Below are 60948 nucleotides of genomic sequence, written 5' to 3'. Positions count from 1 at the left end.
GGCTCTGCTGCTGGCTTGACCTTGACCCAATTATAAGCCGGGGAAGGCTTTTTCAGACCATAAAAAGGGCTGAAAATCGCAGTTTATCTTTGAGGTACCTTTAAAGGGGCTGCGGCTAGTGAAGTGGGTCGCCAGCTACAGAAGATCTCCTGCCATCAGCCCTAGCTTCTGGTTACTTAGCAGTTGGAAAACAGCAATATGAGTAGATAAATAGGTACTGCTGTGGGAGGGGGAAGGTAAAAAGGCGCCCCTGAAGACATGCTGGCAATTCAACCACAGAATCGGTGTGGAAAATGGAACAACAGCACTTGGCAGAGTGGAGTACAGTCTCCAGATGCCAGAGATGAAAAAAGAGGGAAGCCTTGCCTTTGTTTATGTACTGTCTTTGTTGTCAATTGTATAACGGCATTGAACGTTTGCCATATATCTACCCTGTAATCCACTCTGAGTCTCCTCAAAGAGATAGAACGGAATATAAATAAAGTATAATATTATTATTATTGTATGACACAGCAAACAAGATAGATATGCTGGATTTCGTATCACAAAATCACAAGTCGAACACTTCCCAAGCATTTAGGAATATGTATTATTATTATTATTATTATTATTATTATTATTATTATTATTATGACACAGCAAACAAGATAGATATGCTGGATTTCATATCACAAAACCACAAGTCGAACACTTCCCAAGTGTCTAGGACTGTGTGATGTATTTCCGGATGATGCGCGCAGATCCCAGCAGGGTGGCCTTTTGCAGTTGGCAGATCGTAATTTTGTCAATGTCTATTGTTTCCAAATGCCGGCTGAGATCTTTTGGCACGGCACCCAATGTGCCGATCACCACTGGGACCACCTGCACTGGTTTCTGCCAGAGTCTTTGAAGTTCAATCTTGAGGTCCTAATAGCGGCTGAGTTTTTCCTGTTGTTTTTCGTCAATGCGACTGTCACCTGGGATGGCGACATCAATGATCCAAACCTTTTTCTTTTCCACAACTGTGATGTCTGGTGTGTTGTGTTCCAGAACTTTGTCCATCTGGATTCGGAAGTCCCACAGTATCTTTGCGTGCTCATTTTTTTAAATTATTATTATTATTGGTGATGGAATGGAGAGAAGGTCCTCTCTTCTTGGAGGAAGTTGGTCCTCAAGAACCTCTTTGAACATAACCATGTTCCTCAAGTTGAGTTTGGCTCTGCTGAGGAAGCTTTCTGTTCACAATCTGAATATTCATCGAGGAAGGACAACTTGGTTATAAAGCGGAGGGGGTACGTTGACCATGGTGCCGGCAAATGGCTGATGCTGAAGGAAGAAGAAAACATGAGTTTTGGCATTAGTCGTTCTTCATCTGGAGGAAGCAAAAGTTCTGGAAAGCAAACTTTAATGTGATTATGTGTTGTCGAAGGCTTTCATGGCTGGAATCACTGGGTTGCTGTGAGTTTTCCAGGTTGTATGTCTATGTTATATTATTGTATGGCTATGTTATAATATTATGATGTAATACAATGTAATAATAATTATAATTCACTATTATAATTGTATATTTATATTCCATGTAATATTTCTAATAATATTGCAATATAGTCATATAATATATTGTATGTACAGTATATATACTTGTAAACCGCCCTGAGTCCCCTTCGGGGTGAGAAGGGCAAGATATAAATGTCGCTAATATTAATATTGGTTCTTGCAGAAGCAGAGGCAGCAGGAGGACATTTTTGCTCCCTGGCTTCAGGTAGGATTTGGCTAAGATTTGGCTAAGATTTTAAACTGAGTGTGGGCTTGGCTCCTGTGGTCAAAGTCTAACTGCTGTGTGACTGTTGTGTTGAAAGAGAGCCAGGTACTTAAGTTGATTAACAGCAGGCATTGTTCCCTGTTAATTGAGTTTCTGGGAAAGCTTCATTTGCCAGTGTCGCGCGCGCCTGATGGTGCGCGCGAAAAAGACACTTTTACTAACTATCCTTTGCAGTACATACAGGAAACAAAACAACATAAACAAATACACAAAGAGGAGGTTAGGGGCAGTCTGCACATAAAGTGCGTGCATATTACTTAACTGTACAAAGATCCCACTTGGCCGCCACACTCACCAAGAGATGCAGCAAAAGCAAAACATTCCCATCACATGCACCAGCTGTGGCATGTTCTGCTTTTTCACACAAAAACTAGTCAACTACATCTGCTCCAAATGCAAACAGATGACTCTGATGGAGCAGAGGATCCAACAGCTCGAGCACCGTATTAAGACCCTTAAGGACATTCAGGCACTCGAGCTCTTCTTGGACACTGCACAACACTCTGCTGTAGATCTGCAGCCTGCATCACACCAACACCACCATGACCATGATCAGGAACCTTATGGGGAGATCAACTCACAGTAGACAACCCTCAGGCTTGGAAGGAGGTCACCCATAGAAGGAGACATAGGACCCGGCAGCCTCCGCAGACCTCCTCTGCTCAGCTGGATTTACACAACAGATTTGAAATTCTTACATCATTAACATACAATCAGGAAACTCATCTTGTGGAGGACCACAGTTTCTTAGATACCACTCAGTGGGCCACCCTTGATCAATGCGCAGGGGATAGCCCTGACGGGGACAGTGCATCACCACATTCACACTTATGTAATCATGCAAATGCTCCATCCCCAATCGTAGACCAGGAGCTACAGGAACATCCTTGGGAGAGTAATGGGCTCTCGGATGTATCTCAATGGATTGTCATTGATGAATGCACTGGGGATGTTGAGGAGGAGGACAACACTTTACACCTACACGAGTCACTTCAACAGGAACACTCTTCAGGGGACATACACACTGTCTTGCACAAAAGGGACCCTGTCAATCCTCAAAGGAAACAGGTCTTGGTAGTAGGTGACTCCCTCCTTAGAGGAACAGAAGCCATCATTTCCAGACCGGATGGGATGGCTCGAGAAACATGCTGCCTCCCGGGGGCAAAAATACACCATATCACTCAGAGGCTCAGCAGGCTCCTAAAGCCCCATCACCCTCCCCACCTTATGTTGATTCATGTAGGTACCAATGACACCGCTAGGCATACTTTTCAAAAGAACACAAATGATTTTTGAGCTCTGGGAACAAAGCTAAAACTGTATAATGTACATGTGATCTTTTCATCCCTCCTCCCCGTCGTAGGACACAGCTCTACAAGGGCCGGAAAAATAGTACAGGTCAATAACTGGCTCAGAAAATGGTGTCAAGAGGAGCATTTTGGCTTCCTTGACCATGGTCTACTCTTCCAAGAGGATGGACTACTGGCAAGTGATGGGGTGCATCTCACACAAGTAGAAAAACATCTTTTTGCACACAGACTCACAAACCTCATCAGGCGCACTTTAAACTAGATCCACTGGGGGAGGGGAACAACAGCCTGGCGAACACTATATTACCCATGACCACAGGGCTAAACGAAGGGCTGCAAAAACACAGCAAGGACCAAGTACGGAAAGCACAATAATCCCAAATAAACAGCTCAAGGGGAGGTCACAGGGGCTTACATGTCTTTACACCAATGCTCAGAGCATGGGAAATAAGCAAGACGAACTCCAATTCTTAGCACAGCACCACACATACGATGTCATAGGCATCACTGAAACCTGGTGGGATGACTCCCATCACTGGAATGTAGCCATTGAGGGCTATAACCTCTTTCACAGAAATAGAACAAAGGGGAGAGGAGGGGGAGTAGCTTTATATGTCAAAACAGTTACATTGCAGAAGAAATGCAAGACTGTAATCTGGGAAACCAGCTTGAAAGCATCTGGATAAGAATCAAGGGAACCGGGACTCAAAAAAATCTTGTCGTGGGTGTCTACTACAGACCTCCGAGTCAGGATGAAGGACTCGATGAAGCCTTCTGTCAACAGCTGACCAAACAGGCACAAAGAAGAGATATAGTAGTCATGGGCGATTTCAATTATCCCGATATCTGCTGGAAACTCAGCCAAAAGTACAAAGTCCAACAAATTCCTCACTTGCCTTGCAGACAATTTTATGGTCCAGAAAGTAGAAGAGGCAACAAGGGGATCAGCAACTCTTGATCTAATCTTAACAAGTGTGGAAGACCTGATCAATACAGTTGAAGTGGTTGGATCCTTAGGGGCAAGTGACCATGTGCTCCTACAGTTTGCAATACAAAGGAATGCTGAAACTAAGACAAGTCAAACACGCATTCTGGACTTTAAGAGAGCTGACTTCCAAAAAATGAAGGAATTACTGAGCGGCATTCCATGGACGCCAATATTAAAAAACAAGGGAGTTAAGGATGGATGGGAGTTTTTCAAAAGTGAAATACTCAAGGCGCAAATGCAAACAGTGCCAACAAAGAAGAAAAATAAGACAAGTGCAAAGAAGCCAAAATGGATGTCCAAAGAACTTCTAACTGAGCTAAAGCTCAAAAGTGACATGCACAAAAAGTGGAAAATGGGAGAAATCACCAAAGAAGAATTCAAACGTATAGCCAACACCTGTAGGGAAAAGGTTCGCAAGGCTAAAACGCAAAATGAGCTTAGGCTTGCCAGGGACATAAAAAACAACAAAAAAGGCTTTTTTGCTTACGTTGGTAGAAAAAGGAAGAAAAAGGAGGCGATAGGGCCACTGCAAGGAGAAGATGGGGTGATGGCGACAGGGGACAGGGGAAAGGCAGAACTGCTCAATGCCTTCTTTGCCTCGGTCTTCTCAGAAAAAGAAAGCCATCTTCAACCTCAGCAACATGGAATGGACGAAGGATTGGGGGAAATCCAACCCCAAATAGGGAAACAAGTTGTCCAGGAACATCTGGCCGCTCTAAACGAATTCAAGTCGCCAGGGCCAGATCAGATACATCCAAGAGTATTGAAGGAACTAGCGGAAGTTATTTCAGAACCACTGGCAATTATCTTCGAGAGTTCTTGGAGAACGGGAGAAGTCCCAGCAGATTGGAGGAGGGCGAATGTGGTCCCTATCTTCAAGAAGGGAAAAAAGAACGACCCAAACAATTACCGTCCGGTCAGCCTCACATCAATACCAGGCAAAATTCTGGAAAAGATCATTAAGGAAGTGGTCTGCGAACACTTCGAAACAAGTGCGGTCATTGCTAACAGTCAACACGGATTTACCAAAAACAAGTCATGCCAGACTAATCTGATCTCTTTTTTCGATAGAGTTACGAGTTGGGTTGATACAGGGAATGCCGTGGATGTAGCGTACCTGGATTTCAGTAAGGCCTTCGACAAAGTCCCCCACGACCTTCTGGCAAACAAACTAGTAAAATGTGGGCTAGACAAAACTACAGTTAAGTGGATCTGTAATTGGCTAAGCGAACGAACCCAAAGGGTGCTCACCAATGCGTCGTCTTCATCATGGAAAGAAGTCACGAGTGGAGTGCCGCAGGGCTCCGTCCTGGGCCCGGTTCTGTTCAACATCTTTATTAACGACTTAGACGAAGGGTTAGAAGGCACGATCCTCAAGTTTGCAGACGACACCAAACTGGGAGGGATAGCTAACACTCCAGAAGACAGGAGCAGAATTCAAAACGATCTTGACAGACTAGAGAGATGGGCCAAAACTCACAAAATGAAGTTCAACAGGGACAAATGCAAGATACTTCACTTCGGCAGAAAAAATGGAAATCAAAGATACAGAATGGGGGACGCCTGGCTTGACAGCAGTGTGTGCAAAAAAGACCTTGGAGTCCTCGTGGGGAACAAGTTAAACATGAGCCAACAATGTGATGCAGCAGCTAAAAAAGCCAATGGGATTCTGGCCTGCATCAATAGGGGAATAGCATCTAGATCCAGCGAAGTCATGCTCCCCTCTATTCTGCCTTGGTCAGACCACACCTGGAATCACACTGCGTCCAATTTTGGGCACCACAGTTGAAGGGAGATGTTGACAAGCTGGAAAGCGTCCAGAGGAGGGCGACTAAAATGATTAAGGGTCTGGAGAACAAGCCCTATGAGGAGCGGCTTAAAGAGCTGGGCATGTTTAGCCTGCAGAAGAGAAGGCTGAGAGGAGACATGATAGCCATGTACAAATACGTGAAGGGAAGTCATAGGGAAGAGGGAGCAAGCTTGTTTTCTGCTGCCCTGCAGACTAGGACATGGAACAATGGCTTCAAACTACAGGAAAGGAGATTCCACCTGAACATCAGGAAGAACTTCCTCACTGTGAGAAGGGCTGTTCGACAGTGGAACTCTCTTCCCCAGACTGTGGTGGAGGCTCCTTCCTTGGAGGCTTTTAAGCAGAGGCTGGATGGCCATCTGTCGGGGGTGCTTTGAATGCGATTTCCTGCTTCTTAGCGGGGGGTTGGACTGGATGGCCCATAAGGTCTCTTCCAACTCTACTATTCTATGATTCTATGATTCTATAATAATAATAATAATAATATTCCAGAAGCAATGTGACTATTCATTTGATGATGTACCAAGGACTATATATAGGTCAAGAATCTATATCTATATATATAAAAGAGTGATGGCATCACGGCAATTCACAAAACAACAAAAGTACAGGCCCCCCAACCTCAAAATTTGACAACACAACCCATCATCCACGCCTCAAGGTTGATACAACAAAAAGAAAAGAAAAATAAAGTCCTAATTAGAGGGAGAGCAATAATTTTTTTTATCAAATTGCTGCCAGTTTAGAGGGCTAATCTCTGCCCACTTGGTTGCCTAGCAACCAAGGGACAGCCAGGTTTCAGTTAGGGGACAGGCAGATTTAGGCCTCACTTAGGCTTCTTCCACAGATTATCTAATTTGCACTGGATTATATGGCAGTGTAGACTCAAGGCCCTTCAACACAGCTATATAACCCATTTATAATCTTATATTATCTGCTTTGCACTGGATTATCTTGACTCTACACTACCATATAATCCACTTCAGTGTGCATTTTATACAGCTGTGAAGAAGGAGCCTCATATAATCCAGTTCTGAGCAGATAATATAAGATTAGAAATATACAGTAGAGTCTCACTTATCCAACGTAAACAGGCCGGCAGGATAAGTGAATATGTTGGATAATAAGAAGGGATTCAGGAAAAGCCAATTAAACATCAAATTAGGTAATCGTTATACAAATTAAGCACCAAAACATCATATTATACAACAAATTTGACAGAAAAAGTAGTTCCATGCGCAGTAATGCTATGTAGTATTTACAGTAGAGTCTCACTTATCCAACGTTCTGGATTATCCAACGCATTTTTGTAGTCAATGCTTTCAATATATCGTGATATTTTGGTGATAAATTCATAAATATAGTAATTACTATATAGCATTACTGTGTACTGAACTACTTTTTCTGACAAATTTGTTGTCTAACATGATGTTTTGGTGCTTAATTTGTAAAATCATAACTTAATTTGATGTTTAATAGGGTTATCCTTAATTCCTCATTATCCAACATATTCGCTTATCCAACGTTCTGCCGGCCCGTTTATGTTGGATAAGTGAGACTCTACTGTACTGTATTTACAAATTTACCACTAAAATATCACAATGAATTTAAAACACTGACTACAAAAACATTGATTTTGAAAGGGCAGACTGCGTTGGATAATCCAGAACATTGTATAAGCGAATGTTGGATAAGTGAGATTCTTCTTTAATATGAAATAATTACTGGGATAGAATAATGCAGAACAATATAATCTCTAAAACCAGGACAGTAAATAAACAGGGGAATTCCACACAGGAAACAATCAGGGCCAGCTAACACCTCCCAACAAAGTATTCCCATCATCAAAGTCTGGCAAATCCTGTTTTCTCAGGGCCACAGACAGTAGAAGCACATAAAATATCGCAAACAACACCACTCTGAAAACAAGGGAATTCCAGACAGGAAACAATCAGGGCCAGCTAACACCTCCCAACAAAAAATTCACTCAGGGAGGAAACAGCCAGGCTTTAAAGCTGCAAGGCCATTACATCCTAATCATTTTTCCTAATTGCAGCATTCATACTTGCCTCCAACAAACAAAAAAAACCAGTCAGAAATATTGTATATTCACAACCTTTAGGAAATAATATCCCCTGATGGCGCAGCGTGTTAAAGCGCTGAGCTGCTGAACTTTTGGACCGAAAGGCCACAGGTTTGAATTGGGGGAGCGGAGAGAGCCCCCACTGTTAGCCCCAGCTTCTGCCAACCCAGAAGTTCGAAAACATGCAAATATGAGTGCATCAATAGGTACTGCTCCGGGGGGAAGGTAACGCCGCTCCATGTAGTCATCCCACATGACCTTGGAGGAGTCTACGGACAACGCCGGCTCTTCGGCTTAGAAATGGAGATGAGCACCAACCTCCAGAGTAAGACACGACTGGACTTAATGTCTGGGGAAAACCTTTACCCTTGACCTTAACTACCACCAATTCCTCAATACTTTATTTCCCATACCACCAGACTTCGCCACAGCAACGCGTGGCCGGGCACAGCTAGTGTATATATATAAAAATTTCCTGGGCAATTTAACTATGGAGTAAACAACAAAACCACTGAACCAAATCACACCAAATTTGGCCACAAAAGACATAGTCATCCAGTCTATGTCTTTCAAACAAAGAAACCTAGAAAAACAAAGCTCAAATTAGAGGACAAGGAAGAGCTGTTTTCCACCTTTATAAACACAGCTCAGAAAGGTAGAGCCCCGCCAGCTTTAGGCCCCGCCCACTGTCTCCTGGCAACCCACATTTAATGGCGCCCAAGGCCTCTTCACTCAGGCCTCTTCCACATTGCCTATAAAATACAGATTATCTGATTTGAACTGGATTATATGGCAGTCCCTCCCACGCAGCTATATAACACAGAATTCCAAGGCACATAATCCAGCGTATCTGCTTTGAACTGGATTATCTTGAGTCCACACTGCCATATAAACCAATTCAGTGCGGATTTTATACAGCTGTGTAGGTCTCATATAATCCAGTTCTACACAGATAATATAAGATTATAAATATAAAATATTTACTGTGGTATAATAATACAGAACGATATACTGTATATACTCGAGTATAAGCCTCGTTTTTTGGCCCATTTTTAAGACTGAAAAAGCCCCCCTCGACATACTCGGGTGAAGGTCCTGGTTGGTTTACATAATAATAATAATGATAGTAATAATAATGACTTTGGTAATACACAGTGCTTCACTCCCTTCTCAGCTTCCTTTCTGGAAGAATCCTTTCTTGGGAGGTGTTAGCTGGCCCTGATTGTTTCCTTTGTGGAATTTCCAATTTTCCTGCTTTCAGACTGTTGGTCTTTATTTACTGTCCTGGTTTTAGAGATTATATTGTTCTGCATTATTCTATCCCAGTAATTATTTCATATTAAAGTAAAATCTCACTCCAACATTCGCTTATACAATGTTCTGGATTATCCAACGCAGTCTGCCTTTTCATAAGCAATGTTTTTGTAGTCAGTGTTTTAAATTCATTGTGATGTTTTAGTGGTAAATTTGTAAATACAGTACAGTAGAGTCTCACTTATCCAACATAAATGGGCCGGCAGAATGTTGGATAAGTGAATATGTTGGATAATAAGGAGGCATTAAGGAAAAGCCTATTAAACATCAAATTAGGTTATGATTTTACAAATGAAGCACCAAAACATCATTAGACAACAAATTTGGTAGAAAAAGTAGTTCAATACGCAGTAATGCTATGTAGTAATTACTGTATTTATGAATTTAGCACCAAAATATCACGATATATTGAAAACATTGACTACAAAAATGCATTGGATAATCCAGAATGTTGGATAAGCGAGTGTTGGATAAGTGAGACTCTACTGTACCTACTATACAAAAGTGCCAGTGCCTCACCAAACTACAGCTCCCAGGATTACATAGCATTGAGTCACAATAATTAGTGTCAAACTGCATTAAATCCACAGTGTAGATGCACGCTCAGTTATCAGAATGGGAAACGGTTGGTTAAAAAAACACACCACATAATAATGACCTCTCAGGGTCATTGAAAGAACCGCAAAGATCCCAGTTCAACCCTTCTTTCCTCTTTGTCAGATACATATGTTTAAAGAGAATTCTTGTTCCTGTTTCAATGGAAGTTGGTTTGGCCTTATATAGAAAAACAGGACGTTCTGTTTACTGAGCTAAAAAAGAAGAAATAGTTCCCAGGCTTAGAGAAAACATTGAAGCGGGGGTTCTTATTAAATTTGGGCAATTTACCTGGTATTGTTCGCCTGCCGATATTTCGCCAATATTTTCATAGATAACCTCTGGAGGGCTCCTGTCCTTGGCCTAAAAAATAATATTTTATGCATTATAGTCCTATCTTAAGACTGCATTTTTAAGAAAAGGAAGACAAAAGAGTAAAAATATATAACTAAAGCCAAAACACATTACACATTATACTCGAGGATAAGCTGACCCGAATACAAGCCAAGGCACCTAATTTTACCACAAAAAAACTGGGATAACGTATTGATCCAAGTATAAGCCGAAGGTGGGAAATGGAGCAGCTACGGGTAAATTTAAAAATAAAAATAAATACCAATAAAAATACATTAATCGAGGCATCAGTAGGTTAAATAATGGATATATATGTACAGGTACATGGATCTATATGTATATAGGATTTTCAAGGACCTGCAAACATATGAGGGGAAAATTCATATATAAAATTATTTAGATAGATACATAGATTAATGTAGATAGATAGATAGATAGATAGATAGATAGATAGATAGATAGATAAAGACATAGTGATTGCAAATGCATGCAGGGGGTTAATCCCTATATCTCTGTAGCAGAGATTAACAAATATTTCAGGGGAAAATGCTTTCATAAGATTAATATTTTTCTTCCTGACTTGCAAGGGCGTCTTTCCCTTTTCAAAACATTCCCTTGGTTAAGAGCGAGGGAGGCTTTGGAAAACACACTGATAAGGGTAAGAGAGGAATATATCATTATTTTTTTTGCAATATAGTTTTTATTTCTTAAAGATAAGGATACATCGAAAGTGGGGGAACAAACTAGATAGTGGAGATTAGGAAAAGAGAGTAAGAGGGACATAGAAAAAAACAATAGGATAAAAAAACATATATAACACATATAAACATATAAAACAATATATATGAAGAGGAGAAAAAAATAAAAATAAAAATAAAAGTTGGGGGAGTGGTGCTGACTTCCCATCCATGCTTCGCAGACCTTTCTTTCGTTTTCGTTGACAGTTTCTTTCATTTATTCTAGCCTCCATCTTTTAATTTGTTTTTATATGCAAGACAGATCTATCATGACGTTCATTCTTCTTTCTCTTAAGTTTACGACTTTTGTCCAATCTGTTTTAATATTTCCCTTCTCTTATCTTTTATGTCAGTATATCCTTGTGCATAATATCTATTGTTTTAATCAGCCAATCTTCAATATTTGGGACTTCTTCCTTTTTCCATATTTTTGCTGAAATCAATCTTGCTGCTGCGCTAGTATGAAAGAATACACAAAATGACGCAAAAATGTTAGGAATTTAATTTAAATTAAAACGAGAAACATACTTATTTGAATTCACAACTACAACATTAAACAAAAATGAAGATAGTTTAATGTTGTAGTTGTGAATTCAAATAAGTATGTTTCTGGTTTTAATTTAAATTAAATTCCTAACATTTTTTGCATCATTTTGTGTGCTGACTTCCAAAATTCTTTAATTTTTGGGCAGTCCCACATTTGGTGGAAGAAAATTCCTGATTTTTTCCCACATTTCCAGCATAGTTTGGAGGGTTTTTTAAGATTAAATTTTGCTAGCCTTTCCGGAGTGTAATACCAGCGGAATTGCATCTTGTACCAATTTCTCTAATATCAATTGCTGCCGTGTATTTTATTTTTTTCTCCAAATCTCTTCCCAAAGATCCAAATTTAAATTATGTTCTACATCCTTTGCCCATTTGATCATACATCCCTTGATTTGTTCTTTTTCTGTTACCCATACTAATAATTGTTGATAATTTTATTAATTTTGTGTCTTTTTGCATTACAATTTCCCACATTCCATTTTCCTGATTGAAACTCTTTTTAGAGTCCTCTTTGTAACTTGCTTGTACTTGATAGTATTGGTACCATGAAATATGTTCGTGTGGTTTTTTTTAATTTTGGTTTGTGTTTTGTTCAGATGGATCTATGTATATTGGATAGGAGGGAAAAATTCATATATAAAATTAATGTATAGAGATATTGCAAATATCTGTATCTAACTATATACATTAATTGCAGATGCATGCTTGGGGTTAATGCCTATGTATCTGTAGGAAAGCTTAACAAGTTATTACGCTGTAATGTCAACATTGCTATCATAGTATGCACTAAATATTTCATTATGCATGAAATGACGATCACAACTCTTTCTTTTCTTCTGTGTACCAGTATAGGGCTGCCTATATATTACATGGGCAAGGTAAACTTACCTGGGTCTGATCACCTGTATGAAGTCTCTTCTGCCCGATGTTTTCATAGAGTGTCTCTGGAGTGTTGATCTCCTTGTTCTTTTTGAAGTTAAAAGCTGCAGAGCAAAGCTAAATGTGAGTGTAATGAGGCACCGAAGAAAGTCGATTCAATTCAACAATATCGAGCCCAGAGAAATAGTAGTGTCACTCATAGAATCATATTAGAAGAGACCTCATGGGCCATCCAGTCCAACCCCCCGCTAAGAAGCAGGAAATCGCATTCAAAGCACCCCCGACAGATGGCCATCCAGCCTCTGCTTAAAAGCCTCCAAAGAAGGAGCCTCCACCACAGTCTGGGGAAGAGAGTTCCACTGTCGAACAGCCCTTCTCACAGTGAGGAAGTTCTTCCTGATGTTCAGGTGGAATCTCCTTTCCTGTAGTTTGAAGCCATTGTTCCGTGTCCTAGTCTGCAGGGCAGCAGAAAACAAGCTTGCTCCCTCCTCCCTATGACTTCCCTTCACGTATTTGTACATGGCTCTCATGTCTCCTCTCAGCCTTCTCTTCTGCAGGCTAAACATGCCCAGCTCTTTAAGCCTCTCTTTATAGGGCTTGTTCTCCAGACCCTTAATCATTTTAGTCGCCCTCCTCTGGACGCTTTCCAGCTTGTCAACATCTCCCTTCAACTGTGGTGCTCAAAATTGGACACAGTATTCCAGGTGTGGTCTGACCAAGGCAGAATAAAGGGGGAGCATGACTTCCCTGGATCTAGACGCTATACCCATTTTGTTGGCTCATGTTTAACTTGTTGTCCACGAGGACTCCAAGGTCTTTTTCGCACACACTGCTGTCAAGCCAGGCGTCCCCCATTGTGTATCTTTGCATTCCATTTTTTCTGCCGAAGTGAAGTATCTTGCATTTGTCCCTGTTGAACTTCATTTTGTTAGTTTCGGCCCATCTCTCTAGTCTGTCAAGATCGTTTTGAATTTGCTCCTGTCTTCTGGGGTGTTAGCTATCCCTCCCAGTTTGGTGTCCTCTGCAAACTTGATGATCGTGCCTTCTAACCCTTCGTCTAAGTCGTTAATAAAGATTCTGAACAGAACCAGGCCCAGGACGGAGCCCTGCGGCACTCCACTTGTCACTTCTTTCCATGATGAAGACACATTGGTGAGCACCCTTTGGGTTCGTTCGCTTAGCCAGTTACAGATCCATCTAACCATAGGTTTGTCTAGCCCACATTTTACATTCTGGCTTCTTTGCACTTGTCTTATTTCTCTTCTTTGTTGGCACTGTTTGCATTTGCGCCTTGAGTATTTCACTTTTGAAAAACTCCCATCCATCCTTAACTCCCTTGTCTTTTAATATTGGCGTCCATGGAATGCCGCTTAGTAATTCCTTTTCCAGAATGCGTGTTTGACTTGTCTTAGTTTCAGCCTTCCTTTGTATTGCAAACTGCAGGAGCACATGGTCACTTGCCTCTAAGGATCCAACCACTTCGACTGTATTGATCAGGTCTTCTACATTTGTTAAGATTAGATCAAGAGTAGCCAATCCCCTTGTTGCCTCTTCTACCTTCTGGACCATAAAATTGTCTGCAAGACAAGTGAGGAATTTGTTGGACTTTGTACTCTTGGCCGAGTTTGTTTTCCAGCAGATATCGGGATAATTGAAATCGCCCATGACTACTATATCTCTTCTTTGTGCCTGTTTGGTCAGCTGTTGACAGAAGGCTTCATCGAGTCCTTCATCCTGACTCGGAGGTCTGTAGTAGACACCCACAACAAGATTTTTTTGAGTCCCGGTTCCCTTGATTCTTATCCAGATGCTTTCAAGCTGGTTTCCCGGATTACAATCTTGCATTTCTTCTGCAGAGTAACTGTTTTTTTTACATATAAAGCTTTGTTCTATTTCTGTGAAAGAGGTTATAGCCCTCAATGGCTAAATTCCAGTGATGGGAGTCATACCACCAGGTTTCAGTGATGCCTATGACATCGTATGTGTGGTGCTGTGCTAAGACTTGGAGTTCGTCTTGCTTATTTCCCATGCTCTGTGCATTAGTGTAAAGACATGTAAGCCCCTGTGACCCCTCCTCAAGCTGTTCATTTCGGATTATCGTGCTCTCTGTACTTGTTCCTTTTGGCGGTTCCCTGTGGTCGTGGGTAATATAGTGTTCGCCAGGCTGTATGCAAATGGCCGTCGCAAAAGCATGTTGCAGCAAACAAAGAATTTATACCTTTGGCTTATCTAAAATTGACCAATGGCTTAATGGTCTTCCACACCCACTTGGCATAAGTGATACCTGTGACCTCGTTGATTCCACACTGTTTGGTCTTGGAACTTTCTGGAGAAAGGCACCAGTTCACAGGAAGGAAGGGGCATATGCAGAGGCAAAACCACATAGGCAAAAGTTTACAATTTTCTGGCTTATGGTCCATCTATCAAAGAAAGAGATGAGATTAATTTGGTATTACGTTTTGGATAAATCTGTGTTGACCGTTGCTCTGCTTTGGTTAGATCTCACCTGAGAAAAGTACCAATGTGGCTTAGTGGTTTGAATATCAGGCTGGGACTTGTTCGAATCCACCTAAGAGATGCCACCCAAAGCTTAGGAAGCACATCTCGATTTATTTATTTATATACAGTATATTCCGCCTTCACCCCGAAGGGGACTCAGGGTGGATCACATTGCACATATAAGGCAAGCATTCAATGCCATATAACATAGAACAGAGACAGACGCAATTTAAACCTTCTCCAGCTTCCAGCTTCCTGAGGGTATGTATAAAGGAATGATGCAGGGGGGAATCTTTTAAATCCCACCTCTGCAACCAATATAAAGAAGGCGCTGACACCAAATATATCGTACCCACTCTCCACTCTTCTCACGCTTACACGTAAGCACATGTATGTGAGATGCGAGGATATACCGTTTGATTTTAGATTTTCTTTTTTAAATGTCTTTAGGATTTTTATTGTTAAATGTGTCTGAGGCAAACCTTCCCACACTGTTTCTACCCCTGGCTCCCAAACTGATGTTCACTATGAGGTTTTTCTGTGGTATTTTATTGTTGTATTGCTGGAACTTTTATTAAGACTTCTTGATTGAAAATATACACTGCGGAGGCTCTTGAAGTTGAAAATAGAATAAATATTTATTTTCTTAAAAACAGGCAAATGATTACTTCAGAGAGGTATATTAGCGTAAACGGTTACAGGCGTTCTTCAGCTCAACATAGTTGTATGTTTCAGAATTACTTCACTTAGTTTCAAGCAGTTCAAACCAACCAATCTATTGGTTACAAATACCAATCTTGAGTGTGGTTAGAAAGGGGGAGGAGCTTAGAGAGAGACTCCTAGGATTGGCCAGCCAGATCAGATGGGAGGAGCTATTTGGTGATAATAGTTCCCCTGGGTTGTTAATTTAACCTAGTCCTTCTTTAACCAGCCCAGTAGTGAGAGTCAATCCCTTGAGTTATCTTCCCCGCAAGAGATCCAAACTGCCTGACCTAGACTGTCAGTTTCCACAGCTTTTAGTTTTCTCTCTCACACCCTCCAAACTCCAAAACCGAACTGTTCTCTTCAAACCCTAAAACCAGAACTCTCTTGAGTTCCTTTTTTCCTCTGCACTCTAGGACTTGGCTCCTCCCATCTGATCTGGCTGGCCAATCCTAGGAGTCTCTCTCTAAGCTCCTCCCCCTTTCTAACCACACTCAAGATGGTTGCCTGGCATTTCTCTACAAAATGGATGCCTGCCTCACTCACTGTTATCAAGGCTTCATTCCAGGCCTAATAGGTAAGATTCACTACAGTATGCTTAATTCCAGCCACAGGGGAAGCAGCTGCTTCATCATCCACTGCGACGGCAACTTCCTCATTCTTATGGTGTAAATTAGCCTCCCCACATATAAGTGGTACCTAAATTTCCTACTTGATAGATGCAACTTTCGGGTTGCTTAGGTCAATAACGAGCAGGGGCTATTTTTTTATTTTAATTGTCAGGTGCTCACCCCGACACAGGCTGGCCTTGAACTCATGACCTCTTGGTCAGAGTGATTTATTGCAGCTGGCTGCTAACCAGCCTGCACCACAGCCTGGCTCGATGTCAAGAGCTGTTTGACTACTTAGTAAAGCAATTGATTCATCTTTGTAGGTCTTTAACCGATCCTTGGTTCAAAGTGCATGGACTAGATGACCTTTGGAGTTCGTTCAAACTATAAGATTCTATGGTTCAAGGAAATACGTTGGTTCATTTCCATCAAAAAAGCCCAAGTTATAGAAATTGGGTCTCCAAAGGTCATCCAGTTCAACCTGAGCAAAAAGTCACCACCAAACCATGATGGCCATCTATACTCAAGAAGGAGAGTCCATCACCTTCCACTAACGCATCCTAACCCTTCCATTCTCAGAGACCACAAAGGAACAGGGGTTTCCTACCTGTAATTGCTGACTTTTTCCTGCTTTTCTTCTTCCACATCCAACTGCCCAAACCTGCTGCAGCCACAATAGGGATTAACAGAAGGACTAAAAGGTGGTATCTCCATGTTTGGCCTTGAAGAAGAAAGGAGAGTTTGACCATCTCATCAAAATATACAGAAGAAGAATCAATAGCCCCAGCAAAAAATTAACCTTAGCTTAAGGTTGTTGTGTGTTTTCCGGGCTGTTGCGCCCACATCTATGGCAGGCATTCTCCGAGGTTGTGAGGTATGGAGAAACTAAGCAACGAAGGTTTATATATTTATGGAAGTTCCTGAATGGGGAAACAACTCTTGACTGTTGAAGACCAGTGTGAATGTTGTCATTAATCACCTTTGTTAGCATTAATTAGGCACGGAGAAGGCTCTTTCGTTCCCACCAGCCGCACTTGGGATGGGGTGGGACAACTTGAAGACACACAACATCTCTTCATCTATCTCAGTCTATCCATCTATCCAAATATCTATTTATCCATCCATCAATTTATCCCATCCATCTGGTCATCTGGCCATCTATCCATCAATCCAACTATCTAAATATCTATCCAAATATCCATCTACCCATCTATCCAACTAGCCATTTAGCAATCTAGCCATCTAACCATCTATCCATCTATCAACTATCCAACTATCTATATCCACTAGCCATCTATCCATCTATCTATCCAACTATCTAAATCCAACTAGCCATCTATCCAACTACCTATCTATCAATCTATCTATCCAACTATCTTATCCAACTAGCCATCTAACCATCTATCCATCTAGCCATCTATCAATCCAGCTATCCATCCATCCATCCGTCTGTCCAATCATCCATCTATCCAACTATCTATATCCACTAGCCATCTAAAATATCGTCCTATCCATTTATGATAATCGGTTGTTTGAGATGCTTCCAAGAGAACATAAACCCAGCAATATGTTTGCCTTAGGAAGACCATAAGTTAGACAACTTGAATGCACACATCTATCATCTATCTATCTATCTATCTATCTATCTATCTATCTATCTATCTATCTATCTATCTATCCATCCATCCATCCATCCATCCATCCATCCATCCATCCATCCAACTATCCAAATATATATCTATCCAAATGTCAATCTACCCATCTATCCAACTAACCATCTAACCATCTAACAACTATCCATCTATCCAACTATTTATATCCAACTAGCCATCTATCCATCTATCATCTATCTATCTATCTATCTATCTATCTATCTATCTATCTATCTATCTATCTATCTATCCATCCAACTAGCCATCTAATCTATCCATCCATCCATCCATCCATCCATCCATCCATCCATCCATCCATCACTCCAACTATCCAAATATCCATCTCCCCATCTATCCAACTATCCAACTAGTCATCTAACCATCTGTCCATCTATCCAACTATCTATATCCAACTAGCCATCTATCCAACTATATCTATCCAACTAGCCATCTAATCATCTATCCATCTATCCGTCTATCCAATCAGCCATCTAGCACTCTCCATCCAACTATCCACGTATCCATCTATCTAACTATCCATCTATTCATCTATCTAACTATCCTCCTATCCATCTATGATAATCTTTGAGATGCTTCCAAGAGAACATAAAAATGGGAAGGAAACTCTGCAATATGTTTGCCTTAGGAAGACTGTAAGTTAGACAACTGAAAGGCACACAACAGCATCTATCTATCTATCTATCTATCTATCTATCTATCTATCTATGATCACGGACTCTGAGATGCCTCCAAGAGAATAGATGACTTACTTGCATTTGAGCAGATGTTGAACAATTTGATGGACGCAACCTTTTTATCTGCAGGATTGCTGGAGCTGCAGTTGATGGTGGAGTCCGAATAGTTGCCCCAGAGGAACAAGTGGAGATATGTGCCATTGTTGGATTGCTGACTGAGCCCCCAATATGGTCTTCCTTCCCAGGAGATGTTAACTCCCTTAGTTCCAGTTACTTGACATTGCAAGGTCACGTTACACCCTTTCGGAGATATAGACAAATTACTGGGAAGGATCCGTGGGGCTGGAGCTTCCCCTGTTAAATATAAATTGGGTTGATCAAAAACAATCATGTCAAATGAACCCCCCCCCCTCCAAATGTCTCCCTTTTTATAGAAACATGCTTTGTAGATCAGGGGAAAGCTGTGGATGTAATATACCGTATATACTCGAAAAGCCAAGTTTTTCAGCGCTTTTTATAATCGGGTAAAGGTCAAGGCCAGAAACAGAGCCTGCAGGCTGTTGCTTGCAATATGTGACCTATTTATCTCTTCTCCCTTATCAGTGTGTTTTCTTTTGCAAAGCCTCCCTTGCTCTTAATCAAGGGAATGTTTTGAAAAGAGAAAGATGCCCTTGCAAGTCAGGAAGAAGGAAAATATATATCCATATATATTCATAAGATTGAAAGCATTTTCCCCTGAAATATTTGTTAAACTCTCCAGATATATCGGCATTGCAAGTTTTTGCAATCCCTATGTACCTTTATATTTGTAGCTATCTATATACATTAATTTTATATATGAATTTTCCCCTCATATGTTTGCAGGTCTTTGGAAATCCTTTATGCATATAGATCCATGTACCTGTGTATCTGTAGCCATACATACACATTATTTTTATATATGAATTTACCATCATATGTTTGCAAGTCTCTGCAAATTCTATATAGATATAATTATCTATATAGAGATGTCTGGATAGATATGAATATATTCTTACCTACCTATATATAGGGCTTGGAAATATTACAGGGGGGAAATGAACACACAAATATATATAGACATGTCTAGATAGATATGATATATAGGGCTTGCAAATATTGTAAGGGAAATGCACACACACATATATATATAGAGAGAGAGAGGATTTGCAAACATTTCAGGGGGAAATGCATTGTGAAATTAGTATCTATAATTATAGATCTATATCTAGCTCTGCATTGTTTATATAAGCATTGAATGTTTGCCTGTTACTATGTTGGATGCCGGCCTGAGTCCCCATGGGGAGATAGGGTGGGATTCAAATGAAGTTTTTATTATTATTATTATTAGATTATTGTTGATGCCAAATAGTTTTTGTTATCCCTACTTTTCCACTTATAGAGCTAATTTATTGTTTTTCTTTGAGATATGGTAAATATTCAAAAACATTTAACCTACTGATGCCTCCATTAATGTAATTTTATTGGGATCTATTTTTATTTTGAAATTGACCCATTGCTGCTCGAGTCAATAAGTTTTTTGTGGTAAAATTTTGTGGTAAAATTAGGTGCCTCGGCATATTCGGGTCAGCTTGTACTCGAGTATATACGGTATCTTGATTTCATTGTGGCCTTTAAACTGGTGAACTGGGACTAGACTATACTACTGTTAGGTGGGTTCGTAATGGGTTGAATGGTCAACTTTGTCTTGTCCTTTGGTGGCCTAGCCACCAAAGAGAAGAAGAGGCCTTGTTCCAACTAGGTTGCTTACCATAGACAACTAGCCTGAATGTTTTGTCACTGACGTCACCCGTTTCATGCTTGACATGGACCGTGAAATTTCCGGTGTCCTCCAACATCAGGTTTCGGATCCTCAACATGGTCTCGTTCCATTCCAGCCGTGACCTAAACCTGTTTTTGGCATTTGAATCATTACGTCGGGATTCGGCAATCAGGAGAGGACTTCCGGTTTTGCCTTGCCATTTCAGTTCAATCCGATCCTTTTCCCAATCTTGTCTTAAATCTATGTCAAAATACACAGATCCCCCTATGACTCCAGCCTTATGAAAGTTCTTGTTGGTGTCTAACTTCTTTTGTGTGTGCTGTGGAGCACCTGTTTGGTTTGTTGGGAAACAAACAAAGAAAGAAAAAGCAAGAAAGACAAAAAATTATTCCAGTCAAAGAGACGAACAAAAAGTCTCTTCTCTCAAGCCTATCAGTCAGTAGAGGATCTGCTTTGGGTTGTAGTCCGAACTTTAAAGGGCATGTCCAAAATAATGAGCTTCCTTTCCCCACTCATATGATAGATTCTTTAATGTTCGGGCTAAAACCCAGAGGGGATGGAGTGTGGGAGGAAGTTGAGGCCAGCAATTTCAGGACAAAGAATGGATTCTGTTAGATGTTATCATCAAATGTTTAGCCCCATCTTACTTTGTCCCTTCTTAGTGATATTATACGCTTAGCTACAAATATCTAGGCATTACATTTTCATCATCTGGTGCTTGGTCTAACCATATTACGCATAGTATACAAAGAGCAACAAAAGCAGCAGGTTCCATTTACAAGCTGTACCGTCATAGATACCCAGGCACAATCAGACCTGCCCTGGAAGTCTTTAAGAAAAAAATAATGCCAACACTCATATTTGAGGCCGAAATTTGGGGGCACACCAATTTGGCCAAGATCGAAACCTTCCAAGTTAAGCAGCTTCGCATTCTCCTGGGCCTTTCCAGAACAACGCTGATGGCTGCAGTAAGGGCAGAGCAAGGAATGCTCCCAGTAAGAAGGGAATGCTTCTGGAACACGGCCATACGGCCCGGAAAACGTACAGCAACCTATTGCTTCTGGTCATTAAAGCCTTTGACAAAACAATATACTGTATATACGTGAGTATAAGCCTAGCTTTTCAGTCCTTTTTTTAAGACTGAAAAAGCCCCCCTCGGCTTATACTCGGGTGAGGGTCCTGGTTGGCTTATATTTGGGTCAGTTTATACTCGAGAATATATGGTACATTAATATTTTTCTCTATTATTATTGGTATTATTACATTTATTATTTTACTCTAATATTATTACATTTATTATTGTACTCTATTATTGTTGCTACTATTACATTTATTTTACTCTATTTTATTATTATTATTAATAATAATACATTTATTGTGTTGTCGAAGGCTTTCATGGCCGGGATCACAGGGTTGTTGTATGTCTTTCGGGCTGTGTGGCCATGTTCCAGTTAGGGTTCTGGAACATGGCCACACAGCCCGAAAGACATACAACCCAATACATTTATTATTTCACCCTGATCTTATTATTATTATTATTATTATTATTGACACAACAATGTTGTATGACACAGCAAACAAGATAGACATGCTGGATTTCGTTTCACAAAACCACAAGTCGAACACTTCCCAAGTGTCTAGGACTGTGTGATGTATTTTCGGATGATGCGTGCAGATCCCAGCAGGGTGGCCTTTTGCAGTTGGCAGATTGTAATTTTGTCAATGTCTATTGTTTCCAAATGCCGGCTGAGATCTTTTGGCACGGCACCAGTTAGGGTTATTATTATTATTATTATTATTATTATTATTATTATTATTACATTTATTTATTTATTATTACATGTATTATTTTATTTATGATTATTATTACATGTATTATTTTATAGTAGACTCACTTATCCAAGCCTCACTTATCCAAGCCTCTGGATTATCCAAGCCATTTCCAATATAACGTGATATTTGGGTGCTAAATTCGTAAATACAGTAATTACAAAATAACATTACTGCGTATTGAACTACTTTTTCTGTCAAATTTGTTGTATAACATGATGTTTTCGTACTTAATTTGTAAAATTATAACCTAATTTGATGTTTAATAGACTTTTCCTTGATCTCTCCTTATTATCCAAGATATTCGCTTATCCAAGCTTCTGCCAGCCCATTTAGCTTGGATAAGTGAGACTCTACTGTATTATTAAAAGGATACATAAGCACATTTACATTGAAGAAGATGATAATAATGATTTAATCAGTTGAACAGTCATATCTTAAATTAGAGTTTTATGTAAATATTCAAAAACACTTAACCTACTGATGCCTCAATTAATGTAATTTTTGGGTATCTATTTTTATTTCTGAAATTTCCTACCCTCGACATACTGGAGTCAATGATTTCCCAGGTTTTTTGTGGTAAAATTAGGTGCTTTGGCTTATATTCGGGTCAACTTATATTTGAGTTTATATGGTACATAGAAATAATCATATATGAATTAATAAAACAAAGTAGCACAACAATATAAGCATGGTTAGGTAAAGGTTTCCCTGACATTAAGTCCAGTCATGACCAACTCTGGGGGTTGGTGCTCATCTCCATTTCTAAGCCAAAGAGCCGGCGTTGTCCGTAGACACCTCCAAGATCATGTGGCCGGCATGACTGCATGGAGCGCCGTTACCGTCCCGCCGGAGCGGTACCTATTGATCTACTCACATTTGCATGTTTTTGAACTGCTAGGTTGGAGGAGCTGGAGCTAACAGCGGGTGTTCACACTGCTCCTGGGGTTTGAACCTGGGACCAGCTCAGTGCTTTAACGCACCGCCACCGGGGCTCGTAAGCATGGATACATTTATTTATTTATTTATTTATTTACATTATTTATATTCCGCCCTTCTCACCCCGAAGGGGGGACAGGGCAGATCACATTACACATATAAGGCAAACATTCAATGCCTTAACATAGAACAAAGACAAAGACACATGGGGCTCCGAGCTGGCCTCGAACTCATGACCTCTTGGTCAGAGTGATTTGTTGCACTGGCTGTAGCTGGTTACTCAACAGCCTGTGCCACAAAAACTGTAAAACCCTATAAAAGTGTATAAAAAGGCATATTATTATTTTGGCCTTACCTAGGGCAAAGCTAAGCAAGGTCACAAGCAGGAGCAAAACCAAACTGGTGGGCTTGATGGCCATCACACGTCTGTAGTAGAACGGAGAGTCTTTCTTTCTTTCTTTCTTTCTTTCTTTCTTTCTTTCTTTCTTTCTTTCTTTCTTTCTTTCTCAGCCTCGTTCACATACCTGAAAACAGGAAAGCGACTGCAAGACAGACTTCTCTTTTCATCTTGGCAAAGGAACTTCTTGAGAAAAGGGAAGGCCACCCAAAGACCTCCCACTTCTTCCGAGTTCTCCGAAATGTGGTCGGCTTACCATCTTCCTTCCTCTTAGCACATCTCTATCCTCCATGATTTCTACACCTTTCGGTCTTCATAAGGCTTTTAAAATTAGAATGTGAGCACTTTGCAGCCGAGTTGGTTAGTTGTGGGTTTCAGCTCTTGGATCAAATCAGGGCTTCTCTGTGGGGTTTGAAGCAGAGGCTGGATGGCCATCTGTAGGGGGTGCTTTGATTGTGTTTTCCTGCAGAGAAGGGATTGGACTGCATGGCCCTTGGGGTCTTTCTCTATGATTCTAGGGCTCACAATAGGTCATTTTTTTGCCTCCTTTTGGACCCAAAATTACAATCACCCTCCAAATTGAATTGCCTATCAGCCTTGGACACTTTTAAATAATAATAATAATAATAATAATAATAATAATAATAATAATAATAATAATAATAATATCTATCTTGTTTGCTGTGTCATAATAAAATAATAATGTGCCGTACCAAAAGATCTCAGCCGGCATTTGGAAACAATAGACATAGACAAAATTACGATCTGCCAACTGCAAAAGGCCACCCTACTGGGATCTGCACGCATCATCCGAAAATACATACACAGTCCTAGACACTTGGGAAGTGTTCAACTTGTGATTTTGTGATCATAATATAATAATAATAATAATAATAATAATAATAATAATAATAATCACAAACCAGCAAAGGTCGTGGAAAATGAACATGCAAAGATACTGTGGGACTTCCGAATCCAGACTGACAAAGTTCTGGAACACAACACACCAGACATCACAGTTGTGGAAAAGAACAAGGTTTGGATCATTGATGTTGCCAAGGGGCTTACATGTCTTTACACTAATGCTCAGAGCATGGGAAATAAGCAAGACGAACTCCAACTCTTAGCACAGCACCACACATACGATGTCATAGGCATCACTGAAACCTGGTGGGATGACTCCCATCACTGGAATTTAACCATCGAGGGCTATAACCTCTTTCACAGAAATAGAACAAAGGGGAGAGGAGGGGGAGTAGCTTTATATGTCAAAAACAGTTACGTTGCAGAAGAAATGCAAGACTGTAATCCGGGAAACCAGCTTGAAAGCATCTGGATAAGAATCAAGGGAACCGGGACTCAAAAAGATCTTGTCGTGGGTGTCTACTACAGACCTCCGAGTCAGGATGAAGGACTCGATGAAGCCTTCTGTCAACAGCTGACCAAACAGGCACAAAGAAGAGATATAGTAGTCATGGGCGATTTCAATTATCCCGATATCTGCTGGAAACTCAGCCAAAAGTACAAAGTCCAACAAATTTCTCACTTGCCTTGCAGACAATTTTATGGTCCAGAAAGTAGAAGAGGCAACAAGGGGATCAGCAACTCTTGATCTAATCTTAACAAATGTGGAAGACCTGATCAATACAGTTGAAGTGGTTGGATCCTTAGGGGCAAGTGACCATGTGCTCCTGCAGTTTGCAATACAAACGAATGCTGAAACTAAGACAAGTCAAACACGCATTCTGGACTTTAAGAGAGCTGACTTCCAAAAAATGAAGGAATTACTGAGCGGCATTCCATGGACGCCAATATTAAAAAACAAGGGAGTTAAGGATGGATGGGAGTATTTCAAAAGTGAAATACTCAAGACGCAAATGCAAACAGTGCCAACAAAGAAGAAAAATAAGACAAGTGCAAAGAAGCCACAATGGATGTCCAAAGAACTTCTAACTGAGCTAAAGCTCAAAAGTGACATGCACAAGAAGTGGAAAAGGGGAGAAATCACCAAAGAAGAATTCAAACGTATAGCCAACACCTGTAGGGAAAAGGTTCGCAAGGCTAAAGCGCAAAATGAGCTCAGGCTTGCCAGGGACATAAAAAACAACAAAAAAGGCTTTTTTGCTTACGTTGGTAGAAAAAGGAAGAAAAAGGAGGCGATAGGGCCACTGCAAGGAGAAGATGGGGTGATGGCGACAGGGGACAGGGAAAAGGCAGAACTGCTCAATGCCTTCTTTGCCTTGGTCTTCTCACAAAAAGAAAGCCATCTTCAACCTCAGCAACATGGAATGGACGAAGGATTGGGGGAAATCCAACCCCAAATAGGGAAACAAGTTGTCCAGGAACACCTGGCCGCTCTAAACGAATTCAAGTCCCCAGGGCCAGATCAGCTACATCCAAGAGTATTGAAGGAACTAGCGGAAGTTATTTCAGAACCACTGGCAATTATCTTCGAGAGTTCTTGGAGAACGGGAGAAGTCCCAGCAGATTGGAGGAGGGCGAATGTGGTCCCTATCTTCAAGAAGGGAAAAAAGAACGACCCAAACAATTACCGTCCGGTCAGCCTCACATCAATACCAGGCAAAATTCTGGAAAAGATCATTAAGGAAGTGGTCTGCGAACACTTAGAAACAAATGCGGTCATTGCTAATAGTCAACACGGATTTACCAAAAACAAGTCATGCCAGACTAATCTGATCTCTTTTTTCGATAGAGTTACGAGTTGGGTCGACTAGTAAAATGTGGGCTAGACAAAACTACGGTTAGGTGGATCTGTAATTGGCTAAGCGAACGAACCCAAAGGGTGCTCACCAATGCGTCATCTTCATCATGGAAAGAAGTCACGAGTGGAGTGCCGCAGGGCTCCGTCCTGGGCCCGGTTCTGTTCAACATCTTTATTAACGACTTAGACGAAGGGTTAGAAGGCACGATCATCAAGTTTGCAGACGACACAAAACTGGGAGGGATAGCTAACACTCCAGAAGACAGGAGCAGAATTCAAAACGATCTTGACAGACTAGAGAGATGGGCCGAAACTAACAAAATGAAGTTCAACAGGGACAAATGCAAGATACTTCACTTCGGCAGAAAAAATGGAAATCAAAGATACAGAATGGGGGACGCCTGGCTTGACAGCAGTGTGTGCGAAAAAGACCTTGGAGTCCTCGTGGGGAACAAGTTAAACATGAGCCAACAATGTGATGCGGCTGCTAAAAAAGCCAATGGGATTCTGGCCTGCATCAATAGGGGAATAGCGTCTAGATCCAGGGAAGTCCTGCTCCCCTCTATTCTGCCTTGGTCAGACCACACCTGGAATCACACTGTGTCCAATTTTGGGCACCACAGTTGAAGGGAGATGTTGACAAGCTGGAAAGCGTCCAGAGGAGGGCGACTGAAAAGATTAAGGGTCTGGAGAACAAGCCCTATGAGGAGAGGCTTAAAGAGCTGGGCATGTTTAGCCTGCAGAAGAGAAGGCTGAGAGGAGACATGAGAGCCATGTACAAATATGTGAGGGGAAGTCATAGGGAGGAGGGAGCAAGCTTGTTTTCTGCTGCCCTGCAGACTAGGACGCAATGGAACAATGGCTTCAAACTACAGGAAAGGAGATTCCACCTGAACATCAGGAAGAACTTCCTCACTGTGAGAAGGGCTGTTCGACAGTGGAACTCTCTCCCCCAGACTGTGGTGGAGTCTCCTTCTTTGGAAGCTTTTAAGCAGAGGCTGGATGGCCATCTGTCAGGGGTGCTTTGAATGCGATTTCCTGCTTCTTAGCGGGGGGTTGGACTAGATGGCCCATGAGGTCTCTTCCAACTCTACTATTCTATGATTCTATCTATATATATAAAAGGATAACGTTGCGGGCGCAGTGACTATAACAACAAAACTAAACATCCCAGAAATACGAAACTTGGCAACACAATGCAAAAGCCTTGCCTCCCGGTTACAACAACACAACCACACCACAAAACCACAATCCGGACGCACAACAATCACAACAACAAATCATGACTATAACAACACAACTAAACGCCCTAGAAATACAAAACTTGGCAACACAACGCAAAAGCCTTGCCTCCCGGTTGTAACAACACAATCACACCACAAAACCACACTGGACCCACAAAACTCACAACAACGCATCGTGACTATAACAACACAACTAAACACCCCAGAAATACGAAACTTGGCGACACAATGCAAAAGCCTTCCCTCCCGGTTGTAACAACACAACAACACCACAAAACCACACTCCAGACCCATAAAACTCACAACAATGCATCGTGACTATAACAACATAACTAAACGTCCCAGAAATACGAAACTTGGCACACAACTAAATGCCTCAGAAATACAAAACTTGACAACACAACGCAAAAGCCTTGCCTCCTGGTTGTAACAACACAACCACTGCACAAAACCACAATCCGGATGCACAAAACTCACAACAAAGCATCGTGACTATAACAACACAACTAAACGCCCCAGAAATACGAAACTTGGCACACAACTAAATGCCCCAGAAATACAAAACTTGACAACACAATGCAAAAGCCTTTCCTCCCGGTTGTAGCAACACAACCACACCACAAAACCACAATCCGGACCCACAAAACTCACAACAACGCATCGTGACTATAACAACACAACTAAACGCCCCAGAAATACAAAATTTGACAAAACAACACAAAAGCCTTGCCTCCCAGTTGTAACAACACAATCTCACCACAAAACCACAATCCAGACCCACAAAATTCACAACAACGCATCATGACTATAACAACACAACTAAACGCCCCAGAAATACGAAACTTGGCAAAACAACGCAAAAGCCTTGCCTCCTAGTTGTAACAACACAATCACACCACAAAACACAATCCAGACCCACAAAACTCACAACAATGCATCGTGACTATAACACCACAACTAAACGCCCCAGAAATACGAAACTTGGCACACAACTAAACGCCTCAGAAATACAAAACTTGACAACACAACGCAAAAGCCTTGCCTCCCAGTTGTAACAACACAACCAAACCACAAAACCACAATCTGGACCCACAAAACTCACAACAATGCATCGTGACTATAACAACACAACTAAACGCCCCAAAAATACAAAATTTGACAACACAACGCAAAAGCCTTGCCTCCCAGTTGTAAGAACACAACCACACCACAAAACCACAATCTGGACCCAAAAAACTCACAACAACACATTGTGACTATAACAACACAACTAAACCGGATGGCCATCTGTCTGAGAAGTTTGAGTGGGTTCTTCCTCCATGACAAAAAGAAAGAAAGGGGTTGGACTGGATGCAAACTACAAATTCCAGCACCCCATAGCATGGAGTCCATGCATTTCAATTAGAGGCCTCTTCCTTCTCCCTTTCCCCGCCATCCAACCCATTGACCCAGTTCCATGGATCCGCAGGCAGGAAAGGCTGGGACGGATAGAACAAAGGAAGGAGGGAGGGAAGGGAAGCGCCAAGTACAAGAGCCCTCCCTCTCTGCCCGGAAGGCCAAGAGCAAAAGGGAGAGAAAGACCATTGATCCGGTTATATTTACCCTCCTTTCTGACCAGTATGTTCTTAGCAGCGAGCTCAGGATCGGAGCAGAGAAAGGGAACAGCATAGGAATAAAGGAAACAAGGAGAGCACCCACTCTATCTATCCATCCACTCATCTATCCATCCACTCACCCACTAATAATAAACACCTACACAGGCAAGAATCAGCCATGCACTGAGTCTACAAGGCCATTCAGTGCTCATCCACCTCCCCAATCCCTACATTCACACTTGGCCTCCAAAAAAACAATTACAATAATAACAATGACAACAACAACAATAAGAATCTACACCATCACAGGCAAGAAGCAGCCAGGCACTGAGGCTGAGAGGCAAGTCAGTGCTACACTAGGCCTCCAAAAAACAATACAGTATCATCTAACTTATCCAGCCTTCATGACCACTAAAACAACAACAATAATAAACACCTGCACAGGCAAAAAAAAAAAAGACTATTGTACCACAATAAGATGTAAACCACACTCAGCAGAATCAGACATCACGATTAACAACAAACAAAAGACAACAAGTATCTCAAGCAATTATCAATCAACACAAAAATTGAAGAAGGTAACAGACTTCAAATACTACTACTAATGTGACTATAAAGAAGGGTGGAGGTCACAGCATAAATACAACCTAATGTAGACTGACCAACACCACCAGACTAAGCCACAGCAACGCGTGGCCGGGCACAGCTAGTGATTCTATAAGTGACAGTCGCATTGATGAAAAACAACAGGAAAAACTCAGCCGCTATCAGGACCTCAAGATTGAACTTCAAAGACTCTGGCAGAAACAAGTGCAGGTGGTCCCGGTGGTGATGGGCACTCTGGGTGCCATGCCAAAAGATCTCAGCCGGCATTTGGAAACAATAGACATTGACAAAATTACGATCTGCCAACTGCAAAAGGCCACCCTGCTGGGATCTGCACGCATCATCCGAAAATACATCACACAGTCCTAGACACTTGGGAAGTGTTCGACTTGTGGTTTTGTGAAACGAAATCCAGCATATCTATCTTGTTTGCTGTGTCATACAACGTCATTGTGTCAATAATAATAATAATAATAATAATAATAATAATAATAATAATAATAATGTTTTGTTGTGCCAGCTGTCAGCTCTAGTTTGTAGTGCGGTTTTCTTGTACTGATTTTTTTGTCTGCTGTGCTTTGAGGAGTTGCTGATTTTTGACTTCAATCAAAGCAGGTTCTTCACTTTGCTTTACATATTCTGCCAGGGCATGTTCTTCTTCTTTGACTGCTTATTTTACTTGTAAGAGTCCTCTGCCACCTGATCTTCTAGGCAGATATAGCCGGTCAACATCACATATTACCACATGTATACAAATGGTGTAAAACAATGGTCATGAGTTTTCTTGTTTTTCTGTCAAATTGTCCAGTTCCGCCTGTGTCCAATTTATAATGCCAGCAGTATATCTTATGACAGGTATGGCCCAGGTGTTTATGGCCTTGATGGTGTTGCCTCCGTTGAGCTTGCTTTTGAGAATTTTTCTGACCCTTTGTGTGTATTCTTTGCTGACCACAGTCTTCACATGTTCATGCTTGATGTTGTCCAACTGTAATATGCCCAGATATTTATAGGCCTCTGGCTGGTGACACTTTATTGTTTGGCCATTAGGCATATTTATGCCCTCACTTTCCATGATTTTTCCCTTCTTCAATGCCACTGTCGAACATTTGTCCAAACCAAACTCCATGCTGATATCAGTGCTAAAAATTCGGACAGTTAGTTAGAGACTGGATTTCAGTTTCCGTTTTCCCATACAGCTTCAGGTCATCCATGTACATCAGATGTGAAATTTTGTGAGATTTCTTAGATGTTTGATAGCCGAGATTTGTTTTTTGTAAGTTGACAAAGGGATCATGGCAATAATGAAAAGCAGAGGGGACAATGAATCTCCCTGGAAAATTCCTCTTCTGATGTTAACAAGTCCATAGCTTTCATTTCCAACAAACAGTTCAGTTTTCCAGTGCTCCATCATGTTTTCAATGAAGGTGCCAACGTTTTTACAAATCCCGATGGCGTCCAGGCACTTGATGATCCAGCTGTGTGGGAGTGAGCCAAAGGCCTTTTGTAGTCAATCCACGTCATGTGAAGATTAGCTTTTCGGCTTTTACAATTCTCCAGAATCATTTTGTCAATCAATAACTGGTCTTTTGTGCCCCTGCTTTTCCGTTTGTTGCCTTTCTGTTCATCTGGCAAGATGTTTTTTTCTTCAAGATAATCTTGAACTTTGTCAGCTATGATGCCAGTCAGTAGTTTAAACATAGTGGGCAGACAGGTTATTGGCCTGTAGTTTCCTGGTGCTGCTCCTTTTGCAGGATCCTTTTGTATCAGGTATGTTCTTCCAGTTGTTAGCCATTCACTAATACTTCTTTCTGCAGCATCTCACTGAATTGTTGGGCCATTTGTCCATGTAAACTAATCAGATGTTTGAGCCAAAATCCATGATCACTACCAGGCGATGACCAGTTCTTGACTTTTTGCACTCGTTTGCTGATCATTTCAATTGTTATTTCCATCTGTTCCATTTTTTTCTGTGAGAATTTTCCTTCAAAATCCTTTATCCGCCCAGCGTTTTTTAAAAAAAATTATTTAATTTTTATTAAATTTTGAAGATAACAATAAAATCCACTTTAGTGGGTTAGGAAAGTATGGGGGGAGGGAAGAAAGGATGGGGGGTAGGGAGGGGGGTGGTAGAAAGTGAGGAGGAAAGGGGTAATAAGGGTAGGGGGGGTCAGGGTCCTTGTCGATTCTTGACTTCTCTATAAAATTGTCGTAACTATTTGTATTATTTATGTTGTTGGTATAATTCTTTTTTTTGTGTCAACAGTTGACACTTCTCCTTCGTGTTAAGGGCTTTATAACAATATTCTAACTTTTTCTTTCTTCATCTAGTCCTTTACCGGTGTCCAATCTATCCTTTTTTTTTGGCTTATTCTGTGTTGTTGATAGCAGGAACATTAGGTAGTCCATATTCTTTATATCCCATATTCTTTTTATCCATTCTTCCACTTTGGGTATTAATTTCTGTTTCCATAATCTTGCACGAACTAATCTGGCAGCTGTTGTTAAGTGTGTAAAGATTTTGTCTTCATTCTTTCCCCATTGGTTATTCGTCATGCCCAATAGAAAGAATTCTGGGAGTAGTGGTATTTTTATCTTTAAAATTTTTTGACATTTGTCGTGGATTTCCCTCCAGTACGGTTTTACCTTCTCACAAGACCGCCACATTTGTAGATATGATCCTTCACCTCTTCCACATTTCCAGCATTTAATCTTCTTGCCATTGGTAAATTTTGATATCCTTTTTGGGGTCAGGTGCCACCTATAGAACATTTTCCACCAATTTTCTTTCAATTCATAGGCATATGTATAATTTAATTTTTTCCCTCATAAAAGTTCCCATTCCTCTAATAATATAGTTCTTCCTAGATCTCTTGCCCAATTTGTCATGAACTCTTTTATTTGTTCCTTCTCAGTGCTCCATTCCAATAGAAATTTATATATTTTTGCAATTTTCCTCTTTCCCTTGTCTAATATTACATCCCATTACATACCTTATCCTCGAATCCCTGAATCTTATCTTTATTGAAGCTTTCTTTTAATTGATAATACTGGAGCCAGGTTAGATTACCATATTTTAATTTTAATTCTTCCTGTGATTTTAATTTTATTTCCCTTCCTTCTTTTTCTAGTATATCTCTATACGTAGGCCATGTGTTCCATCCCAGTTCTCTTCTCTGGCGTGCCTCCATAGAAGACACCCAGAGGGGGGTTTTATTATAGATTCTCTGTTTATATTTATTCCAGATCTTGAGTAAGGCCAAACAAATAAAATGGTTGCCGAAATTTTTTTCGATTGGTGCTTTGTTGTACCACAGGTACGCAGGCCAACCGACTCGCAAATCATGTCCTTCCAGGGTCAACATTTTCTTATTTCTTATTCCACCCAGCGTTTTTGTTGTAGTTTTTATTATTTTCCCAAAGTTCTTTCCAGAACTTTGTTGTTGCAGTTTTCTCTGGCTTTATGTTGTTTGGTTCAGACTCTGGTTGAACCATCTTTGGTCTGATTGAAACAGTTGATTTTGTCTGTACTGGATGATTCTGGCTTCATATCTTTCAAATTTTCTGGCTGTTGCTGTCATTTGTTCTTTCACGATTTCCAAAGCTTCTTCAATTTTTCTGGTGTTCAGCCAGTACTTTTGGATCAGGTATTGCTTGATTTTGTCATTCTTCAGTTTCCTCTCTTTCATATTTTTCAGGTTACTTGCATCTGATCTGAGTTTCTTGATTTTCAACTCTAGCCTGACCTTCCACTTTGGTTTTCCAGTCGATTTTCTTTGGGGCTGCCTTGATTGTAGGAGCCCAAGCTCTTCTGTTACTATCACTGCTGCACTGTAGGCATACTGGTTCGTTTTTTCAATTGATGTTATTTGGACAGTGGAGAGTACTGTAATCACATCTTTCATGAGAGGTGCCAGGTGTCTCTTGGGCACTGTTTTTAGAGTTGGGAGCCGCTTTCTTATTACATTTGTTGCAGCATGAGCCATGATCTTATCCTTGAGCTCTTGTTGTCTTGCTGTCAAGGTTCAGGTGGTTCAGCAGGTGTCTCAAGTCCTGATTCATCAAATTCTTGCAAAAGCTCCACACTTTCTTCTGGTTCAATCTGTTCCACCATTTCAAGTGTTGTTGGAGTCTCTGCTGCTGTCTGTGCTGTGGTCTGATGATAATTTATTTTGCAAATTTTCTGGATTTCTTCGAATTCAACTTCACTGAACACTTTGTTTCTGATTATGAATCTTCGTTGGTCAGCCAGTTGGGGTTCTGTTATCTGTGAGTCAGGGTTTCCTCAGCTGATGCATACTTTTTTTGGTAGCCACGGCTTTGAGGTTCAGATTTGTAGTAGCATTTCATAATTGTGCGGTTTTCTGGCATTGTGCATTTTTGCCGCTTCTGTGCATTTTTGCCGTTTTTGCCGCTTTTGTATTTTGATTCCGTAGCTCACTTGTCGATGGATGTCCAGAATCAGCAGCATCCACCACGGTCCTTTTTATCCTGGGCGACGATCGAGCCAGTATAGACTTCGTTTTGGTTTGATTCTCCATAATGCTAATGGGTTAGATGCTCTTAGTTCCTCTCCTCAGTTGAGGCCTCTCAGCACAACCCTCAGTCATCATTGGAGTGGTTAAGCCCTCCCACCACATCAAGGTGGCACCTGCGGGGGGGGGGGGGATGATGATGATGATGATTATTATTATTATTATTATTACCGTATATACTCGAAGATAAGCCAAGTTTTTCAGCCCTTTTTATGAGCTGAGAAAGCCTCCCCCGGCTTATAATTGGGTCAAGGTCACCCCGGAGGCTGTTGCTTGATCTATTTATCTCTCATCTTACCCTCGCTTATCAGTGTTTTCTTTTCCAAAGCCTCCCTCGCTCTTAACCAAGGGAATGTTTTGAAAAGGGAAAGAAGCCCTTGCAAGTCAGGAGGAAGAATATATATACAGTAGAGTCTCACTTATCCAACATAAATGGGCCGGCAGAACGTTGGATGAGCGAATATGCTGGATAAGCCTATTAGGAGAAGCCTATTAAACCTTTACCCTTTACCTTAACTACCACAATTTCTCAATACTTTATTTCCCATACCACCATACTTTGCCACAGCAACGCGTGGCCGGGCACAGCTAGTTATATGTATATAATATTATATTATTACCTGTATAGGATTTGCAAAGACCAACAAACATATGAGGGGAAAATTCATACATAAAATTAATGTATATAGATAGACAGATACAGATATTGCAAATATCTCTATCTATTTAACTATATACATTAATTGCAAATGCATGCAGGGGGTTAATGCCTATATATCTGTAGGAGAATTTAACAAATATTTCAGGGGAAAATGCTTTTATAAGATTAATGGATATATATTTTTCTTCTTCCTGACTTGCAAGGGCTTCTTTCCCTTTTCAAAACATCCCCTTGGTTAAGAGCGAGGGAGGCTTTGCAAAAGAAAACACACTGATAAGGGAGGGTAAGAGAGAAATACATCACATATTGCAAGCAATGGCCTCCAGGTTCTGTTGCCTGGCCTTGACCCCATTATAAACCGGGGGAGACTTTTTCTGCCCAAAAAAAAGGTCTGAAAAACTCGGCTTATCTTCAAGTATATACGGTAATTAATGACAATAACATAGTTTTGTCCCATACAGTCATCTACGGCGTACATGCTTCATTTGTGAATCATGTACTAACAGGAGAGTATGAAAATCCAGTTCCAAAAGTTCCAAAAGTATCTATGTTCATGTGCAGAGTTCCAGCTGGCCCACTAGCCTATGCAAAGAAGGTGAGAAAGCAGGGAAGTCTCTTTTGTATATGGGATTGGCTCCTTCTCTCTCTTCTTTTTTCGCTCTTTTTCTTTTCTGGCTCCTTCTGTCTCTTCTTCTGAACTCAGGTCCCAAAGCCTGTCATCTGCAGGAGAAATGGAATGGTGGCCATCAAAGCCCACTTACTCCCAGGGTGGCCTTTACCTGGAAAATAAGCAAGAAACAAAATGAAATTTTAAGATCTTGCAATGCATCTTTGTGTAAAGCAGTGGTTCCCAAACTTATTTAGCCTACAAGGCAAACATTCAATGCCCATAAACACACTGAGCTGAGACAGAGACAACAGACAGACAGACGCAGAGGCAATTTAACCTTCTCCTGAGGGGTTGTTTGATTCTGGCCACAGGGGGGAGCAGCTGCTTCATCATCCACTCTGATGGCACTTCCTTATTCCAACGTTGTAAATTAGTTAAACTTGCCTCCCCACTTTTATAAGTGGTACCTTATTTCCTACTTAATAGATGCAACTATCTTTCGGGTTGCTAGGTCAGCAACAAGCAGGGGCTATATTTTATTTTTAATTGACGGGTGCTCACCCCGCCACGGGCTGGCCTCAAACTCATGACCTCATGGTCAGAGTGATTTATTGCAGCACCTGTTTACCAGCCTGCTCCACAACCCGGCCCCAAGATATTATCCAAGATATTTGCTTATCCAACATTCTGCCAGCCTGTTTATGTTGGCTAAGTGAGACTCTACTGTACTAATAAATACTAATACAGTAGAGTCTCATTTATCCAACATAAATGGGCCGGCAGAATGTTGGATAAGTGAATATGTTGGATAATAAGGAGGGATTAAGGAAAAGCATATTAAACATCAAATTAGGTTATGATTTTACAAATTAAGCACCAAAACATCATGTTATACAACAAATTTGACAGAAAAAGTAGTTCAATATGCAGTAATGCTTTGTAGTAATTACTGTATTTACGAATTTAGCACCAAAATATCATGATTTATTGAAAACATTGACTACAAAAATGCGTTGGATAATCCAGAACGTTGGATAAGCGAGTGTTGGATAAGTGAGACTCTACTGTAGTAATAAATACAGTAAAATAATAAATGTAATGAGTAAAATAATAAATGTAACAAAATCAGAGTGAAATAATAAATATATTACCAATAATAATAGAGAAAAATGATAACTGTGCCATATATTCTCGAGTATAAGCTGCCCCTAATATAAGCCAACCAAGACCCTCACCTGAGTATAAGCTGAGAGGGGCTTTTTCAGTCCTAAAAAAGGGCTGAAAAACTCGGCTTATACTCGAGTATATATGGCATGTCCTGAGCTACTCAACAAGCAGGTTGCCTTTCTCTGAGCCTGTTGTAACTTATAGACGGGGGAGAGGCTCACCTTTGCTGGTGCAGACACTGAGCAAGTTGAAGGAGGTCCTCTTCTCATCCACAGGATTGCTGACCAGGCAGGTGAAGATGGAGTCAGAAGAGTTGTGTCTCCAAGCCAAGTGGAGATCCTTGCCATTGTTAGAGAGATTATATCCATCCATAGTTCCTTCTAAAGGGCTGAGGCGGTTGCCTCTTGTCCAGGAGACGTTCAACCCTTCTGCTCCCGATGCATTACATTCCAAGGTCACATTGCACTCAAATGGAGCAAAGGAGTTCAAGTGCGGGAAGATGCGAGGGGTCGGCACTGGCTCTGGATAACAGGAGTATATTATTATTATTATTCAACATTACTCTAATACAGTGATTCCCAAACTTATTTGATCTGCCGCCCCCTTTCCAGAAAAAATATGACTCAATGCCTCCTGGAAAGGGGTGTGTGGCTTAGAGGAGTGGTGTCAAGACCCAGGCTGCAGAGCACCAATAACCATGCGCAGAGACCAGAATCTATCTAATATCTTTATTAAAGGAATATATAAAGTCAATAAAAACAGGTGAAGAATAAAGTTCAGAAGTAGACCTTTCAGGAAAGGTCAAATATAGTCCAGGAAATTAATGTCCAATATGAGATATTAGAGTCCAAAGTTATAATCCAATAACCGAAACACACTCTGCCGAGCAAAGTGTGGGGAAATGACAGGGTCCTTTAGTCCAATAGAGCTTGACAACAAGGCTGGAGAGCAAACTAGATTCTTGGCAAACAAGGCTTGATTCGAGGCAACAAGAAGCAAGAGACGAGAACAGGGTCCATGGCGAGGTCCGTGGCAAGGTCCGGGGAACAAGGCAGGGTTGAAACAAGAACAAGGTCCTGGGAACAAGGAACAGGAGTAGCGTAGTCCACACACGATCTCACTCCCGAAGCTGACGAATTGACTCCGCAAAGATTCCTTTGCGGTTAAACACCTATATAGGATCTTGTTTTCCCGCCAAGGAACACTTTCCCTGGGGAACAAGAAGTGAAACCCATACTGTGTCCAGATGCATGACTCCTTAAGATTTCCCAAGGGAAACAGGCTTAATCAGCTAATTGTCTGGCAGCAATTCTGGCGCTTCTGCGATTCGCCTCCCTAGCGCCTCTATCTCGATTATAATTATCCCGGCGAGAAAACGGGGGAGATTTCTGCTCAAGGCTTGTTTGGCTGACTTCTTGTGGGCAAACATCTTGCAGGTGCAAGGGCTCCAATTCTGGCTGAAACGGTGGGAAACCCAAGTTTTCCTCTTCATCTGCCACAATAGTACTAGGAACGGGACTACATGGCCCATGAGTCATCACAAGTGGGCGTGGCTCCTGCTCAAGAGGGCGGGGCTGAGCCTCTCCCCTAGTCCAAGATGCAGGGCTGCGAGGGGGGAGGAGGAGGTGGGCGGGGCCAGAAATGCGCGGCCAGGACTGGGGTGGGCGGAGTTACGAGCTCTGAGGCAGGGCTGAGCTTCTATCCCTGTCCTGTGATGCCTGCCAGGACACAGGGGGCGGGGCTAGAGGAGGGGGTGGGGCCTCTCCCCAAGTGCCTGACGGGGCTGAACCTCTATATCCCGCCCCCGTGTTCTAACAAGCGCTTCAGGGGAAGTATAGAGGCTCAGCCCTGTCTCAGGCTCTTGGGAAGAAGCCCCGCCCCCACCCCTAGCCCCGCCCTTTAGTCCTAAAAGGCCTCTCAGGAGAGGTATAGAGGCTCAGCCCTGTCTCATGATCTTGGGAAGAAGCCCCGCCCCCACCCTAGCCCCGCCCTTTAGTCCTAAAAGGCCGCTCAGGAGAGGTATAGAGGCTCAGCCCTGTCTCAGGCTCTTGGAAGGAGGCCCCGCCCCCTTCCCTAGCTCCACCCTCTGTGTCCCAACAAGCGCGTCAGGAGAGGTACAGATTCTCAGCCCTGTCTTGGGCTCTTGGGAAGAAGCCATGCCCACTCCTCTAGCTCCGCCCCCTCTGTGTCCTAACAGGCCCTCAGGTGCTCAGTCCTGTCTCCGGCACTTGGGAAACGGCCCCGCCCCTCCCCTGGCCCCGCCCCCGTGTCCTAACAGGCACCCACTTTGGGTATCACTGATCTAAACATATGTTCTTACCTCGGGATGCTTACCATAGACAGCAAGGGGGAAGTTGTACTCTGGGATCTCATCCGTGTCAAACCTGACATGAGCCGTATAGATGCCTCCGTCTTCCGTCTTCAGGTCATGGACCCTCAGCATGGTCTGATTGACCAGTTCCAGGCGGTCCCCAAACTGGTCCTCCGGATTGGGCCGTTTCCATTTCCCATTGCTGGACTCTCCAATCAGGAGGATGGAGCCATCCTTGACTTTAAAATTCCATTCAATCCCCACTATGACTTTTTCGGATGGAATGCTGAGCCGAAAGGAGACGGATCCACCCTGGATCGCGCTCATCCAATGGGAAGGTGGTTTTTCTGGATTACTTCCAACGCCTGATCGAAACACCAACGGATGGAGGAGAAAAAGAGGAAGAGCCGGGAGAAGAAAACAGGAAGGTGATAAGCATGCTTTCATTATCCTTGGATGCCATCCCAGCTGGAACGAGGCCTGGAATGCATTGCATACGGCAGTCCATCCTACCTGTTTTCCCACCCTGCCTTTCAGGTGGAGTGATGCAAAGTCCGTTGTTGGGATCGGGAGGCTCCCATTTTTCCCATCCATTTATCAAATGACAACAATGACCTCGGGCCATTTACAAAAGGGGTTCGGAGAGGGGACACTAGAGCAAAGGGAAAAAGTGTGGGAACGCTCAGAGGAACAGGGGCAAGGAGACGTTGAAAGGGAAATGGAAATGCTTGAATAATGTAGAAGAAAAACATACCGTATAAAACATACCGCCCTCCCATCGGCAGTACTGGAGGGGAGGTACCGGAAGACCCCTGCTCCAGAGGGACTATGCCCTTGTGAGTATGGCCATATCAAAACTATCGAGCACGTGCTCCTCCAGTGTATGTTTTATAGAGATATTAGAATCAATTTCATCACTCCTTGGCTTTTAAAACATTCAGGCCGCACTGAAAGATACTACACCTCTCTGCTGCTCTCAGACTCCTGTTCTGCAATAACCTATAGTGTCGCCAGGTTCTATGCGGCAGCAATTTCCATCAGACGGACAATGACTGACCCCACAGGGCCTGTAGCCAGAGCAATCTGTTATAACTGAAAGACTGCAAATGCTCCCTCTATCCCCCTCCAGAGCCACTTAGTGGATCGATATTTACTATTAGCTGACCCTGCTAATAGTCTGCTTTTAATTTGTTTTTACTATAGCATGTTTTTAACTTGTTCTTTTATCTGACTTTTATGGGAACTGCGATTCCCCTTTTTGGGCACCTGTGCCCATTTCTACATATTCTGGTCATAGACCGTAATAAATTGCTGATACCGTATATACTCGAGTATAAGCTAACCTGAATATAAGCCAAGGCACCTAATTTTACCATAAAAAACTGGGAAAACATTGACTCAAGTATAAGCCGAGAGTGGTAAACTTCAGAAATAAAAATACATACAGTAGAGTCTCACTTATTCAACATAAATGGGCCGGCAGAACGTTGGATAAGCGAATATGCTGGATAATAAGGAGGGATCAAGAAAAAGTCTACTATAGTCAGTCCATTTTATAGTAACTCTCAAGCAACCAGAAATGACCTTTATCCAGCATCTAACAAAACCCATAGGTGTCGGTTAACTGAGAGTCTATTATATTCGGTCCATTTTATAGTAACTCTCAAGCAACGAGAAATGACCTTTATCCGGCTCCTACCAAAACCCATAGGTGTCGGTTAACTGAGAGTCTACTATATTCGGTCCATTTTATAGTAACTCTCAAGCAACCAGAAACTATATACGATAGTTCCATCTTGTCTCCTGTGCCATAGCAACATGCTATGCTAATTTTATATACATATACAGTAGAGTCTCACTTATCCAACATAAACGGGCCGGCAGAACGTTGGATAAGCGAATATGATGGATAAAAAGGAGGGATCAAAGAAAAGTCTACTATAGTCGGTCCATTTTATAGTAACTCTCAAGCAACCAGAAATGACCTTTATCCAGCATCTAACAAAACCCATAGGTGTCGGTTAACTGAGAGTCTATTATATTCGGTCCATTTTATAGTAACTCTCAAGCAGCCAGAAATGACCTTTATCCGGCTCCTACCAAAACCCATAGGTGTCGGTTAACTGAGAGTCTACTATATTCGGCCCATTTTTATAGTAACTCTCAAGCAACCAGAAACTATATACGATAGTTCCATCTTGTCTCCTGTGCCATAGCAACATGCTATGCTAATTTTATATACATATACAGTAGAATCTCACTTATCCAACATAAACGGGCCAGCAGAATCTTGGATAAGCGAATATGCTGGATAATAAGGAGGGATCAAGGAAAAGTCTATTTAACATCAAATTAGGTTATGATTTTACAAATTAAGCACCAAAACATCATGTTATACAACAAATTTGACAGAAAAAGTAGTTCAATACGCAGTAATGTTACGTTGTAATTACTGTATTTACGAATTTAGCACCAAAATATCACGATATATTGAAAACATTGACTACAAAAATGTGTTGGATAATCCAGAATGCTGGATAAGCGAGTGTTGGATAAGTGAGACTCTACTGTATTACTATTATGGTGCTCATCTCCATTTCTAAGCCGAAGAGCCAGGGTTGTCCGTAGACACCTCCAAGGTCATGTGGCCGGCATGACTGCATGAAGCGCCGTTACCTTCCCGTTGGAGCGGTACCTATTGATCTACTCACATTGGCATGTTTTCGAAATGCTAGGTTGGCAGGAGCTGGAGCTAACAGCAGCCGCTCACGCTGCTCCCAGGGTTTGAACCTGGGACCTTTCAGTCTCCAGCTCAGTGCTTTATTATTATTATCAGCAAGCTTTTGCTAATGTTTATGCAGAAACTATTTCCCTGCCATTTGTTCTGCGTCCGGGCAGAACACAAGCTGGCCTCCTCTTCCATGAGATATCCTTTCATATATTTAGACATGGCTCTTATGTCACCTCTTAACCCTCCAGTCTAAAAATATCCATTAACCAAATGTATTCCTCCTGCAAAGCCTAGCATACTTTTTTGCCATGTTGGTCACTCTTCTCGAGACCCCTTCGAATTGTGGTGTCCAAAACCGGACAGCTGAGGCCTGACTTCTCCGTAAAGGAGATTTCTCCATAACAGAGTTTCTATTTGTTTTGAATTCTTAGCAAGCACTGAGAACAACACTTACCGAGGAAAAGGCAGGCCAGGGATCCCCAAAAAAGGAGATGCTTCATCGTCCTGCTGGCTCTTCTCGCTGGCATTTTCGGCTCGGAATTTCTCCCTTCCTTTGATGCAACCTGATAGACCGGTGTTTCAGGGAAACGGAGAACTTTGCAGCTGCCTTGAGAAAATAACCCATGTGGGTTGTATTTCCAAAAGCCATTGAAGAGGCTCTCACGCAACATCGGAGGCTGGACTAAGGGAAGGCGTAAGAACGCCCCGTGCCAATGCCAACCCAGATTGAAACACCAGACGGTAATATTGTGTGTGGGAGATGCCTGGAAGCTCCACTCGCCAGCATGCACCGTTCACTGTGCGTTACTGCCTGGCCGGCCAAAATTAACACAACTGTTCCATTCCATCATGACTTGTTTATATGTTTCCCAATATAGTGTGTGCACACCTCTTTTGCGTGGGTTTAGGAGGCAGACTATGTTGTATTGCCTTATGGTTTGTTGGTTGTAAGAAAGGCAGACTGAATTGGACAATGAATTTCCAACAGGGAGAAAGGTACAATATTTTGGCAAATAATACAAAAATGAAATGCACAGATATAGGACGGCTTGAAAACAGTCCATGTGAAAGGGATCTAACCCAAGATGAACATGAGTCAACAGTGTGACTGTAAGACAATTACCTTCAAAGGGTCCTGTCTCAGGAGGAAAATCAGGCAGAAAAATTGAGTCTCGTGATAGATGCAAAAAGCAAAGTTTATTTTCGCCACAGCTGTGAGAAGGCAGGACAGCCGTACACCCCAAAAGGTTTGTACTTGCAAATGGCTGCCGTAACATGTGCGTAGCAAACAAAGAATTTATACCTTTGCTTATTTAAAATTAACCAATGGCTGAGGGTCTTTCTCACCTTCCACACCCACTTGGCATAAGTGATACCTGTGACCTCACGTGTTGATTTCAAGCTAACTTTTGGTCTTTGAACTTTCTGGAGAAAGGCACCAGCTCACAGCAAGGGAGGGGCATATGCAGAGGCAAAGCTACATAGGCAAAAGTTTATTATTTCCTGGCTTGTGGTCCCTTATGGTCATGAGTTTTCTTGTTTTTCTGTCCAATTTGTCCAGTTCCACCTGTGTCCAGTTTATGACAGGTATGGCCCAGGTGTTTATGGCCTTGATGGCATTGCTTCCATTGAGCTTGCTTTTGAGAATTTGTCTGACCCTTTGTGTGTATTCTTTGCAGACCACAGTTTTCACATGTTCATGCTTGATGTTGTTCAGCTGTAATATGCCCAGGTATTTATAGGCCTCTGGCTGGTGACACTTTATTGTTTGGCCATTAGGCAATTCCCTCACTTTCAGTGATTTTTCAGTGATTTTCGGACAGTGTTAGTCAGAGACTGGATTTCAGTTTCCGTTTTCCTATACAGCTTCAGGTCATCCATGTACATCAGATGCGAAATTTTGTGAGATTTCTTAGATGTTTGATAGCCGAGGTTTTTTTTTTGTAAGATTGTTGACAGAAGGATCATGGCAATAATGAAAAGCAGAGGGGACAATGAGTCTCCCTGGAAAATTCCTCTTCTGATGTTGACAAGTCCATAGCTTTCATTTCCAACAAACAGTTCAGTTTTCTAGTGCTTCAACATGTTTTCAATTATTATTATTATTATTATTATTATTATTATTATTATTATCTGAAACACAACAAGATGAGTCAGCGCCAATTGTGTTTTAAGTGCAGACCAAGGCCTTTAGGCACTGCACCCAGTGTGCCCATCACCACTGGGACCAACTTGACTGGCTTGTGCCAGAGTCTTTGTAGTTCGATCTTTAAATCCTCATATTGTGTCAACTTTTCCAGTTGTTTCTCCTCAATCCTGCCGTCACCTGGGATTGCGACATCGACAATCCATACTTTGTCTTTTAACACGATTGTGAGGTCAGGAGTCTTGTGCTCAAAAACTCTATCTGTCTGAATTCGGAAGTCTCAGGGTAACTTGACATGTTCATTCTCTCATTCTCTGCAACATTTTCCGGCTTGTGATCCCAGCAGTTCCTTGTCGCAGGCAGATGGTATTTGTGGCACAAGTTCCAATGAATCATCTGAGCAATGGTGTTATGCCTCTGCTTGTAGTCTATCTGTGCGATCTTCTTGCAGCAGCTGAGGACAGGATCTATTGTTTCATCTGCTTCCTTGCAGAGTCTACATTTGGGATCTGTCGTTGACTTTTCAATTTTGGCTTTGATGGCATTGGCTCTAATAGCTTGTTCTTTGGCTGCCAGAATCAGGCCCTCTATCTCCTTTTTAATTATTATTATTATTATTATTATTATTATTATTATTATTATTATTAATTTTATTGTATGACACAGCAAACAAGATAGATATGCTGGATTTCGTATCACAAAATCACAAGTCGAACACTTCCCAGGTGTCTAGAACGGTGTGATGTATTTTCGGATGATGCACGCAGATCCCAGTCGGGTGGCCTTTTTATTATTATTATTATTATTAAAAGAGGGATGAAGGAAAAGAGGAAGGAAAGGAAAAAGAAAGGAAGGGAAGGAGGGGGAAGGAGGAAGAAAAAAGAGAAAAAAAGGAGACTTCAGGGAGTGGGGACCTGGCCCAGGTGAACTAGACATCCCAAGGACCCAGGGCTGGTTTTCTCATGCAACACAGCCACATACACACATACATACACATGTTCATTTTTATTGTGTGCCTAGATCTTTGTCTGCTGTCCTTGGACCCTCAATTCTTCCCCCTTCTGGTCCAGGCCCCACGGCATCTCCGGACCCTTAATGGGGGAGGATCCCACACCTTCCTGCCTGTGTGGTGTGCTTGTGTGAGTGTGTGTGTGTGTGTTGCAGACTCTGGAGCAGCAGCGGCGGCAGCAGCAGCATCATCCTCCGCATCATCCCTTCCTCCTCCTCGGAGCATCCTTCTCCATCCTTCCTTCCTCTGGCAATGCAGGGCTCTCCATCCTCCTGAGCCGAGCCAAAGGCATCGCGGCACAGTTAGGCCGGAAGGAAGCGCAGAGGGGTGAGCCGGACCCCAGACCCAAGCTGGGTGGAGGGAGGGGGTGAGGACGGGGGGGGGGGGTGAGGAGGGAGGGGGAGGCCTCACTGGAGGGACCCCTTTCATCCCTCCGCTTCCGCTCCCGGGTTTGGTGCATGCCTTTATTGGGGGCATTTGGGTGTGGGGTCTTCCTTCCTCCCTCCCTCCCCTTCTCTATTTCTCCCCCAAAGTGCCTTTGAAGGCCACCTCTTAGTCCTTCCTCCCTACCGTTCTTGCTTGCGTTACCCTCCTGCACCCATTTATTGACGAACGCACCATTGCCACCCATTGAATCCCCACATCTGTCGTCTCCCAAGCAGTGTCTCATGTATGTCAGTGTCATGGGTCCCGTCCCCATAGCTACAATCTCCCAAGCCATGCCTTATAGACATTGGGGTTCCCTCCAGTGCCATGGGTCCCGTCCCCATAGCTACAGTCTCCTAAGCGATGCATTGGGGTTCCCCCCAGTACCATCCATTCAGCCCCAATATCTATAATCTCCCAAACAATGGGTTATATATATTGGGGTACTTTGGCCCCTCACCTATGACTTCCCACAGAGTTCCTCATATATGTTGAGGTGCCCTCCAATGATTCCGTCCCCATGGCTACAATCCCACTTACGTTGGGGTGTCCCCACATCTAGAACTTCCCATAGAGTTCCGCATATATGTTGAGGTGCCCTCCAATGCCATGGATCCCTTCCCCATAGCTACAATCCCACTTATGTTGCGGTGTCCCCACATCTAGAACTTCCCATAGAGTTCCTCATATATGTTGAGGTGCCCTCCAATGCCATAGATCCCTTCCCTATAGCTACAATCCCACTTATGTTGTGGTGTCCCCAAATCTAGAACTTCCCATAGAGTTCCTCATATATGTTGAGGTGTCCTCCAGTGCCATAGATTCCGTCCCCATAGCTACAATCCCATACCTCACAGCCTCTGAGGATGCCTGCCATAGATGTGGGCGAAACGTCAGGAGAGAATACTTCTGGAACATGGCCACACAGTCCGAAAGACATACAACAACCCTGTGATCCCGGGCATGAAAGCCTTCGACAACAAATCCCACTTATGTTGCGGTGTCTCCACATCTAGAACTTCCCATAGAGTTCCTCATCTATGTTGACATGCCCTCCAATGCCATAATAATAATAATAATAATAATAATAATAATAATAATAATAATAATAATAATAATAATAATAATACAACAGCCAGCAGAGTGTCAGCTGTGGAGTCATCTTGATGTGTTTGAAATAATAATAATAATAATAATAATAATAATAATAATAATAATATATACTCGAGGATAAGCCTAGTTTTTCACCCCTTTTTTTGAGACTGAAAAAGCCCCCCTCGGCTTATACTCGGGTGAATGTCCTGGTTGGCTTATATTTGGGTCAGCTTATACTTGAGAATATATGGTACATTTATTATTTTTCTCTATTATTGTTGCTACTATTACATTTATTATTTTTCTCTATTATTGTTGCTACTATTACATTTTTTATTTTTCTCTTTTATTGTTGCTACTACTACATTTATTTTACTCTATTATTATTATTATTATTACATTTATTATTTCACTCTGATCTTATTGTTATTATTGCATGTATTATTTTACTCTATTATTATTAAAAGGATACATAAGCACATTAACATTGAAGAAGATGAGAATAATGATTGGATTAGAGCTGGACAGTCTTATCTTAAATTTGAGCTTGAGGTAAATATCCAAAAACATTTAACCTACTGATGCCTCAATTAATGTAATTTTATTGGTATCTATTCTTACTTCTGAGATTTACCACCCTCGGCTTATACTGGAGTCAATGTTTTCCCAGTTTTTTTGGTGGTAAAATTAGGTGCCTCGGCTTATATTTGGGTCGGCTTATACATGAGTATATACGGCAATAATAATATAATAACTTTATTTTTATATCCCACCTCCATCTCAGGAGCACTCTTGTGTTGTTACGACCCACCCTCTCCCCACTGATGTGGACCCTTCCCCATAGACTTATGCTCTTTGGACTTGAGACATAATAGTAATAATAATAATAATAATAATAATAAGTTCTGGAACACAACACACCAGACATCACAGTTGTGGAAAAGAAAAAGGTTTGGATCATTGACGTCGCCATCCCAGGTGACAGTCGCATTGACGAAAAACAACAGGAAAAACTCAGGACCTCAAGATTGAACTTCAAAGACTGGCAGAAACCAGTGCAGGTGGTCCCGGTGGTGATGGGCACACTGGGTGCCATGACAAAAGATCTCAGCCAGCATTTGGAAACAATAGACATTGACAAAATCACGATCTGCCAGCTGCAAAAGGCCACCCTGCTGGGATCTGCACGCATCATCCGAAAATACATCACACAGTCCTAGACACTTGGGAAGTGTTCGACTTGTGATTTTGTGATATGAAATCCAGCATATCTATCTTGTTTGCTGTGTCATAATAAAATTAATAATAATAATAATAATAATAATAATAATAATAATAATAATAATAATAATAATCTTTATTCTTATACCCTGCCCTATCTCCCCGAAGGGACTCGGGGCAACTTACACAGGGACAAGCCTGAACAACAACATAACATAGCAGTACATGTATAAAATTTAAGAGCAATTTAAAACATTCCAACAATAAACAAAAACAACATAACAAGACAATTACTTTAAAACCCTGAGCCATATGGATCCCCCAGTCCTGGGTTCCTGCATCTCCTTCCCCGAACCTCAATATATTGTGATGTTTTCTTGATTGTGTGTCAAAGGCTTTCATGGCCGGAATCACTAGATTGTTGTGAGTTTTCCGGCAGCATTCTCTCCTGACGTTTCACCCACACCTATGGCAGGCATCCTCAGAGGTTGTGAGGTCTGTTGGAAGCTAGGCCAGTGGAGTTTATTTATACAGTAGAGTCTCACTTATCCAACATAAACAGGCCGGCAGAATGTTGGATAAGCAAATATGTTGGATAATAAGGAGGGATTAAGGAAAAGCCTATTAAACATCAAGTTAGGTTATGATTTTACCAATTAATCACCCAAACATCATGTTATAGTACATATTTGACAGCAAAAGTAGTTCAATACGCAGCAATGTTATGTTGTTATGTTACTGTATTTACAAATTTAGCACCAAAATATCATGATATATTGAAAACATTGACTACAAAAATGCGTTGGATAATCCAGAACGTTGGATAAGTGAATGTTGGATAAGTGAGACTCTACTGTATTTATATCTCTCTGAGGAATAATGTCCAGGGTGGGAGAAAGAAAGAATTGTCTGTTTGAGGCAAGTGTGAATGCTTCAGTTGGCTACCTTGATTAGCATTGAATAGCCTTGCAGCTTCAAAGCCTGGCTGCCTCAGAAGTGGTAAGGTGTGTTGGAAACTATGCAAGTGGAGTTTGTACCCACACACACACACACACACACACACACACATACACATACATACATATACATACATACACACACACACACATCTGTGGCATGATGTCCAGGGTGGGAGAAAGAAAGAACTCTTGTCTGTTTGAGGCAAGTGTCAATGTTGCCATTGGCCGCCTTGATTAGCATTGCTTTAGCATAGGAAACAATCGGGGCCAGCTAACATTTCCCAAGAAAGGATTCCCCCAAGGCAGTAAGCAGCCAGGCTTTGAAGCTGCAAGGCCATTTCAATGCCAACCAAGCTGGCAAATGGCAACATTCGCACTGGCCTCCAACAGACAAGAGCTCTTTCTTTGTCTCCCAACCTGGCCTGGCCTAATACAAAGGATTCCCCCCAAGGCAGGAAGCAGCCAGGCTTTGAAGCTGCAAGGCCATTCAATGCCGACCAAAGCTGGCCAATTGCTTCCCAGGGACCGACTAGAATGCTATGTGCAGGTGAAAGCCAACTCAGTATTAAAAGGCATTAATGCCACCCAAAACCAGAGTATTTAGCTTGGTCTATCCTTCCAAGAAACGGCCACCCGAACTACGTATCCCATTATCTTTCCGTAGTTAGTGCCACGTTTCTTAAAACTATGGCTTCTTTGCTGCCCAGATGCACAACCTTCATATGTACAGTATTATCTCTTGGTACGAAAGAGGGGGAAACCATTATTGTTTGAACCAGGCCTGCAAAATAACAACAACAAAAATATAATAATAATAATAATAATAATAATAATAATAATAATAATAATAATAATAATAATAATAATAATAATACAGTAGAGTCTCACTTATCCAAGCCTCGCTTATCCAAGCCTCTGGATAATCCAAGCCATTTTTGTAGTCAATGTTTTCAATATATCGTGATATTTTGGTGCTAAAGTCGTAAATACAGTAATTACAACATAACATTACTGCGTATTGAACTACTTTTTCTGTCAAATTTGTTGTATAACATGATGTTTTGGTGCTTAATTTGAAAAATCATAACCTAATTTGATGTTTAATAGGCTTTTCCTTAATCCCTCCTTATTATCCAAGATATTCGCTTATCCAAGCTTCTGCTGGCCCGTTTAGCTTGGATAAGTGAGACTCTACTGTAATAATAATAATAATAATAATAATAATAATAATAATAATAATAATAATAATAATAATAATAATAATAATTGTTGTTGTGCTCGCTTCCGGCCACCAGGTGGTGCTGTTGCCCCATCTGCCTGACAAAGAGCTTTGTTTGCAAAGCTCAAATCTTCTATCTATATATATTAAAGAGTGATGGCATCAGGGCAACCCACAAAACAAAAAAACTACAGGCCGCCCAACCTCGAAATTTGACAGCACAACCCATCATCCACGGCTCCGGTAAGATACAACAAAAAGAAAAGAAAAATAAAGTCCTAATTAGAGGGAGAGCAATAATTGTTTTTATCCAATTGCTGCCAGTTAGAAGGCTAATCTCTGCCCACTTCGTCTCCTAGCAACCAATTCAGCCAAGCACAGCCAGGGTTCAGTTAGGGGACAGGCAGATTTAGGCCTCACTTAGGCTTCTTCCACAGATTATCTAATTTGCACTGGATTATATGGCAGTGTAGACTCAAGGCCCTTCTACACAGCTCTATAACCCATTTATAATCTTATATTATCTGCTTTGCACTGGATTATCTTGACTCCACACTGCCATATAATCCACTTCAGTGTGCATTTTATACAGCTGTGAAGAAGGGGCCTTATATAATCCAGTTCTAAGCAGATAATATAAGATTATCAATATGCAGTAGAGTCTCACTTATCCAACATAAACAGGCCGGCAGGATAAGTGAATATGTTGGATAATAAGAAGGGATTTAGGAAAAGCCAATTAAACATCAAAATAGGTAATCGTTATACAAATTAAGCATCAGAACATCATATTATGACAGAAAAAGTAGTTCAATGCTCAGTAATGCTATGTTGTAATTACAGTAGAGTCTCACTTATCCAACATAAACAGGCCGGCAGGATAAGTGAATATGTTGGATAATAAGAAGGGATTTAGGAAAAGCCAATTAAACATCAAAATAGGTAATCGTTATACAAATTAAGCATCAGAACATCATATTATGACAGAAAAAGTAGTTCAATGCTCAGTAATGCTATGTTGTAATTACAGTAGAGTCTCACTTATCCAACACTCGCTTATCCAATGTTCTGGATTATCCAACGCATTTTTGTAGTCAATGTTTTCAATATATCGTGATATTTTGGTGCTAAATTTGTAAATACAGTAATTACTACATAGCATTACTGCGTATTGAACTACTTTTTCTACCAAATTTGTTGTTTAACATGATGTTTTGGTGTTTCATTTGTAAAATCATAACCTAATTTGATGTTTAATAGGCTTTTCCTTAATGCCTCCTTATTATCCAACATATTCGCTTATCCAACATTCTGCCGGCCCGTTTATGTTGGATAAGTGAGACTCTACTGTACTGTATTTACAAATTTACCACTAAAATATCACAATGAATTTAAAACACTGACTACAAAAACATTGCTTATGAAAAGGCAGACTGCGTTGGATAATCCAGAACATTGTATAAGCGAATGTTGGATAAGTGAGATTCTACTTTAATATGAAATAATTACTGGGATAGAATAATGCAGAACAATATAATCTCTAAAACCAGGACAGTTAATAAAGACCAACAGTCTGAAAGCAGGAAAATTCAAAATTCACAAAGGAAACAATCAGGGTCAGCTAACACCTCCCAAGAAAGGATTCTTCCAGAAAGGAAGCTGAGAAGGGAGTGAAGCACTGTGTATTACCAAAGTCATTATTATTACTATCATTACTATTATTATTATTATTATTATTATTATTATTATTATTATTATTGTGTTGCGGTCAACCGTGAAAATGAATACAATCTGGTTCCAAGTATTCAAAAACACTAAAATCAGAATATATAAAAATTAATTGTAGTATAATAAAACAGAACAATACAATCTCTAAAATCAGAACACTAAATAAAGAACAACATTCTGAAAACAGGGGAATTCCACACAGGAAACAATCAGGGCCAGCTATCACCTCACAACAAAATATTCCCATCATCTAAGTCTGGCAAATCCTCTGTTTTCTCAGGGCCACAGACAGTAGAAGCACATAAAATATCACAAAGAACACCACTCTGAAAACAAGGGAATTCCAGACAGGAAACAATCAGGGCCAGCTAACACCTCCCAACAAAAAATTTACTCTGGGAGGAAACAGCCAGGCTTTAAAGCTGCAAGGCCATTACATCCTAATCATTTTTCCTAATTGCAGCATTCATACTTGCCTCCAACAGACCAAAAAAAAAAAAACAATCAGAAATATTGTATATTCACAACCTTTAGGAAATAATATCCCCTGATGGCGCAGCGTGTTAAAGCACTGAGCTGCTGAACTTCTGGACCGAAAGGCCACAAGTTTGAATTGGGGGAGCGGAGAGAGCCCCCACTGTTAGCCCCAGCTTCTGCCAACCCAGAAGTTCAAAAACATGCAAATGTGAGTGCATCAATAGGTACTGCTCCGGCGGGAAGGTAACGCCGCTCCATGCAGTCATCCCTCATGACCTTGGAGGAGTCTACGGACAACGCCGGCTCTTCGGCTTAGAAATGGAGATGAGGAACGACATGACTGGACTTAATGTCTGGGGAAAACCTTTACCCTTTACCTTAACCACCACCAATTCCTCAATACTTTATTTCCCATACCACCAGACTTCGCCACAGCAACGCGTGGCCGGGCACAGCTAGTGTAATATACCCTGTTTCCCCGAAAATAAGACATCCCCAAAAAATAAGACCTAGTAGAGGTTTTGCTGAATTGCTAAATATAAGGCCTCCCCTGAAAGTAAGACCTAGCAAAGGTTTTGTTTGGAAGCATGCCCGCGCCCACCAAACAAAACACCATAGCATGCAGGATTGGTAAATGTACATACCAGTTGTATATGGAAATAATGGTAGTAACAAGAAATTCTTGACAGGAGTCACCGTTTGTCTGGTTTAGTTATGTTGGTTTGTGATGACAATTACTGTACAGTATAGAATAAATGTTCATTTTTTGTTCAACAATAAATGTGAATTCTTCTTTATAGAAAAATAAGACATCCCCTGAAAATAAGACCTAGAATGTCTTTGGGAGTAAAAAATAATATAAGACACTGTCTTATTTTCGGGGAAACACGGTAAGACTGTCCAACTCTGATCAAATCATTATTCTCATCTTCTTCAATGTAAATGTGCTTATGTTATTATTATTTTAATAATAATAGAGTAAAATAATACATGTAATAATAATAATAATAATAATAATAATAATAATAATAAATACATGAAAATAATACATGTAGTAATAAATACAGGAAAATAATAAATGCAATAATAATAATAAGATCGGAGTGAAATAATAAATGTATTAATAATAATAATAAATAGAGTAAAATAAATAATAGTAGCAATAACAGAGAAAAATAATAAATGTGATAATACCAATAATAATAGAGAAAAATAATAAATGTGATAATACCAATAATAATAGAGAAAAATAATAAATGTACCATATATTATCGAGTATAAGCTGATCCAAATATAAGCCAACCAAGACCCTCACCCAAGTATAAACCAAGGGGGCTTATTATTATTATTATTATTATTATTATTATTATTATTATTATTATTACATGTATTATTTTACTCTATTATTATTAAAAGCACATTTACACTGAAGATGAGAATAATAATTTCATCAGAGTTGGATAGTCTTATCTTAAATTTGAGCTTTATGTAAATATTCAAAAACATTTAACCTACCGATGCCTCAATTAATGTAATTTTATTGGTATCTATTTTTATTTCTGAAATTTACCACTCTTGGCTTATACTGGAGTCAATATTTTCCCAGGTTTTTTTTGTGGTAAAATTAGGTGCCTCGGCTTATTTTCGGGTCGACTTATACTCGAGTATATACGGTAATGTAATTTTATTGGTATCTATTTTTATTTCTGAAATTTACCACCCTCGGCTTATACTGGAGTCAATGTTTTCCCAGTTTTTTTGTGGTAAAATTAGGTGCCTCGGCTTATTTTCGGGTCAGCTTATACTCGAGTATATATATACACACACACACATACACACAAGATCTAGCCCAGGCACCCAATGCAACAGAAGGCAGGATGAGGGGGGGAGCTTAGGATGGAGAAGAGCGTCGCCATGGCAACAGGGAGGCATGGCGATGTCTGAACTGCTCCCGTAGCAACAGTGCGGTAGTTAGGTCTGTCGCCATGGCAACTCCAGGGAGGGGCTTCCAAGGGTCAGGACCATTGCCAGGAAAGGGGGTGATGTTGAGGGCAAGGGGGTCCGGCCAAAGGATGCGGATAAAGCCCTACAAGGTCAGGGGGTGTCGTCACCGCAACCACTGGATTCCCCAGGAAATGTGTTTGGGTGCAATGGGCTCCTGAGCATGTGCAGTGTGCCGTGACCTTCTCCCCTTTCTGGACCGTCCGGGCAATAAAAGGCTCTGCTGCCACTATAGAACCGATACCGTTTGAAACCACGATTTGATGCCACGGAATTGTGGGAGTTGTAGTTTTATGGGACCTTTAGCCAGTTGCCCTCGGGGTAGACTACAACTCCCAGCGTTCTATAGCATTGTGGTATTCCTACAGCTAGACACACTGAACTCAGTGAAACATCAGCACGAGAGCGACATACCTGACAGACACATTAGAATGAATGCAGATTGGCACCCCTTGGCACTGCCGTGGCTCAATCGTATGGGATCCTGGGAGTTGTTGTTTTGCAAGGACCTTTGCCTTCTTTGCCAAGTCATGGTGGTGCCTCCCCAAACTACAACTCCCAGGATTCCGTAGCACCGAGCTACAGCTCTTTTAATTAGCTCTCTTAAGCCTTTAATTGCAGTTCATCGAGCGGGAAGTTAGTCATTGCAGGCCTTAATGTTTTTGTTCTGCATCCCAGTCTCTGGGGCAGAAGAAAACAAGCTTGCTTCCTCCTCCCTAAGACTTCCCAACACATATTTATACATCACTAGCTTTGTCCAGCCACGCGTTGCTGTGGATTATGGGAATCATTTGTTGGCCAGGTGGAATAGCAGTGAACAGCCTTGCAGCCTCCTGCCTGGGAGAATCCTTTGTTGGGAAGTCTTACCTGGCCCTGATTGTTTCCTTTCTGGAATTCCCATTTTCCCTGCTTTCAGAGTGTTGCTCTTTATTTACTGTCCTGGTTTTAGAGATTATATTGTTCTGTATTATTATATCACAGTAATTATTTCATATTACAGTATAGTCTCCCTTATCCAACATTTGCTTATCCAATGTTCTGGATTATCCAACGCAGTTGGCCTTTTAGTAGTCAATGTTTTTGTAGTCAATGTTTTCAATACATTGTGATGTTTTGGTGCTAAATTCGTAAATACAGTACAGTAGAGTCTCACTTATCCAACACTCGCTTATCCAACATTCTGGATTATCCAACGCATTTTTGTAGTCAATGTTTTCAATACACTGTGATATTTTGGTGCTAAATTCGTAAATACAGTAATTACAACATAACATTACTGCTTATTGAACTACTTTTTCTATCAAATTTGGTGCTTAATTTTTAAAATCATAACCTAATTTGATGTTTAATAGGCTTTCCCTTAATGCCTCCTTATTATCCAACATATTCGCTTATCCAACATTCTGCCGGCCCATTTATGTTGGATAAATGAGACTCTGCTGTAATTACTACATAGCATTACTGCGCATTGAACTACTTTTTCTGTCAAATTTGTTGTATAACATGATGTTTTGGTGCTTAATTTGTAAAATCATAACGTAATTTGACGTTTAATAGACTTTTCCTTAATCCCTTCTTATTATCCAACATATTCGCTTATCCAACATTCTGCCAGGGTGTTTATGTTGGATAAGTGAGACTCTACTGTATATTTATAATATTATATTATCTGCTTAGAACTGGATTATATGAGGCCTCTTCTACACAGCTGTATAAAATGCACACTGAAGTGGATTATATGGCAGTGTGGACTCAAGATAATCCAGTTCAAAGCAGATAATATAAGAATGTAAATGGGTAATATAGCTGTGAGGAAGGGCCTTGAGTCTACGTTGCCATATAATCCAGTTCAAATCAGATAATCTCTATTTTATAGGCAGTGTGGAAGAGGCCTGATTGAAGTGGCCCTGGGTGCCATTAAATGGCTGAGTGGGTTGCTAGGAGACAAAGTGGGCGGAGCTTAGCATTCTAACTGGCAGCAATTGGAAAAAAAACTATTCATCTCCCTCTAATTAGACTTTATTTTTCTTGTTTTTTAATGTCTAAACACAGCAGGGATGACCATGTCTTTTGTGGCCAAGTTTCGTGGCTTTTGGGTGTGTAGTTTCGCTGTTCACTTTAAGTTAGAAATGGTCAGAACATTTATATATAGATAGATATTTAGATAGATAGATAGATAGATAGATAGATAGATATAGATATATCCCCTCCGCCTTCTCCTTTGCAGGCTAAACATGCCCAGCTCTTTGAACCACTCCTCATAGGGATTCTTGTTCTCCAGACCCATGATCCTTTGAGTTTCCCTCTTCCTCTGGGCACATCCCAGCTGTGACGCCTCTAAGCTGCATGAGCACTGGAAACCAATACGGAGGCCAATAAACAATCTAATATCTTTATTAAAGCAATAAAAGAATCAAACAAAAATAAGCAGAGTATATAGTCCAGCAATAGTCCTTTTAGGAAAAGTCAAATATAGTCCAGTAATATAAAGTTTAATGTCCAGTATTAGAGATCAAGTCTTCAAATCCAATAACCGAAACACACTCAAACTTCCAAGCAGTTTGAGTGGGGAATAAAGCAAGGTCTCTCAAGAGATTTCCAGGTCCAAGGCAGGAAAAACAAGGCAAGGCAAGGAAGCAAGGCAAGGCAAAGTTGATCGTGATGGAACTGAAACGCAGTCCAGTCTTGACAGGGAGACAGGACGCAACGCCCGGTCTACTCAAGAGTAGCGCGCCGTCAGGCCGCTGAAGTACACAGGAACAAGAGTCTATGTTAACCTTCCAACTGACACGTTGACACCGCGATGGCTAGCCTGTGCCCAGAACTTTTATGGGACTGCAAAAACTTCTCCGAACCAGGTGCCTGAGTTCACATTTTCCCAAGGGAAACGGACTGAAGACAACAACTTGCCAGATGTGAACCTCCCTGTAAACTCCCAAGGGAATCGGTTTAATTAGAGTCCTCTCTCTCCGCTAATCTCGCACTTCATTTCCGAATCTCCTTCTCAGAGCGGTGTGTTTTGAGAAACGATTTCCTATTAAAAACAACACTTTCCGGAGAACCAGGCTCTGTTTCAAGGGCTTTTGTAATTAGCTTTGGACCCAAACTGTCAACAGGGGACATCTGGAAGGGAGCGTAATCTTGCTGAGTTGGGAAAAACCCCATATCCTCTTCAGTCTGATCTATAATGGCTGCGGGGTCATGACTCGAGGGTCTCTGAGACATCACACTAGCTTAGAGTCAACATCTCCCTTCCAATGCAATTCCAGGTAGTGTGGTCTGACCGAGGCGGAATAGAATATAGACTTCCATCCATCCCTGGATCTACCTTGTCCTTGCAGGATGGTGCTCGAGGGCAGCCCGGAAGCGGTGACGTCCCAGTCCATCGACCTCCGGCGCGCCTGTCCCAAGAACGGCCGCCTTTACCCTTCCGCGGGGGACAGCCTCCTCTTGTCCAAGGAGCCCGTCAAGTACGGGGAGCTCATCGTCTTGGGGTAAGTCAGCATTGTGGGTTGAGGTTGTATTGGCCGGGGCGTGAGAACATCTGCTGAACGTTTCATAGAAAAGTAATGATGGATCTGAGCAACTCCGGTGGCCTGGGTTCGAATCTGTGCTCAGCCACGAAAGCTCATGATGATAGGTACAAGTTGTACACTGACTGTGTTTCTTTTGTGAGGCCGAGATTAACCCCTTCCACCCCTGCTCTCCCGCCCTGGGCTCTCCCGCGACAGGTACAATGGCTCCTTGCCCAACGGCGACAAGGGCCGGCGCCGCAGCCGGCTGGCCTTGTTCAAGAGGCCCAAGGCCAACGGAGTCAAGCCAGACGTCATCCACCATATCTCCACGCCGCTCGTGTCCAAGGTGAGTGAGGCGAAAGTCTGCCCGAAGCTTCTTGCCACATGATCAAGTTGGTTCAGGCAATACATATTGGAAACATGTAATTGACAATCTCAAATAAGGAACTGTAAGTATGGGATTAGGGACCCAGTCTACACCACAGGACCTAGGGAGGTTTTTGTCAGTGTTTTTTGGTGTTAGTGTGTAAAATGTTAAATTCAATTGTTGCTGTTGGATTGTGTCTATGTGTTCCAGCAAGCTTTCCAGCAGCACAGGAGTCAATTATATGCCAGCCCTGATTGATTGCCTGCAGGGCCAATAGGTCAAGACTTCCGTCATGACTGTGGAATTTTGGGATGTCGGCATGCAACTCGGCATGCTTTTCCCTTGCCAAGGGAACATGTGTCCTGACAGTGACTGTGTTTTGTATTGTATATAGCTTGTAAATAAAGCCTATAGACTGAGGTGTTGTTTATCGGTGCCACTTTCACCAATGTCTAAGTGGTCTGACTGGTGAGAAGAAGGTAAGACCTGACTCATAAATAAGTCAGGGTGACGATTAACCCCTGACAGTTTTGTGATATTTCCCCCCTGTACTCATTGTCTTTCTCCTGCCCAACAGGCCCTAAGCAACAAAAGCCAACACAGCATCTCGTACACACTTTCCCGGAGCCACTCGGTCATCGTGGAGTACACACACGACAGTGAAACTGACATGTTCCAGGTACGCACAAGCAAAGTAAATATATACAATCTTTAATAATGATCATGATGGTGGTGGAGTCTCCTCCTCTGGAGGTTCTTAAGCAAGGGCTGGATGGCCATCTGTTGGGAGGGTTTTGATGGTGTCTTCTGTCTGGCAGAAGGAGGTTGCATTGGATGGCCCTTGGGCCCTCTGTATCGAATATTCAACAACAACAGTAGATTATGCAATTTCCTTCCTTGGGGCTGGATGGCCATCTGTTTTTATCTTATGTCCCTGGTCTCCGTGATTGTATTCTTATCCTTTTCTCACCCCAAGTTTTAATTAAGTGTCTCATGCGGCCCGCCCTGAGAGATATATATATATATAAATATATATATAAATATATATATATATAAATATATATATATATATATATATATATATATATATATATATATATTGTGTTGCATTGTATATGATTATTTATTGTATTGTTTAATTGTATTATGATATGTTGTTTTATATTTTGCTATATTGTACTGTTCTGGGCATGGCCCCGAGTCCCCGTTGGGGAGATGGTGGCGGGGTATAAATAAAGTTTTTTATTATTATTATTATTATTATTATTATTATTATTATTATTATTATTATTATCTGTTGGGAAGGCTTTGATGTTGACTTCCTTCCTGGAGGAATGGGAATGAATTGGGTGGCCCTTGGGGTCTCTTCCAACCATAGGAATCTATACAAACCCATGATAGGATTGCCATAAGTTGCAGGCGACCAACAAGAAGCCGAACATCAATGCATGCTATTCAGTTGTTTGCTCTGATCTCTTTCTTTCTTTCTTTCTTTCTTTCTTTCTTTCTTTCTTTCTTTCTTTCTTTCTTTTGTTTTTTCTTTTGTTTTTTCTTTCATTCGTTCTTTCTTTCTTGCTTGCTTGCTTTATTTCGTCCTTCCTTCCTTCCTTCCTTCCTTCCTTCCTTCCTTCCTTCCTTCCTTCCTTCCTTTCTTCCTTCCATTCTTTCTTTCGTTCTTTCTTTCTTTCATTCATTCTTTCTTTCTTTCATTCTGTCTTTCGTGGGTTCTTTTCTTTCTTTCTTTTCTTTCTTTCTTTCTTTCTTTCGTTCTTCCTTCCTTCCTTCCTTCCTTCCTTCCTTCCTTCCTTCCTTCCTTCCTTCCTTCCTTCCTTCCTTTTCTTTCTTTCGTTCTTTCTTTCTTTCTTTCGTTCTTTCTTTCGTTCTTTCTTTCATTCTTTCTTTCTTTCGTTCTTTCTTTCTTTTGTTCTTTCTTTCTTTCTTTCTTTCTTTCTTTCGTTCTTTCTTTCTTTTGTTCTTTCTTTCTTTCTTTCTTTCTTTCGTTCTTTCTTCCTTCCGTTCTTTCTTTCTTTCTTTTTTTCTTTCTTTCTTCCTTTCTTCCTTTCGTTCTTCTTTCTTTCTTTCGTTCTTTCGTTCTTTCTTTCTTTCTTTCGTTCGTTCTTTCTTTCGTTCTTCCTTCCTTCCTTCCTTCCTTTCGTTCTTTCTTTCTTTCATTCTTTCTTTCGTTCTTTCTTTCTTTCTTTCTTTCGTTCTTTCTTTCTTTCTTTCTTTCTTTCTTTCTTTCTTTTTTTCTTTCTTTCTTTCTTTCTTTCTTTCTTTCTTTCTTCCTTCCGTTCTTTCTTTCTTTCTTTTTTTCTTTCTTTCTTCCTTTCTTCCTTTCGTTCTTTCTTTCGTTCTTTCTTTCTTCCTTCCTTTCTTTCTTTTGTTCTTTCTTTCGTTCTTTCTTTCTTCCTTCCTTCCTTTCTTCCTTTCTCCCTTTCGTTCTTTCTTTCTTTCGTTCTTTCTTGGCAGATCGGGCGCTCGACGGAGAGCATGATAGACTTTGTGGTGACGGACACGGCCTCGGGGTCCAGCGCGGCCACGGACGGCCAGTCGGCGCAGAGCACCATCTCCCGCTTCGCCTGCCGCGTCATCTGCGAGCGGAGCCCCCCGTACACCGCGCGCATTTACGCTGCCGGCTTCGATGCCTCGCGCAACATTTTCCTTGGAGTGAGTGAGTCACCGGAGCGGCTGCGTGTTTGTCTTGGCTTGCGCCGGGCATGCTCTCGCATGGGACAAAGGTGCTTTGGTCAAGATCAGACAACATCCCTAAACCAGTGTTATCAACACAATGTTTAGCACTTCGACTCCCACCTTTGGCCCCACGGCCTTTCTCTCCGGCGGCCCAGCGGTGCTGTGATGCGCTTCTCTGCTTTCCCCGGCAGGAGAGGGCGGCGAAGTGGAGGACTCCGGACGGGCTGATGGACGGCTTGACCACCAATGGGGTGCTGGTCATGCACCCCAACGGGGGCTTCAGCGAGGACTCCACGCCCGGCGTGTGGCGAGAGATTTCCGTGTGCGGGAACGTGTACGCCCTGCGAGACAGCCGCTCTGCCCAGCAGCGGGG

General features: G+C 41.5%; 2 protein-coding genes across 7 annotated transcripts in view; one reads left to right on the top strand and one right to left on the bottom strand.

The window, feature by feature from the left end:
• Positions 1-473: 473 nt before the first annotated feature.
• On the bottom strand, positions 474-42916 carry cd244 (CD244 molecule). 2 transcript variants are annotated; one of them, XM_062965241.1, is made up of 8 exons: positions 42176-42582; positions 39014-39355; positions 20365-20706; positions 18651-18929; positions 16836-16949; positions 12426-12520; positions 10192-10263; positions 474-1305 (listed from the first exon to the last, which is right to left on the bottom strand). In XM_062965241.1, exons 1-8 carry the CDS (start codon positions 42390-42392, stop codon positions 1234-1236), a joined length of 1533 nt encoding a protein of 510 aa, XP_062821311.1. In that variant the 5' UTR covers positions 42393-42582; the 3' UTR covers positions 474-1233. The 2 variants fall into 2 exon arrangements, 1 of the variants encoding a protein (XP_062821311.1); XR_010001303.1 differs by lacking the exons at positions 474-1305; positions 10192-10263 and adding an exon at positions 14701-14836 and having other exon boundaries at positions 12429-12520; positions 42176-42916.
• A 1949-nt stretch (positions 42917-44865) lies between these two features.
• peli3 (pellino E3 ubiquitin protein ligase family member 3) overlaps positions 44866-60948 on the top strand; it is an 18525-nt gene continuing 2442 nt past the window's right edge. The window contains exons 1-6 of one of the 5 annotated variants that reach the window (XM_062965236.1): positions 44866-45203; positions 57344-57496; positions 57734-57863; positions 58462-58563; positions 60354-60552; positions 60764-60948. The exon at positions 60764-60948 is cut by the window's right edge and continues 7 nt beyond it. In XM_062965236.1, the coding sequence (XP_062821306.1) occupies positions 57345-57496; positions 57734-57863; positions 58462-58563; positions 60354-60552; positions 60764-60948 (768 nt within the window). In that variant the 5' untranslated portion in view covers positions 44866-45203; position 57344. Of the gene's footprint in view, positions 45204-49903; positions 50040-57343; positions 57497-57730; positions 57864-58094; positions 58564-60353; positions 60556-60763 lie in introns of those variants that run through there. The other 4 variants (XM_062965235.1, XM_062965238.1, XM_062965239.1 and 1 more) reach the window with 4 other exon arrangements.

This window comes from Anolis carolinensis, unplaced genomic scaffold (assembly GCF_035594765.1).
Source record: "Anolis carolinensis isolate JA03-04 unplaced genomic scaffold, rAnoCar3.1.pri scaffold_14, whole genome shotgun sequence".
NCBI classification, from domain to species: Eukaryota; Metazoa; Chordata; class Lepidosauria; order Squamata; family Dactyloidae; genus Anolis; species Anolis carolinensis.
This window is presented reverse-complemented; position numbering and strand designations above follow the sequence as displayed.

Coding starts and splice junctions, on each gene's coding strand:
- cd244 (XM_062965241.1), bottom strand. CDS start 42,392: ATGTTGCGTGAGAGCCTCTTCAATGGCTTTTGGAAATACAACCCACAT. Junction 39,356..42,175: donor CCTGGCCTGCCTTTTCCTCG/GTAAGTGTTGTT, acceptor TGTTTCGATCAG/GCGTTGGAAGTAATCCAGAA. Junction 16,950..18,650: donor CAACATCTGCTCAAATGCAA/GTAAGTCATCTA, acceptor TTCTTCTTCAAG/GCCAAACATGGAGATACCAC.